The sequence below is a fragment of the Leopardus geoffroyi genome, chromosome A1 (genome assembly GCF_018350155.1).
Source record: "Leopardus geoffroyi isolate Oge1 chromosome A1, O.geoffroyi_Oge1_pat1.0, whole genome shotgun sequence".
NCBI lineage: Eukaryota > Metazoa > Chordata > Mammalia > Carnivora > Felidae > Leopardus > Leopardus geoffroyi.
Window position 1 is genome coordinate 85653773 of NC_059326.1, and position 72089 is coordinate 85725861.

At 34.9% G+C, this 72089-nt stretch overlaps 2 long non-coding RNA genes across 2 annotated transcripts; both read left to right on the plus strand.

Moving 5' to 3' along the window:
- Window positions 1–9210: 9210 nt before the first annotated feature.
- LOC123600790 lies at window positions 9211–28149 on the plus strand. The gene is made up of 2 exons (XR_006713799.1): window positions 9211–9259; window positions 26678–28149. It is a non-coding gene; the product is annotated as an uncharacterized LOC123600790 (long non-coding RNA).
- Window positions 28150–35725: 7576 nt separating this feature from the next.
- Window positions 35726–54907, plus strand: LOC123600796. Its single transcript, XR_006713814.1, has 3 exons — window positions 35726–35815; window positions 46699–46704; window positions 54875–54907. It is a non-coding gene; the product is annotated as an uncharacterized LOC123600796 (long non-coding RNA).
- The last annotated feature ends 17182 nt before the right edge of the window (window positions 54908–72089 follow it).

Below are 72089 nucleotides of genomic sequence, written 5' to 3' on the forward strand. Positions count from 1 at the left end.
CAATTGCTGGATCTTGGGGTAGTTTTTTTTTTTTTTAATGTTTATTTATTTTTGAGAAAGAGATAGAGCATAAGCAGGGGAGAGGCAGAGAGAGGGACACACAGAATCCGAAACAGGCTCCAGGCTCAAACTGTCAGCACAAAGCCTGATGCAGGGCTCAATCTTACAAACCATGAGATCATGACCTGAGCTGTGAGATAATGACCTGAGCTGAAGTCTCACGTTTAACCAACTGAGCCACCCATGCGCCCCAGGGTAGTTCTACTTTTCATTTTTTGAGGAACCCTCATATTGTTTTCCAGAGTGGCTGCACCAGTTTGCATTTCCACCAACAGTTTCAAGTGTTCCCCTTTCTCTGCATCTCACCAATGCCTATTGTTTCTTAGGTTGTTGATTTTAGCCATTCTGACAGATGCAAGGTTTTGATTTGCATTTCCCTGATGATCAGTGATATTGAGAATTTTTTCATGTGTCTGATGGCTATTTGTATGTCTTTTTTTAGAGAAACATCGGTTCCTGTCTTCTGCCCGTGTTTAATTGGATGATTCATTTTGGGGGTGTTAAGTTTTATAAGTTCTATGAATATGTTGGATGATAACGCTTTATCAGATATATCATTTTAAAGCATCTTATCCTATTTCATGGGTTGGTTTTTAATATATTTTATTATTGATTGTATCCTTCACTGTGCAGATCCTTTTTGTTTTGATGAAGCACCAATAGTTTTGTTTTGTTTTGTTTTTGTTTTTGTTTTTGTTTTGTTTTTGCTTTTGTTATTGTTATTGTTATTGTTTTATTGTTTTGCTTTTGCTGCCTTTGCCTCAGGAGTAATATCTAGAAAGAAGTTGCTTATGGGGCGCCTGGATGTCTCAATCATTTGAGTGTCTGACTTTGGCTCAGGTCATGCTCTTGTGGTTCATGAGTTGGACCCCTGCATCAGGCTCTGTGCTGACACCTCAGAACCTAGAACCTATTTCAGATTCTGTTTCTCCCTCTCTCTGCCCCTGTCTTGCTTATGCTCTGTTTATCTCTGTCTCTCAAAAATAAATAAACATTAAAATAACTTAGAAAAAACAAGTTGCTACAACCAAATTCAAAGAAGTTAATTTCTGTGTTTTCTTCTATAATTTTTATGGTTTCAGGTCTCAAATTAAGGTCTTTAATCCGTTTAGAATTTATTTTGTGTATGGTGTATGAATGTGGTCCAGTTTTATTTTACTGCATGTTACTGTCTAGTTTTCCCATGTTTACCATTTGTTGAAAAGACTGTCTTTTTCTCACTGGATATAATTTCTTGCTTTGTCAAAGCCTAATTGACCATACAATTGTGGGTTCATTTCTGGGTTTTCTTGTCTGTTCCATTGATCTATTTTTATTTTTATGCCAGTGCCATATTATTCTGATCACTAAAGCTTTGTCATATACCTTGAAGTCCAGAATTGTGATGCTTCCAGCTTTACTTTTGTTTTTCAAGGTTGTTTGGCTATTTGTGGTCTTTGTGGTTCCATATAAATTTTTGGATTGTTTCTTCTAGCTCTCTGAAACATGCTGTTGATATTTTGATAGGGATTGCATTAAAAGTGTAGATTCTTTGTGTAGTATAGATATTTAAGTAATATTTGTTCTTCCAATCCATAAATATGGAGTGTCTTTCAATATCTTTGTGCCTTCTTCAATTTCTTTCATCAGTGTTTTATGCTTTTTTTAAAAAAAATTAAATGTTTTATTTATTTTTGACAGAGGGAGAGATAGAGCATGAGCAGAGGAGGGGCAGAGAGAGAGGAAGACACAGAATCTGAAGCAGGCTCCAGGATCTGAGCTGTCTGAGCCCTGAAACAGGGCTCAAACTCACAGACTGCGAGATCATGACCTGAGCTGAAGTCGGGCACTGAACAGACTGAGCCACCCAGGTGCCCCCAGTGTTTTATACTTTTAAGAATACAGGTCTTTCACCTTCTTGGTTAGGTTTATTCCTAGGTATCTTATTGTTTTGGGTGCATTTGTAAATGGGATTTATTTCTTAATTTCTTTTTCTGGTGCTCCATTATTAGTGTATGTCTATAAATGAAACAGATATCTGTGTGTTGATTTTTTGTCCTGTGTATTTTCTGAATTCATTTCTTACTTCTTGTATTTTGTTGGTGGGGCTTTTCAGGTTCTATATAGAGTATCATCCCAGCTGCAAATAGTGGAAGTTTACTTCTTCCTTGAGGATTTGAATGCCCTTTTTTTGTTTTGTTTTGTTTGTTTTTGTTTTTGTTTTTGTTTTGTTTTGTTTTGTTTTGTTTTGTTTTGTTTTTGGTCTGATTCCTGTGGCCTGGCCCTCTACTCTTCTACTACTATGTTTAATAGCATCGATGAGAGTGGACATCCCTGTCTTTTTCCTGACTGTAGAGGAAAAGCTGTCATGGTTTCCTTATTGAAGATGATATTTGATGTGGGATTTTTATATATGGACTTTATGATGTTGAGATATGTTTCTTCTAACCATACATTCTTGAGGTTTTTTTTTTTTTTTGTCATGAATGGATGTTTTACCTTGTCAAATGCTTTGTCTGCATCTATTGAAATGCTTTTCAGTATTCTCCTTTCTTTTATTAATATAATGATATTCATTGATAGTCTTGCAAATATTGAACCAATCTTGCAACCCAGGAATAAATCTCATTTGATCATGGTGAATGTCTTTTTTTAATGTAATATTGGATTTGTTTTTCTAGAATTTTGTTGAGAATTTTTGCATCCATGTTCTTCAAGGATATTGGCCTATGGTTCCCTTTTCTAATGGTATTTCTATCTGGTTTTGGTGTCAGGGTAATGCTGATCTCATAGAATGGATTTGGAAATTTTCTTTCCTATTCTATTTTTTGAATAGTTTGAAAAGACTAGATATTAATTCTCCTTTAAATATTTAGCATAATTTGCCTGTGAAACCATCTGGCCCTGGACTTTTGTTTGTTGGTAGTGTTTTCATTAGTGATTCAATTTCTTTGCAGGCAGTTGGTCTGTTCAAGTCTTCTATTTCTTCCTGTTTCAGTTTGGTAGTTTATGTTTCTATAAACTTATCTATTTCTTCAAGGGTGTCTATCTTGTTGGCATATAGTTTTTCATGATATTCTCTTATAATTCTTCTTATTTTCTGTGGTGTCAGTTGTTATTTCTCCTCTCTTATTTGTGATTTTATTTATTTAATTCCTTGTTTTGTATTTTTGATAAGTCTTGATAGAGGCTTATTTTCAATCTTCTTTTTTTTTTCCCAATCAGCTCCTGGTTTTATTGTTGTGTTCTGTTGTGTTTTTTTTTTTTCTTTGAGTTTTTATGCCATTTATTTATTGTTTGATCTTTTATTTATTTATTTCCTTCTGCTGGCTTTAGGCTTTGTTTTTTGTTATTTTTGTAGCTCCTTTAGGTATAAGGATAGATTGTTTATTTGAGATTTTTCTTGCTTCTTGAGGTAGACCTATAGTGCTACATACTTCTCTCCTGATACTACTTTTGCTGCATTTCAAACTATTTCAATCATTGCCGTTTCATTTTCATTTGATTCATGTATTTTTTAAATTTACTTCTTGATTTCCTGGTTGACCCATTCATGGTTTAATATCATGTAACTTAACCTCCATGTATTTGTGGTATTTCCAATTTTTTATTGTAGCTAACTTCTAGTCATAGCATTCTGGTCAAAGAATGTGAATGGTATGACTTCAGTCTTTTTGCATTTGTTGAGGCCTGTTTTGTTACATAACATGTGATCAAATCTGGAGACTATTCCATGTGCACTTGAAAAAAAAAGTGTATTATTCTGTTTTAAGATGGATTGTTCTGAATATAGCTGTTAGGTCCATCGGGTCCAGTGTGTCATTTAAAGCCATTGTTTCCTTGTTGATTTTCTGTTTAGATGATCTGTCCATTTCTATATGTGGGGTGTTAAAGTTTCCTACTATTATTGTATTATAATCAATTAGTTCCTTTATATTCATTACTAAAAATTTTATGTATCTGGGCATCTCCATGTTGAGTGTATAAATATTTATAATTGTTAGATCTTCTTGTTGGATTGTCCCCTTTATTATGATGTCATGCTCTTCTTTGTCTCTTATCACAGTCTTTGTATTAAAGTCTAGTTTGTCTGATATAGGTGTTGCTACTCTGGCTTTCTTTGACATCCATTTGTATGATGAATGATTCTCCATTCCCTCATTTTCAGTCTTCAGGTGTCTTTAGGTCTAAAATTAGTTTCTTTTAGGCAGCGTATAGATGGGCCTTTTTTTTTTTTTCTTTTTGCACATCTTGACACTATATCTTTTGACTGGAGAATTAGTCTATTTACATTCAGAGTAATTATTGATAGATATCTATTTATTGCCATTTTATTACTTGTTTTGTCATTGTTTCTGAAGATTTCCTCTGTTCCTTTCTTGTTTTTGTTGCTGTCGGTCTCTCCTTTCCACACAAATCATCCCCGTTAGTGTGTCTTGCATTGCTGCTTCAGTGGTCACAAACTATTTTAGTTTTTGTTTGTCTGGGAAGTTCTTTATCTCTCCTTTTATTCTGAATGATAGCCTTGCTGAGTAGTTTTCTTGGTTGCAGATATATATATTTTTTTTCCATTCAGCACTTTGAATATATCATGCCACTCCTTTCTGGCTTGCCAAGTTTCTGCTAAGAAACCTCCAGCTAGCCTTGTAGTCTTCCTTTATAACTTAAGGACTTATTTTGTCTTTCTGCTTTTAAGATTTTTGCTTTATCATTATATTTTTAAATTTAATTACAATATGTCTTTGTGTTAGCCTACTTTTGTTGATTTTGATGAGAGTTCTCTGTTCCTCCAGGATCTGGATGTCTATTTTCTTACCAAGATTAGGGATGTTTTGAGCTATTATTTCCTCAAATACATTTTCTGCACCATTTTCTCTCTCTTCTTATTCTGGAATTCCTATGATATGAATGTTATTACACTTGATCAAATCACTGAGTTTCCTATATCTATTCTCAAGTTCCACAATTCTTCCTCCTCACTTTTGTTCAATTTCATTATTTTCCATTCTTTTGTCTTCTATATCACTTATTTCTTCCTCTGCCTTTTCCATCTTAATGTTCATTGCATCAAGCCTGTTTCCATTCATAGTTTTTGCATTCTTAATTAATGACTTATTATTTTTACCTCTTTTATCTTTGAGGTATGGGTCTCTTTAATGTATTTTATTATTTTCTTAATCTCAGTGAGTATCATTATGGTTGCTGCTTTAAATTCCCCATCAAGCATGCTTCTTATATCTGTTTTGCTCAGTTGTTTGGCCCTGATCTTATCTTGTTCTTTAATTGGTATGGATTTCTTTGTATTGGTGTTTTGTCTAACTCTCTGCCTTCTTCTGTGTGAAGTAAAGTCCTTTATATCTCCTGCTCCTGAGAGTAATGGCTTTATGAAGAAGAGATCATGCCGTGTCCAGGGCCTCATTCTTCAGGGAATGTCTCTGGTGTGTGTTGTGTGCACTCTGCTCTTGTGTTTTGGCTGGTGAATCATTCAGATAAGCTGTCTGCAGAGGCTTTCCTTGCCTGCAGTTTTCAGTGTTTGGGTCTTCGTGAGAATGTGGTGATTTTTGACTAGACGTTCTCTGTCTGCTTACTAAATGAAACTTGCCCTGCAGACCTCTCTGGTTGGGAGATGTAGTGTGGGCAGGAGTTTGTGTTGGTCTTTGCAGGAAGGGGTCTCTGCACTTGGACTGAGGCAAGCTTGACTAAGAAAGACAATTCTGTTAGGGCAAAGGGGTGTGGAGTTTGATGTAACCAAGTTACATAGCCAGTGTTGTCACTGCACTATTTCCAGCAGGTGGCTCTGTGGTTGTGCTGACGGGTGCTGAAGGGAAATTGTGCTAGCCAGCTCCTTTGTCCCTGAAGAGGTGTCTCCATGAATTCTGACTTTCAGAGATGCTCTCCAAAAAAAAGCAATCTCTCTCTTGTATGTATCAGGGGATTTTCAGATTGTTGTTTCCACACTACCTGCCTCCTAGTTGTTTGCCTGCCTCTCTCTAGAGGTAGCACTGTGCCCTCCAGGCTGCCTACCCCTCAATCCTACTGACTTTTAAAACCCCAGGAATTAGGGAAGTGGTGTGGAGAGGGGCTTGCCCTGGTCTTCTGGGGAAGGGCGCAGCTGCACTGGGGCTTAAATAAGCATGACCAAGAAGGGCAGTCCCAATAAAGCAGAGGAGGGTGGGGCTTAGTATATGTAAGCTAGGCAGCATGTGTAAACCCTGAGTTCCTTCCAACAGGTGGCTTTGTGCTTATTGACAAGCAGGGGAGAAAATTCTCTCCAGCCAGCTCCTTTATCTCTGGAAAGGAGTCTCCATGAATGCTGCATCTCAGGGACATGTGACAAAAAGAGTGAATAATCGCCTCCCTGTGTGCCCCAGGTATTCTTTAAATTGTTGTTTCCATGATGTCTGCCCCTGGGATATTTTCCTGCCTTCTCTCCAGGAACAGCACAGTGACCTCAAGGCTCTATCCCGGTTGAACCTAGTACCTTTCAAACTCTAGATTTAAAGCCCTACTAGTTTCAAGAACTCAGGCAGACCAGCCCTTCTCATTTTCCCAACAAGTTTAGGAAAATGTTCTCCTTGTGTGCTTCACTTTCTCATGTGCTTCTCTGCATCCATGGCTCCTTCCACTTTTCATCTTTTCTGATCTGTGTCTCCTGACCCATGTCTCCATACTTCCTATCTTCTTTGAGGTGGTTTCTTTCCCTTTAGTTGTGAAATTTGTCCTGTCATTCTTCAGGTTGGTTTCTGTGATATTTAGAATAATTTGATAGTTACCTACTTGTATTCATGGGTTGAAAGGAGCCTTGGGTCCCTTATTCTGCTGACATCTTCCTGAAGCTCTGTATTGATGCCTTTTGCTGCCTGCCACTCTCCATTTCACCAAGGTCTTAGCCTACAACCTTAGGATTAAAGATTTCCAGTGAGTCTCTAGCCCACACAAATGACCTGTCCAGTGCCTTTAGGCCTTCACCAGGATTTTCTGCTAAACTGCATCCAACGCTCTAGCTTCCACATTACCCACTAGAAGTGCAAACTCTGAATGATTTATTTAATATATTGGTGGATTTGGTTTGCTAATATTTTATTGAGAACTTTTGCATTTATGGTTATCAGAGATTTGGATTTGTAGTATTCTTTTTTATTGTGTTTTTTTTTTGTCTCAGAATGATGCTGACATAGAATATTTGGCAGTTTTCCTTCCTCTTCATTTGTTGTTAGTGTAATTTGAGAATAGGTATTAATTCTTCCTTAAATGTCTCTTAGAATTCACCTGTGAAGCCATCTATTCTTCAACTTTTGTTTATTGGGTTTTTCAGCGGTCTACATGTATATATATATTTTCTTTTATGATTTCTTTGTTGACCCATTTATTGTTTAGTAGCATGTTACTTAGCCTCATGTATTGATGTCCTTCCAATATTTTTTCATGTGGTTTGATTTCTAATTTCATAGCATTGTGATCAGAAAAGATACATGGTATAATTTCAAAGTTTTTAAATTTATTGAGTCTTGTTTTGTGGCTTAACCTGTGATCCCTTCTGCAGACTCTTCCATGTGCATATGAAAATATATATATTCTGGGGCGCCTGGGTGGCTCGGTCGGTTAAGTGTCCGACTTCAGCTCAGGTCACGATCTCACGGTCCATGAGTTCGAGCCCCGCGTCAGGCTCTGGGCTGATGGCTCGGAGCCTGGAGCCTGCTTCTGATTCTGTGTCTCCCTCTCTCTCTCTGCCCCTCCCCTGTTCATGCTCTGCCTCTCTCTGTCTCAAAAATAAATAAACGTTAAAAAAATAAAAAAAAAAGAAAATATATGTATTCTGTTTTGGGTTAGAAAGTTCTTAATATATTTGTTAGATTCATCTTGTCCAATGTGTCATTCAAAGCCGTAGTTTCCTTTTGATTTTCTGTCAATGGGAAATCCATTGATGTTAGTGGTGTGTTAACAACTTGTACCATTATTTTATTACTGTCACCATCTTCCTTTATGTCTGTGAATAATTCTTTTATAAGTGAGGTGCTCATGTGTGCATAAATTTTTATACTATTTATGTCTTTTTGTTGATTTTTATAATTATGTAGTGACTTTCTTTGTCTCTCTTTTTGCTAATGTTTATTTATCTTTGACAGAGAGAGAGACAGAGCATGAGCAGGGGAGGGACAGAGAGAAAGGGAGACAGAGAATCCGAGGCAGGCTTCAGGCTCTGAGCTGTCAGCACAGAGCCCGACATGGGGCTCAAACTCACAGACCACGAGATCATGACCTGAGCTGAAGTCAGATGCTCAACCAACTCAGACACCCAGGCACCCTAGTTCGTCTCGTGGTACAGCCTTTACTTTAAAGTTGACTTCGTATGATTTCACTACTGTTTAATTACTGTTATACCCAACTCTGCTCATTTTTAATAAGGTTGGGGTGTGTGTGTTGAGTTGTACAATCTCTTTACATATATATTGAAGATTAACACTTTATCAGATATGTCATTTGTAAATATCTACTTTTTTTTTGGTAGGTTGTGTTTTGTTTTTGTTTTTAGTTTGTTTGGTTGCTTTCATTCACCATGAAAAGCATTTTATTTTGATATATTCCTTATAGTTTATTTTTGCTTTTGTTTTCACTTCCTTAAGAAGACATATATGGATAAACGTTGCCATGCCTTATGTCAAAAAAAAAAATAATTCCTGTTTTCTATTCTAGCATTTAATGGTTTCAGGTGATACATTTAGGTCTTTAATCCATTTTGAATTTGTTTTTGTGTTTGGTATTAACAAGTGGTCCAGTTTAATTCTTTTGCATGTAGTTATACACTTGTCTCAGCATCAGTTATTGAAGAAGCTGTCTTTTCTCCATTGTATATTCTTGCCTCCATTGTTATATTTTAATTGACCATAAAATGGTGGGCTTATTTCCAGATATCTTAAAATCTGGAATTGTGATACATCCAGCTCTGTTTTTCTTTCTCAGGATTACTTTGGTATTTCAGGGTCTTTTGTGGTTCCATGAAAATTTTAGTGTTATTTCTGTTATTTTTGTGAAAAATATTGTTTATATTTTTACAGGTTTTGAATTGAATCTGCAGATTGCTTTGCATAGTATGGACCTTTTGAAAATATTAATTCTCCCAATCCATGAGATGAAATATCTTTCTATTTGTTTGTGTCATCTTCAATTTATTTAATTGGAGTTTTATAGTTTTCAGTGTACAGATTTTTCATCTCTTTGGGTAAGTACATTCATATCTGTTTTATATTTGGGGGAACAATTTGAATGGACTCATTTTCTAATTTCTCTTTCTCTTTAAAAAAAATTTAATGTTTTATTTGCTTTTGAGAGAGAGAGAGACAGAGACAGAGACAGAGACAGAGACTGAGTACAAGCAGGGAAGGGGCAGAGAGAGAGGGAGACACAGAATCCAAATCAGGCCAGGCTCTAACTGTCAACACAGAGCTTGACACAGGGATTGAACTTGTGTATCCTGAGATCATGGCCTGAGTTGAAGTTGGATGCTTATCCAACTGAGCCACCCAGATTCCTTTCTAATTTCTCTTTCTGCTACTTCATTAGTAAATAGAAATGGTACCAAGGAGGAGGGAGGACTTAGGGTGGCAAAGGAGAAGGGAGACTCTAAGCTTGTCTCATCTCTTGAACACAGCTAGATAGATATAAAATCATTCTGAATGTCAAATAAATCAATTGACGGCCTGAATGAATAAAAACTGCAACACTACATGTAAAAAAAAGGACCACCTTTTGGAAGGTACAACGTGCAGTTTACCAAGGGAGATAGTGCTCTGGGTCCAAGCCACAGGGAGGTTACCACATAGTAGTATAAGCAGCAGAGCACACAATCTGAACTTTTAGCAGTCTGTTACTATGGGGGAAGTGCCTGGCTTAAAGGTGCGCAAGTGGTGAAGAAGGGTAGAATCCCTGGAGTGACAGTGTGGTCTGAGGATCCCTTCCTTAGGTGGCCACAGAAACAGTTTGTGCCAAGTGTCAAAGTTCTGTGTTGTTTCCAGGCTTCAGAGAAGAGATTTGCCCTATATGAGGGTTGCAAGCAGGGGTACTGGATTTCTGCTCTGTTTTGATATGAACTTTGAACAGCTGTATAGTCCTATCACTACTTTTTCCCACAGGCCAGTGAAAACATGGCAAGACATTCCCCTAGATGAATATCATAGGTCCACACCATGGGATCCTTACGATTTGTAGTTTTGAAACTCAGTGGCACACCTGAGATTAAAAAAAAAAAAAAAGTTTGGACAGAGTGGTGCTTAGTTGGGTCAGTTGATTAAGTGTCTGACTTTGGCTTGGTCATGATCTCACTGTTCATGAGTTTGAACCCTATGTCCAGCACTGCGCTGACAGTATGGAGTCTGCTTGGGATTCTCTCCCTCTTTCTCTCCACCCCCCATCACTTGTGCTTTCTCTCTGAAAATAAATAAATAACTTAAAAAAAAAAAAAAAGAAAGGACACTGGCTGGGAGAACATGGGGTTCTGATGGAAACTGGGGACACAAGGCTGGTGACTAATTGCTCTTCTATGAGGTTTCCTTGAAGAGTGGGGGCAGTGTGCAAACTCAGCTCCTGGACTGTAGAGCAGGGTGTGGCCAGATTCATTCAGCCCTGTAGAGCTGAAAGCCTTCAGGGACCAAAACAGTACCACTTAGTGGAGGATGGAGCCACTTAAGCCAAACCCCTCCGCCCTATACCCAGGAGATGCATTTCCTCTGAAACAGGTCAGACTGAGAATCAGAGAACATCAGGCTCTTCTCCCCAGAAGACCAGCACAAAATCTCCCTTCCACCTAGTGTACAGATCATAGTGCTGTAAAGCTTCAGCTCTAGGGGAAATAGTATCAAACTTCTGTTTTACTTTTATTCTTTATACTTTTTTCATTTATTTTCTTATTTTTTCTATTTATTTTTTACTTAATTTTTACTTAACGTTTACTTAGTTTTACTATTAGTATTTTCTTACCTTTTATTTTTATACATACAAATTTATATATACATGTTCTTTTATCTAGATTGTTTTAACAAGCAGACAAAAACACGTCTTTATTTTTGTTTGTTTGTTTGATTTCTTTTCTTTCCTTTCTTTGCTCTTTTCTTTTCTGGACAAAATAACGAAATGGAGAATATCACCACACACACACACACACACACAGGCAATGATATGACCAGCGATTTAATGAGCACAGATATAAGTAAGATGACTGAATGAGGTTTGAAACCATTATTATAAGAATACTACTAGAGGTTGAAAATATCCTAGAAGACACCAAAAAAACCCTTTCTTCAGAGATGAAAGAACTAAAACCAATCAGGCTGAAATTAAAAATTATATAACCAAGATGCAATTTAGAATGGATGCTATGATGGCAAGAATGGATGAAGCAGAGTACCAAATCATTGATATAGAAGATAAAATTATGGGAAATAATGAAGTGGAAAAGAGGGAAACAAAGGGAAAAGACCATGATATGAACTTCGAGAATTCAGCAACTTGTTAAAGAGGAATAACATTCATAGCATAAGGGTCCCAGAAGATGAAGAGAGAGAAAAAGGGCAGAAGTTTTATGTGAACAAATTATAGCTGAAAACTTTCCTAATCTGGGAAGTACACAGGCATCAAGATCCAAAAAAATGCAGAGAACTCTTATGAAATCCCACAAAAGTTGGCTATACTAAGGCATATCATAGGCAAATTCAAAATAAAATACACAGACAAGGAAATAATTCTGAAAGCAGCAAGGTAAAAAAAAAAAAAAAAAAAAAAGGCCTTAACCTACAAAGGAAGACATAACAGGTTTGTTGCAGATATGTCCACAGAAAAATGGCAAACCAGAAAGAAGTGGTGGGATATATATTAGGTGCTGAATAGGAAAAAATATTCAGCCAAGAATTCTTTACCCAGAATGCCATCATTAAGAAAAAGATATACAGAGTTTCTCAGAAAAACAAAAACTAGTAGTTCATGACCACTAAATCAACCCTGCAAGATATTTTAAGAGGAACTCTTTGAGTAAAGGAAAAAACAAAACAAACAAAAATTACCAAAGTAACAAACACTCTGAAGGACTACAGAACATCACCAGAAATACCAACTCTATAGGCAACATAATAGCACTAAATTCATCTTTCAATAATCACTCTGAATGTATATGGACTAAATGCTCCAATCAAAAGACACAGGTTATCAGAATGGATAAGACAAACAAACAAACAAACAAACAAACAAGATTCATCTATACGTTGCCTACAAGAGACTCATTTTAGACCAGAGGACACCTGCAGATTGAAAGTGAGGGACTGGAGAACCACCTATCATGCTAATGGACATCAAAAGAAAGCTGGAGTAGCCATACTTATATCAGACAAACTACATTTTAAAACAAACTGTAACAAGAGAGGAAAAATAACATTATATCATATATAAGGGGTCTATCCATCAAGAATATATAACAAATTTAAATAATAATGCCCCCAACTTGGATGAAACCAAACATATAAATCAATCAGTAGCAAACATAAAGAACCCAATGATAATAATACTGTAATTGTAGGGGACTTTAAAATCCCACTTAAAGTAATAGTCACATCATCTAAGCAGAAAATCAACAAGAAAACAACAGCTTTGAATGTTACACTGGACCGGATGGACTTAGCTTATATATTCAGAACATTTCATCCTAAAGCAGCAGAATACAAATTCGTCCCAAGTGCACATGGAACATTCTCCAGAATAGATCGCATACTGGATCACAAATTAGGCCTCAGTGAGTACAAAAATATTGAGATTATACCATGCATATTTTCAGACTAGAATGCTGTGAATCTTGAAGTCAACCACAAGAAAAAAAAAAAGGAAAAACCTCAGTACATGGAAATTAGAAAACATCATACTAAAGATTGAATGGGTTAACCAGAAAATTAAAGAAGAAATTATATATATATATATATATATATATATACACACATACACACACACACATATATATATATGTATATATATATATATATATATATATATATATATACATATCCTGTCCATATTATATACATATTAATTTCTTCTTTAATACACACACACACACACACGGAAGAAAATTAAAATGGATATATATATATATATATATATATATATATATGGAAGACAATTAAAATGGAAAGACAAAGTCTTTCCAAAATTTTCAGATGCAGCAAAGACAGTCTTGAGAGGGAAACAGATTGCAATACAGGTATATTCAAAAAGCCAGAAAGTTCTAATACAAAACCTAACATTACACCTAAACGAGTTAGAAAAGTAACAGCAAATTAAGTCTACAGCCAGCAGAGAAAGAGTAATAACAAAGATTGGAACAGCAATAAATGATATAGAAACAAACAAAAAACAGAACAGATCAAAGAAACTAAGAGCTATTTATTTGATAGAATTAATAAAATTGATAAACACTCAGCCAGACCTAACAAAAGAAAAGAAAAAGGACCCAATCAAATAAAATCATGAAGGGAAAAGGAGATATCAAAACCAAAACATCAGAAATTAAAAAGAAAAATTATAAGATAACACTGTGAAAAATTATATGCCAACAAACTGGGCAATCTAGAAAAAATTCACAAATTTCTAGAAACTCACAAACTACCAGAAAAGAAATAGAAAGTTTGAACACACCTATAAACAGCGAAGAAATTGAATCTGTAGTCAAAAATCTGCAAACAAACAAAATCCAGGACCAGATGGCATCTCAGGGAAATTCTACCAGACATTAAAAGAAGAGGTCATATCTATTCTCAAACTGTTTCAAAAAATAGAAATGGAAAGAAAACTTCCACTCATACTGAGGCCAGCATTGCCTTGATTCCAAATGTAGACAAAGAACTCACTAAAATGGAGAATTATAGTCCAGCATCCCTGATGAACATGGATGGGAAAATTCTCAATAAGATACTATCAAATCGAATTCAACAGTATATTGAAAGAGTTATTCACCAAGTTCAGTGGTATTTTTTGGTGCGTTGTAGGTTTGATTCAATACTCACAAATGTAGCCATGTGATACATCACAATAATGAAAGAAAGGATAAGACCATATGATCCTGCCTATATGCAGAAAAATTATTTGAGAAGATGCAACATCCTTTCTTGATAACCTTCAACAAAGTAGGGATAGACAGAACATGCTTCAACATCAAAGAGGCCATATACGAAACACCCACATCTAATATCCTCAATTAGGAAAAATTGAAAGTCTTCTCCTTAAAGTCAGGAACAAGACAAGAATGTCCACTCTCACCATTACTCTTAACATAATACTGAAGTCTTAGCCTCAGCAATCAGACAACAACAACAACGAAATAAAAAGCATCAAATCACCAGGGAAGAAGTCAAACTTTCACTATTTGCAGATGACATGATTCTTGATGTAGAAAACCCAAAAGACTCCCCACACAAAATTCCTGGAACTATACATAAATTCAACAAAGTTTCAGGATATAACATCAACATGTAGAAATATGTTGCATTTCTATACACTAATAAAGTAGCAGAAAAGGAATTCAGGGAATCAATCCCATTTACAATTGTACCAAAAGCAATTAGATACCTAGGAATAAACCCAACTAAAGAGTTTAAAGATATATACTCATAAAACTATAGAAAGCTTATGAAATAAATTGAAGACACAAAGAAATTGCAAAAACATTACATGCTCATGGAATGGAAGAACAAACATTTTAAAAATATCTATACTATCCAAGCAATCTACACATCCAATGCAATACTTATCAAAATATCACCAGTATTCTTCAAAGAGCTAGAACAACACCAATCCTAAAATTTTTATGGAACCACAAAAGATCCTGAACAGCAACACAATTCTGAAAAAGAAAAACAAAAATGTAGCATCATGATTTCAGTTTTCAAGCTATAGTACAGAGCTGTAGCCAACAAGACAACATGGTGCTGGCATAAAAATAGACACATAAATCAGTGGAACAAAATAGAAAACACAGATATGGACCCAAAACTGTATGGGCTACTCATCTTTGATAAAACAGGAAAGAATATCCAATCGAAAAAACTGTCTCTTCAGCATATGGTGTTGGAAAAACTGGTCTTTGACATGTAGAAGAATGAAACTGGACCACTTTCTTACACCATACACAAAAATAAATTCAAAATGGTTGAAATATCTAAGTGTGAGACAGAAAGCCATCAAAATCCTAGAGAAGAACAGCAGCAGCAACCTCATTAACTTTGGTTACATCAAGTTCTTAATAGACACTTTAACCAAAGTAAGGGTAACAAAAACAACACAAATGAACTACTGGGACTTCATCAAGATAAAAAGCTTCTGCACAACAAAGGAAACAATCAATAAAACTATAAGGCAAGCTGTGGAATGCAAGCAGATTTTTTTTCAAAGACATATCTGATAAAGGGTAGTATCCAAAATCTATAAAGAACTTGACAAACTTGACATCCAAAAAACAAATAACCTAATTATAAATGGGAAGAGGACATGAACACTTTTCCAAAGAAGACATTTAGATGGCTAACAAACACATGAAAAGATGCTCAACGCCACTCATCATCAGGGAAATACAAATGAAAACTATGATGCAAAACCACCTCACACTTATCAGAATGGCTAAAATGAACACAAGGAACAATAAGTTTTAGCAAGGATACATAGATAGAGGAACCATCTTGCCCTGTTGGTAATTCAAATTGGTGCAGCCTGTCTGGAAAGCAGGATGGAAGCTTCTAGGAAAACTAAGAATAGAACTACCCTATCATCCAGCAATTGCACTACTAGGTATTTCCCCAAAGGATATAAAACTCGATTCAAATACAGATTCAAAGCTGTACATGCCCCCTGTTTATAGCAGCATTATCAACAATAGGAAAAGTATGAAGAGACCCCAAATGTCCACAGACTGATTAATGGAAATATAATATGTGTGTGTATACACACGCACACACACACACACACACACACACACACACAATGGAATGTTACTCACCCATCAGGGAGAATGAAATTTTGACATTTGCAATAATGTGGATGGAGCTAGAATGTATTATGCTAACAGAAATAAGTCAGTCAGAGGAACACAAGTATCATATGATTTCATGCCTATGTGGAATTTAAGAAACAAAATAGATGAATGTTTAGGAAGGGGAGAAAGAGGAGAGAGGAACACAAACGACAAGAGACTCTTAATGATAGAGAACAAACTGAGCATTGATGGAGGGAGGTGGGTGTGGAATTTGCTAGATGGGTGATAGGTATTAAAGAGGGCACATGTTATGATGAGCACTTTCTCTTGTGTGTAAGTGATGAATCACTGTCTACTACTGAAGCCAAAATTACACTGCATGTTAACTAAGTAAAATTTAAATAAATAAATAAATAAATAAATAAATAAATAAATAGAAAAAAAATTATTACTTTGGCTATTTGGGGTCTTTGGTGGGTCCATACAAATTTTAGGATTGTTTTTTCTAGCTCTGTAAAAAACTCTACTTGTATTTTGATAGAGATCTCATTGAATGTGTACATTGCTTTGGGTAGTATGATTTATAACATTTGTTCTTCCAATCCATAAGCATTGAGTGTTTTGTTCTTTTCTATATTTTGTTCTTTTTATCATTTTATTTCTGCTTAAAAAGTTTCTATTGACCTATAAATTTGCTTATTTTCCCTGTTTTGTCCAGTTGACTGATCAGTCCATCAAAATATTCTGTATTTTACTTCATGATTTTTATTTATGATTTTTATTATTTATTTTAAGTGTATTTATTTATTTTGAATGTGAGAAAGAAAACAAAAAAGCCTGGAAGGGGAGCAGGGAGAGTGGGGGCAGAGGATCCAAAGCAGGCTTTCTGTTGACAGCATAGAGTCTGACATGGGGCTTAAACTCATGTAATATGACCTGAGTGGAAGTCCAATGCTTAACCAAGTGAGTCACCCAGAGATCCCTTTCTTTGTGTTTTTGATCTAAATTTACCATTGATTTCTTCTTATACATTCTATCTCAATAATTGCATTACACATCTGATTTAGCATGTTGCCCACTTTTTCCCTTAGAGCTGTTGACATATAAATCATAGCTATTATAAATGCCCTTTCTGATAATCCAATATCTGTATTATGTCTGAATCTGCTTTTGGGTCTTATTTTTTCTCTTGAGACTCTGTTGCTGTTTTATTTTATTTCCTTTTAGCATGTCTTGTATTTTTTTTTTCTTGAAAACTGGGTATATTGTACCAGGTTATAGAAACTGTTTTAGTTTGAAATGGAGGAGGGGAAATGTTCTAATCTTACAATTAAATTTTATTTATTTTAGTGGGTCTCTTTACTAGCATGTGATCTTTGTGTTTCTTATCTTCCTTTCTTGTGTTGCTCAAATAATATAGAGATTTAATGCAAACTCAAGGAAATCACCAGCTTTAAAATAATGAATTAGTTATTCTGTTTGTTTATTTATTTTTTAGATGGAATTTGAAAAGTGAGTAGTAAAGGCCATATCTATAATATATAAATATTAATAATATTATATTTCAGGGGCACCTGGGTGGCTTAGTGGGTTGGGCTTCCAACCTCCGCTCAGGTCATGATCTCACAGTCCATGAGTTCGAGCCCCATGTCAGGCTCTGTGCTGACAGCTCAGAGCCTGGAGCCTGCTTCAGATTCTGTGTCTCCCTCTCTCTCTGCTCTTCCCCTGCTCACATGCTGTCTCTCTCTCAAAAATAAATAAAGATTAAAAAAATTAAAAAATATTATATTTCATTAATTATAAAGTTATATATGAAAAAAGTAATTCTGACTGTGGCAACATCACAAAACAAAGGGTAGAAATATTTTTGTTTATAATAAATAAGAACTTTTTAAGACATAATTAATGAGTGTCAACCAGTATGAAAAGAATATTCTTTTTAATCCATAATACTTGGATTTGCAACTAAATATAAAAGATCAAAATAATAATTCTTTGGCACACCTGGCTGGCTCAGTCCATGGAACATGTGACTCTTGATCTTGGTGTTGTAAATTCAAGCCCTACGTTGGGTGTAGAGATTACCGAAAAATAAAGTCTTATAAAAATAATAATAATGTATTCAGAAGCTAATAGAGGAGAATGTATTTATGATGTCTTAATGACAAATATCTTTATATTATTTTAAAAATATTTCTATTGAAGTTTATTTGACACACAATATTAAATTAATTTCAGTTGCACAACATAGTGACTTGACAACTGTACATTATTCTATTCCCACCACAATATAAGCAAACATTTTAAAATTTGTAAAAAGCACTAATCTTAAAAACCTTGACTACTTTCTTACATTAAAATTGAAGACATTTATAAATAAATTAGTAAAAAATTCACAATGTGAGAGGATATCTGTAATAGATATAAAATAACAAAGGCTCTGTTTATGGTCTATTAAAAATAACTCCCATTAATCAACAAGAAAACAAACTCACAGATACAAACTGTGACAGTACCTTGAACATTTTACAAAGGAGATATAGAAATATGCTGATACATAAGACAATGGGCAAAGGACTATGCTAATTGATGTCTTTTTATAATGCAGTACAATGATAACCATGAATCAAACTGACAATAACAAATTTTGGCCTTTATAATTTCATTAATTAATGCTACAAATATAACAGCAGGAGAATTTTCCATGCTGACTCTCTTCAATGTATGTGAACTAAAGGATTGATTTTTTGATTTATAGAATCATAAATTATGCACTTTTTTTGTGAAAATTCACAATGTGTTAATTGGAGAGACATATGAAAAGGCAAACATAAAACAAAGCTAAGATATTCTTTTAATAAAACAAGGGCAAAGGATTTGTTTTACTATAATAACAAAATTCCAGTAATTGGGATTGTTTTCTATATGCAAAAGACAGACTCAGGAACAAAGTAAACCGGCCATAATGAAAAACATAGATATATAGATAATTTATAACAAAAAATACACTTTATGAAAGTTGGAGGATAAGATATTTTTCAAATAATAGTGTGAATTAGATATCTCCTTTTAAAAATAACAAATTTGATATTAATAGTACCCAGCTCCAAAATAATGATTTCCAGACTTGTCATAAAACATATTTGAGAGGAAAATTTAGTAAGAGGTCAAAGAGGAATAGATTTTTGACTGAAGGATATAAAATAACTTATTGGATAGTATACATGAACACTAACCTTGAAAAGGGAAGGAGTGATTAATGTGACATTAATGGCAATTATAATTGTTCACATGTCTCAGCATTAAGAACATGAGAACCCAGATCAAAGTGATGGTAGTATAACTGTAACATGGGTAATTATAAAATGCTCTGTATCTAGATTCTGTAAAAATAATACATAAATAAATAAATAAATAAATATTTTAAAAAAACCTTCTAAAATCAACAACAAAACACCCAATCCAATATTTTTTAAAAGAGGCAAACTGTTTGAATGTAACTTCTAAAACAACAGATGACAATGAAAAATAAACATATTAAGTGTTGCAAAATTTTATTAGTAACCAAAGATATGCAAAGTACAAGGAGATATAGCTACACAATCATGATATAGGTAGAAATTTAATTGAAAATTAAGTATTTTTTTAAGATCATCAAATAATAGGAATTCACACAAGAATGAATTAAATGAACACAATCACTTATGAAACCATTTGGCATTACCTAGTTTAGTGGGTTAAATGATGTCTCATGATGTGTCTCCAAAACATTATGTCTCTACCCTAAAACATTAGAATGTGGTCTTTGGAAACATGTCTTGGCATATGTACTTAGTTTGGGATCTCAAGATGAAATCATCTTAGATTCAGAATGGGCCTTAAATGAGTGAGTTTTTTGTGTGTTTTGTTTTGTTTTGTTTTGTTTTGTTTTGTTTTAAAGAGGAAAGGACACATAAATATATCCAGAGGGGATAAAGCCATGTTCAGATAGAGAGAGAGATTGACATTCTGCTGCAAAAGCCAGGAAACATTGAGCGCAAGCAGAAACTGGAAGAGACAAAGGATTGTCTCCCTTAGGACTGTTATAGGACCCTGTCAACCCCTTGAAGTAAAATTTCTGGACTCCAGAACTTTGAGAGAGTAAATTTACATTGTTGTAATCCACCAAGTCTTCTGGTGTTTTTTTATATCAGCATTAGGAAGCTAATACATCCAATAAATTTTAAAATTTTCAGACTTTCTACCTACCAATTCTACTCATACTCATACCTCAAAAAATTCACGTATATTTGTGATAGAACACATATAACAAATACTGATAGAGAAGTTATAATTATAAAAAAAATCCTCCAAATTCAACAATATTATATATTGAAAAAATATATATATAATGAATATTATTCAGGTATGGAAGTAAACTATAAATAAGTTAGAATATTGGAAACAATGTTACAAGCAAAATGTCAGGCAAAGGAAATAAGACACAGCATAGATACATATAATAATTTTCTATTTATATTTGATTTAAAATTCAAAAATTTTATTTTATATTTTAGCATGGCAAATAATATTGCTAAATATTAAAAAAATAAAAATGTAATTATATAAGATTCATTGCAGTCATTAATTTGGGAAGTGGGAGGTGTTTCCACCAAAAAGAAATATACAAAATATCATGTGTGGCAATATTATTCTAACGTTGTATGAGGATTGATGGTTCCAGGGGTCTTCTATTATTTTTATCTGTTTGTAAAAATATGTTCATATGAATTATATTTATTTCTAAATAATAAATGATATAATATATTAAACATGTAAGCTAAAAATTGTATTTTAAAATAGGATATATTGACTTAAACAGAATTGTGTTTGTCAGAAAAAGAAAGCAAAATAGAAAATTATAAAATTACGTAATTAATAAATCTGTTTTAAGCACTAAACAATATAAATAACAAGTAAGCATTTTGTATGATAATAAGTTATATTTTATTTACTACCACCTAAGAAATATTCACAAAAAGAAACTGTTTATTCCAAAGAAAGACATATTTAATCAATTTTTATAGTTCAGATCACATTCTTTCAATAAACAGATACTAAACAAATAGAAACAAAGTGAAGATTTCTTGAGAACTAAAATTGTAAGTTTAAGTTGTCAACATCCTAAACATCCTAAACAAAAATTATCTAAAATTGTCCCAGTAATAAAATTTAATGTAATAGTTACAACTATAAGGTCTGAGGAGTTAATTCAAAATAATATATAAAAACAAAAGGGACACAGCCAACCCATACCTCAGTAAATAACCTTTTATAAGATGAATATAAACCATAACAAAAGCACAGGTGTCAATATTCATCTTAGAAAATAGGAATCACAAAACACAAATAATTTACCACTAAGATCTTTGAAACTAAATGAAATAAAATGCCTCTTAGATAAATGTTGTTTTGAAGATATATTATACACTGATTTTCCTGATATGATTCAGAATATAACTGAATGTAAATGGTTTTATGTAATTGAGTGCCTGCACCATTAAGTATGAATGTATATACTTTTTCTGTGTTTGTCTTACAGTGTGATTTTAAACTGTTGGTTAAAATTTAGGAATCTCTTCTTGGGATTTTATATCTCATCTTTTCTATTTATTTCTAAATTCTGGATAAAGAAAACATCTTGAGGTCACATTTATTTGATATGCAGGATATCTGACTTTTCTAATAATTGGCAAATAAATTTTTGGTGGCCTAATGACCATATTTGAAGTCTAACAATTTTTTCAAATCAAGTACAAATTGATGCCAAACTTGAAAATTATCTGACTAGACACTATATAAGCTGTCTTAAAACAATATACATCTGAGGCAATATACATTCCATTGTTAGTTTGAAAGCTCCCAGTTCACAAACGATTTTTATATGTTAAATAAACTCTCATCACTTACTAATTTAGTGATCTGTTACTTTTACTTCTGCTATTCCTGCATTTTGACATGTGCAAAGTGATAAGGTAGCAGAAAAACTAAAAACAGTTTTATATCAGACAAAAGGATTAATACGTTCAATGTGAAAAATAATTTCCCTGACAAAATATATAAATATAAAATATATAGATCAAGAACACAGAATAAAATTTAAGAAAACAATTTTGAAATGTAGACAGTACATTTAAAAAGTTTTCCATTATTGGTAAAATGTTACAAGAAATATATTCTTAAATTAACTAACTAAACTACGTCAGCAAAGCAAGAAGAATTCACAATGATGAATGAAATTCCAGCCTTCCTGTACATAGGCATTAAAACTTTAACATTGCATATATGTTAGCATTCAATGGTTAAACTTTATGAATTATTACTGAGGGAATACTTAATAAATATTTCTCTATTAAAGGTATAACAAACTCAGTGTCTACAGAAGACTGTTTGCTAATACACATAAATGAAAATGCATACATGAGATTGGAGGCCAATGGTAGAAAGCCACTTCACATCCTAAGTGAAGAACACAGGGGTAGTCAGCTTGATCTGATGGTCCATGGACAAATATAGACCCCTTATTTAAAAACCTAGGAATTTTTCCATTAGTATTTATATTTCTTTGTGACAATTCATGATTTTAAATATTAATTTAATGGGTTTTCAAACACAATGATGTGCTAACAGAAGTCTTTATTAAGTTATAATTCACCTAAAAGAGAAATTTTAAGACCTCTTTTTTTGCCTACTAGCCTAAGATACAAAAATCTAGGGGGAAGGGAATGTGTTATCCTGATTTAAAGGCATGCCTATTGCCAGGTCAGTATTTGTGACCAGTCATTTGGAGTAATATGATGTGGGACCGGGTCACATGTTAACACATACCACTGTGAGATAGGAGAGCATGATGGAGAAAGAAGCCCACTAAGACCCCCATAATGGAAATCAAGGAGAAACATTTTCTGAAAAAGCAGATGTGTGGTAAAAATAAATATTTCAACAAGTGTTGTATGTTCAATTTCCCCATTAGTGTCTTTTATTTTCCTAAAGTAGAAAGTGGTAAGCTATGATATAGGTTAAAAGCTCATCTATGGATGAGAGGAATTTCTAGGGATATTTAATGCATATTAGTTTATGCAGTTTTGGTTATTGTTGCCTGAAGAATACTACAGTTTTTAAGTATTGGCTAACTAGTGAAAGTGAGAAAAGAGGTAGAATTACCTAAACTAAGATAGTGGTCTAATACAAAGAAATAATTTTTCATGCATATTTTATATACATTTACATTTATTTTCACTCTACCTTTTTTAAACATATCTTTTTGTCAGAGTTGCTCCATTTAAGGGTCATAACTCCAGAAAATAGCCATAATGTCAATTTTCATGCAAGTATTAAATTATAGGGTGTGCATGTCAAAATATAAGCAGAGATATAAAATGCCAAATATTAGAATATATTATAAATCTACAAAAACGGAAACAGTGTTACTGAAAAACATAACTGTAGTTATCTTCATTGCTACGGTGAATCAGGTGTACCTGAGACCATAATATCTGAATGATTAATCTTTACAAAGTTAAAGATGATTTATTACTTATTAAGTACCACTGAGAGACTATATTTAAATACAAGAATAAAATATTTTAAGTCAAAAAGACAATAAAAAATAAACAGGAGTATAAAACAAATTATGTGAAAGTGATAAGAATTTTTAAGAATCAAACTTTCACAGTTAAATCATGTTAATTCAAATATTCAAATATAAAATTATTTTATAAAAGAAACAATGAATGGGTGCTATTAAGTAAATTGTTAAAGGTAATATACTTGAAACTAATATAATTTTGAATGCTAGTTATAGTAAATAAATAAATAAATAAATAAATAAATAAATAGTTAGAAGTAAGAAATAAGTCAAACATACGAGAAAATATGAACACCAGAGCTGGTAAGAGCAACATGAACACCTGGATAAGAGCAAAATGGAAAAATTCCAAAAAAGAATGTGAACATAACACCCACAAAGAGTTTCGCAATCAATTGATTTCAGAATTTTAATCAATGTTGCAATATTTATGAGGTCCCTATAACTTACTAACTTAATAAATAAAATAAAAAACAATATAATGACACATATACTAAATTTTTATGTCTGTTTGTTATGTTACAATTTTCCATGAGTTATAAGTTTGACAAAAGTATTAACAAGAGAAATAATCTTTTCCTTAGTATATTTATTTTGAAAATTTTTAAGGAAAAAAAATTCTTAGAAAAGAGAAACCTGCACAGAAAAACATATTTATATAAATTTGAAGAAAACAGTATAAACATTAAAGTAAAGGTAGATACTGAATGAATTAAGTCAAGCTACTATAGATAACTATTTGAATGTTGTCACATCTATAATATTGTGCTTCTAGGAATTAGTAAAACAAAACAGTACAAAATTATAATATTAATTTTAACATAATGTGGCAAGAACAGGAAGGAAAAACTGTGTTTGTGGGCTGGCCACATATTGAATTTGCTTGCCAACAGACAAAAAAAAAATCAAAACTATAGTTTATCTCTAGTGACATTTGTAGATTAAAAAATAGACAGTAAAAATTAAACATCAAAATTTTAAATATTTAAAATTAAATACGTTAAAAGTTGGAAAGCTTGAGTTTTGAGCAATACATTGTACATGTTTACTTCCTAAGTGTTGATATAATACTGGTATTTAGGAAGAATTAGTATAAAATTCAGTACGGGGTCAATATTGAACAGGGTTAATTTTTTCCCTCTTGTTTAATAAATAAAGAGAGTAAAGACAGCTGTATTTTATATTGATGGCTGACTGGCAGATTTCTGACTTACAGAATTTTGCTTAATGAATTTGTAAAGATCATATAAGGCACACGAGAAAGGAATGCTCTGCCCCAATAGCGGTTTGCCAAGGATAGGAAGAAGAGATTTGGCCATGAGTTGTCTATAGAAAAGTAGCATTTACTTACTATATATTTCCTATCTCGATTACAGTAATATTCTTTTGCAACCAAGATCCATCCTTACATGTCTCTTATCAACAGATATTAACTTAGTGTAATTATCTTCCCAGGACTTTCCTGAGAGCTCCAGCCACCTCTTTGTTTCACACATTATCAATGAGGGGATTAAGCATGAGTGTAAGCATGGTGTAGAAGACAGAGACCACTTTGTCCTACTTTTCAGTGTGATAGACTTTGGGGAGAAAATACTTGATGATGATTGTTTCACAGAAGAGAGTTATCACAGGGTTCCTGGGTGTCTCAGTCATTAAACAGACTCTTGATCTGAGCTCAGGTCTTGGTCTCAAGGTCATGAGTTCAAGCCCCATGTTGGGCTCTGTATGGGCAAAAAGCTTACTTTAGAAAAAAGAGAGAGAGAGATCACAATCATGTGGGAAGAACAGGTTGCCAAAGCTTTTCTTTTCCCTGAGTTTGATCTTTATCCCAAAACAGTGGAAAGGACCTGCCCATATGAGGCCCTGATGACAGATATTGGAAAAATAAAGCAATACAACATCATTAAATACACACACACACACACACACACACACACACACACACATGTTTCAGGAGTGCTGGGATCTCACAAAAGAAATGATGGATTTCCCTGGAGGCACAGTAAGGGAGACCTAGAGTATAGATAACATGGATCAAGGCATTGAGAAGTGCACTCAGCCATGTGACAGACACCATGAATGCACAGACTATGGGACACACGAGAAATGAGTAATGGAGGGGATGGCATATAGCTACATAGCGGCCATAAGCCATTACTGCCAGAAGAAGACAGTCTGCTCCCATAAGAGTCATGATAAGGAAAAGCTGAGTTCCACAACCAATATAGGAAACACTGCTTCTTCTAGACAAAAAGCCAATGAATATCGTTGGGGTAAAAATAGAGCTATGTAAGAGATCCATCAGGGAGAGTTGACTGAGAAGGAAATACATAGGAGTATGGAGGAGAGAATCAAATTAAATAACAGTCATCATCATAACATTGCCAGCAAGGGCTGCATGAAAAAACAGGAAGATGAGAGTGAAGAGAAGTTTGGGGTGATATGGTGATATGGTGAAATGACCCCAAAAGAACAAAGTCAGTTCCAGTGGTTCTATTGATCCATTTTTCCATTCTCTCCTTCTGGATTCATTATCCTGGATAGTGCTGACAAAAATGTTCAGACTCACCATCATTTTACATTGTGTCAATTTCATTTTATCCTTTAGTCTAGCAATATTAAATAATATTAATAAATAGCTAATATTTTCTAAATATTTTAATTTAATTAAATAATAATTTAAATACATAATTGAAATCAAAAATTGTCTGAGCCCAATTTTAGTTTTCTTGTCATTGAATAATTTGTGAAGAATGTATGACATCATACATGTAGTAAATACATAAATCTGGTATGTAAAATTATTGCTTGATTTTACTTATATTTATACTGGATTAAACTGTTTTGCAAAGGCAAGGCTGGTGACATTAAATAAGGAAACTACTCACCTAAGCAGATCAATGTTTTGGTCGTCACTTGGACTAAAATTCAACTAATTGTTCAGTATCAAATAAATCATTTTTCCATAAATACTATATAGAAACTATCACCTTCTATTATTTTTCCTCAAGATATTACCAGAAACATCTTTATGTGAATGGAAGTGTTACGTGTAAAAATACTCGGAGTGATTCATCTTCCCTTGATGTCAGAGCCATACATTACCAACAAACTAAGGAGGTTAAACAGCCCACAAAATCTCTCTACCATAGAGAGTTGTGAAAAATTGCACTTCTACCTGTACTGCTCTCAGGGTAAATATCTCTTGTTTGTCTTTCTGTTTTGCTACGTAAGCAAAATTATTCCACTATCCTTCAAATGCCCCCAATTGAATAAGTATGTTCCCTTAAAAACAAGCAAACACAAATAAAATTCAGTTGCATAATTATTATTTTTTTTTTGTCAGCACCAGATGCCTCTATCTTGGGAACTTAACAATTGCTATGGTTAAATAATAGCTGTCACAATGGAAGAGTTGTCACTGAAGATGCAGAGCAAGTGAAGTTTTTTCCTGATTTTATCATTTTTAGTGACCTCAGATATGCTAATTAAGTTTTATTTCCTTTGGTTCTTATGTATAAAATGGGTATGTATGTATAGGGTTTTGTGAGTATGAAGTTCATTGATTATAGCAATTTTCTTGGAACAGTGCCAAATGCATAGGAAATAGTAAAAGTTTCCACATGGAATTGAGTTTGAACCTTATGAATAAATATAATTAGGAGTATGAATTGCCTATAACATACAATTATATTTTATTTTATGTTAATGTAAAATATACAAATTAGAGACTTGTATAATAGTCAACATGTATTCAATATGTTTTTTTTAATCAAGGTACACATGTACAAATTTAAACCTCAAATAGTTCTAAAATGTTTATAATAAAAACAGCAGTAACTTTCCTCTAACTTCTTCTCTACCAGTCTTGTTATCCAGAGCCAAACACTTCAAATTCTTTTAGCTATTTCTCTGTACATGTGACACTTATCTAAATTAATCCTAGAGCTGTTATTTCTTGGTTCCAAACTTTAGATATCAATTGAGATTCTCAAAAAGACAATCTCCTGAGTGGAGCCACTTCTCATGAGATATCAGGCTTCATCTCATTTTGCTAAAGCACATCTTCACAGAGCTTCTCAATATAACTTCATAGCAGATCAATGATTTGTTCCATATATGTGTAAAATAATTTCATCTGTCTTTATATTTGATTTCTACTTTGGCTTGGAATAAAATTCAAGGCTAATAACCAGTTTCCTTCTGAATTTGGAAGGCATTTCTCTACTGTCTTCTCATATTCATCATTCTTTGAGACATCAGATGCCCTTCAGATAGTAGCTCCTTTGCTTTTCCTTTCAAAATCTTCAACATGTATTTGTAATCAACTATATGTTTCATTCCATTCTTAAATGTCATGTTTTCCATATATATCAAGATCCTGGGTCTTTTTCAACCAGAGATATACATCCACCATTGTGATTTTGGGTACATTTATAATGTAATTATATATATTTCAATAAAGGTTCCCTCATCATTCTAATCCCCTTTTTTTCCTGTATTTGGAGAAATAACAGATATATAAATTTTTTCAGAAAATGAGCTTGATCTAGGAATGATACATTTGGCTAAGTTTCGGTCAACTAGGGGAAAATTAGTCATATGGTGAAGTTAGTTGGGATTGGATAACAAGGTGAGATTAATTTAATATAGTATTGATTTTAAGGTGAAAAAAAGGGATTTTTCTAGTGTGGACTTTTGTAAGATACCAAGCTAATGTTAGTATTTATTGATTATAAATCAATGTGCCAGCCAGAGTTGTAAGTGGTTTACATAGATATTAAATCCTCACACTTGGTAATGTCCCTGGAAGTAAGGTACTGGGCATAATACTGTTTCAGTGTCTGTGATCATACCCATATTTTATAGCCATGCAACTTTAATATCGCTGAAAGTTTGTTTTTATTACATTTAGAAAAAAATAGTACAGTGTTAAAATCCAAATGTAAGAATAATCAAAATTTGAGAAAGACATCAATACATTCTCAATTCATCACAACAATCATATAATTAGAAAGCAGTCCATTTCTCCTTTCACAATGGACTCATTTTGCAAAAACTATCAAAATATCAAGAAAAAAGAAAACGAGTATCAGCACTGTTACTGAATAAAAGGAAAATTGTGAAAACAATTTTGAAGTCAATTTATCCTCTTTTTCTTTTAAATTTAGCCTTATTCTTTTCGTTTCCATTGGGATTTAAATAGCATATATGTAATAATACTTCAGAATTTTCATCAAGAAAACTCAGGTTTTTATCTTGTTTCGTTACCACTGAAAATAACTGGAAATATTTTTAAGTGTATTTTTTATTGCAACCTCCCTTCCATTAAAGAAGCATAGAAGCTAAAAATCACACTTCTTCTAACCTAAATGACTATCTTAACGGTTGTCAGGTTGGTATTAACTCAAAGATCTTAGCTGCATGGCAGAAGTAAACTCGAAAATGCAACTCTCGGGATCCCATTGCTTGCACAGTTTATGACTAACATTTACCAACGATTTGGAAAATAGATGAGAACAAAAGGAGCTATACTTTGAGGAAGGCAGATGTGTGTAGAAAGATGATAAAGATGTGTTTTAAATCCACTTCCAAGTGAGCCCCCAAGATATACACTACATTGATGCTAGAGATTAAGACTTTCAGTGGGAATATCACATACATTCTGAGATTTGTAGTACCCACCACATGAGTTCCCAAGACCCTTTAAAAATAGCCTTCACTCTCCCAGCCATTCTAAAGTACAGGTAAACATTTAAATCACTATCATAAAATCCATTATACCTGGAAAAGCATGAATGAATTTTGTTTACAAAATAATGCAAATTTACACAGTGTTTGCTGTCAGAAGATGTCTTAAGGAAGGAAAACCTCAAAGATGGGAATCTGAAATTGTTCTCCTAATCTGATTAGATGAAAAGAGAATAATACAATAATTGCCAGTGAAAAATGGAATGCTAGTATACCAGAATGTACTGTAACCGAAAAAAAAAAGTTGTTTGAATTATCACTGGCAATTGGTAAAAATCTAATGCATTAAAAATTTTGGAAGAAAAATTTACCCTTAAAGAATTTATTATGGTAGAAATAAAGAACATATTATTTATGGACTGGAGTATGTTTTTTCTGATCTCACTAAATAAGTTGCAGGAAAAAAAAACTCATTTTTTTTTTTTTAATTCTCAACTCAAAGCAGTCAGAGAATCAATGAAATTCAATGACTGTCTTAAAAAGATTTTTTTTTTTGAGGCAGGGGTCTCTTAACAAAACATAATAAAAATCTTGTGAAGATGAGATGAAATATAAGACAAATTGAATTTTCTGACTCAATATGACTTATGCTAAAATTGTATACTGATTGGAAAGAGAAATTGAAATGGAAGCATCTAAGTAGATTAAAAAATCTGAATACCTTGGACACTCAAATCCCATTGACCTTTCCTTGCCAGGAAGGAAAGCCTCTGTTATCTAGACCCAGGCAGCTTCTTATCTGGATATATTGCAATGCATTCACCTCTTGCAGTTGTTCTGCAGGAAAATGTCCATTATTTATAAGATCCAATTATAGCTTCATTTTTTTGCAAAACTTGTGCTGGTTATTGAAATATAGAAAATTTGGGGGTGCATGGGTGGTTCAGTCGACTAAGTGTCTGACTTCAGCTCAGGTAATGATCTCGTGGTTTGTAGGTTAGAGCCTCAGGTAGAGGCTCTGTGCTGACAGCTCAGAGCCTGGAGCTAAGATTCTGTGCCTCTTTCTCTCTCTACCCCGCCCCTCTCACTCTATCTCTCAAAAATAAACATTAAAAATTAAAAAAATAAATAAATATAGCAAATTTTGAACAATGGGAAAGATACCCTTGAGTAATATTCTTAAATGCCATCATATTTACAATATATATGCTATACATCTTCCTACTGGTTTCTCCAAAAGGACCAGGATATATATTAGTGGCCTTATTCCTATCATATCACACACTACCTCATGGAAAACTGAATTTATCTATAAAATTATATGAGATAGATGTATAGGCTACAGAATAAATGCACACATCTGACTTTTTCCTATATGTATAGGCATATCTGCATGGTATATTTTTTGGAACAGTACTATTTATTTAATCTTTCATGTGACCATATCATTCCCCTGTCCTCAAACAAGCTAGTGTTTAAAATAACATTTACCCTTCTGCTATCCTTAATTTTGTTAACATTGCAGGGGGGATTAAGGATGCAAAACAGCTGGGCACACATCTAGGATGTCAGTGTATCTAGTCAAAACAAAATAATTATGAGTGTTTTATAGTAGAAAGAACAGACTATTCCTTCACTATTGATATCTGCCTTGAAGACTATTGATTGCATATAAAAAAGGAAGTTTGCTGAGATTTGTAAGTAGCTGGTATTGTCATGTCAAAGTTGAGACCATCTAAGGAAGTCATTGTACAGGCAGATTCTTTCTAAATAATGGGTTTTAATTAACTGCTGAAATTGTTGTTATATTTGCATGTTGTTTCTATTTTTTTTTGTCTTAATGAAAAATGAAAATATGTGATCAGAGCTAAACTTAGAGTGGATGTTGTAGAGTACTTAAATTAAACGTTGTAGTCTAGTAACTTCTTTCTCTACATTTACCCCGTTGTAGTAAAACATCTTTGCTTTAAATAAATATGGGATATTTCCAGTAGAAATATTTCTTGCAGAGAGAATTGAAATGGGCAATTAGGAGACATAGCAGTAGTGCAGTTGTTACAAGATACTGCCTTAGATAAAAGTAGTAATAGTAAAGTAGCATGAAGTGACCAGTCCAGAGATTAGTAGAGAGTAGATATTTATGGCTTGTGGATAGATATGATGTAAAATATGAGGAAATCAGATGAGCAGAGAATTGTACTAAGATCTTGGAATAAAAGGACTAAATAAGAAACCATCATTATTGCTGTTGAGGAAACCCACAGAGGCGACAATTCCTTCACCCAGTTCCCTTGTTTTCTGTCACTAAGAGTACCTTAACTGTACCGTGGTCATTATTCTGACTTCCATCAACATTATATGGAAGCACTTATTGATAGAATCAAACAAAAACTTCTCTTGTGCAATGATGCTACTGTTTTTATTGCTGATTTGCACTCCATTATATGAATATATTGCTATTGTTTTATTGGATGGTTTGAAATTTTCAGCTATTATAAATAAAATTGCTATAACCCTCCTCATACAAAAATTTTCTTATGGTCATATGCACTGAATTCTTTTAGTATATACTTAGGAATAAAATTGGTCATAGATGAAGTGTATGCTTAACTTTAATAACACAAATTGTGGTTTTAATATCAAATATTCCAAACAGGAATACATAAAAGTGTACTAGTGTTTAGGTGTTGGTGTATGTAATGCAATGGATTGGTGCTAAAATTAAAATATATTTGTGATGAGCACCGCATTTGGTATGGAAATGTTGAATCACTGTGTTGTACACCTGAAACTAATATTACTCTGTAGGTTAACTAACTGGAATTTAAACAAAGACCTAAAAAATGTACAAAAAGAAAACTATAAAAATATTTTTTTTCCAATATGTTAGAGACTCATTGATATCTGTGTTTCCATTTTCAGTGATTTTCATGACAATTTTACTTGTCTCAAGGGCATTCTTAATTTGAAATAAATTACATTATTTGGTTCATGGATATCCTTCTTTATTTAGCTTATTATTTTTATAATATAATGCTCCTACCAACAGTCCAAGAATTAAAACAGTAAAATTGTTAGATCCCTTCAGATCTTTGATCCTATCCATGTGCCTCCCCCATTGTTCCGAATTTCTAGAGTATAATTGTCTTGCTATATTATATAATTACCGAATATATATTCATGAAAAAATATACAATGTTTACCATCAGTGTTTTAAACAGTGTAAACAGTTGTTATGCTGTAATTTATTTGTCTTACAACTTTCCTTCACTTGACATTATTTCACTGTATTAATATAGTTGAATGCAACTGGAACATACATTTTCACTGTTAGATGCAATTCTCTTTTTAACCTTATCAAATTCCTGTTTATATTTTGGTGGATGGATGATAGGCAACTTACAATTCTAAGCTTTACATATATTGAATTTATGAATACTGGTGTATATGCCCCCCGTTTCCCATGGACAAGAGCCATTGCTGGTTCACAGGATATGAAAATGTTCATGGTTTTGGAATTATGCCAAGTGGTTTCTAAAATGGTACCAAAAACTTACATTTTTAAGGAAATATAAGTTTTCCTGATAATCATCTAGAAAATTCAAATTTGTCAGTTAAGATATCTTAATTCTCAACAATTAATATAGATACTACTTAACCTTGACTGATGCCCATTGAGTGATGAATAGATAAAGAAGTGGTATATGTATAGATAATGTTAGTATTATGCAGAGTGAAAAAAGTCAGAGAAAGACAAATGCCATATGATTTTACTCACATGTGGAATTTATGAAACAACAACAACAAAATGAATGGGGTAAGTGGGGAAAAGAGGCAAACCAAGAAACAGACTGTGAACTATAGAAAATAAACTGAGGGTTACTGAAGCAGAGGTTGGCAGGGGAGTGGGATAAATATGTAATGGGTATGATACAGAGCACTTGCTGTGATGACCACTGGGTATTGCATGTAAGTGATGAATCATTAATTCTATACCTGAAACAGTTATATTATTACACTGTATGTTAATTAACTGGAATTTAAATAAAACCTTGCAGGAAAAATAAAGATTTGCAACACAGAGATTGATAACCTGAAATATGTGTATATCTTTACAGAACATCCTAGTATATAGCTTCCCAAATTGAATATCACTAAAATTTAATACTTTCAATTTTTTACTGTGGCAATCAGGGGGAAATGCACTTAAAAGTAGGATGTATTGTGTTATTAGTTTCAATGATAGAATAGAGTCAATCATCTAAAAAAGGAAAAGACTTTATTCAATGTCCCTGTATTTCTTTCCTGAATTTTCTATCATAGGCATCCACATCATACTGTCCATATAGTTAACAGGTTGGTAAATAGATAGATAGACTAATGTATATCTATGTATCTCATGGCATGTTGACAAAGATAGTGAATTTTCTTTGATTACTATTGTGTGTATTATGTCTTTCCTATAAATCTGTTGTACTTAAGCTTTTAAATTAAATAAATTAAAATAGATCACAATAAAAACATAAATACATAAATACATAAATTAAAATTTCCCCTTTTAAAATTTAAGTTAGTTAACATACAGTGCAATATTGGTTTCAGGAGTAGAATTCAGTGATTAATAACTTATATAAAATACCCAGTGCTCGTCAAAACAAGTGCCGTCCTCGGTCAACCCGTAATTTGTTCCCTGTCTTTAAGAGTCTCTTGGAGTGCCTGGGTGGATCAGTCGGTTAAGCGTCCAGCTCTTGGTTTTCGACTCAAGTCATGATCTCATAGTTTTCTGAGTTTGAGCCCCTGGTAGAGCTCTGTGGTTACAGTGCAGAACCTGCTTGGGATTCTGTCTCCTTCTCTCTGCCCCTCCCACACTCATGCTCTCTCTCTCTCAAAGTAAATAAACTTAAAAAAAAGAGTTTCTTATGGTTTGTTTCCCTCTTTTCTCCCTCTCCCATATGTTCACCTGTTTTATTTCTTAAAATGCACAGATGAATAAAATCATATAGTATTTTTCTTTCTCTGCTTAACTTATTTTGCTTAGCATACTACATTCTAACTCCATCCACATCATTGCAAATATCAAGGTTTCATTCTTTTTGATGGCTCACTAATATTCTGTGGTATATATATGCCACATTTTCTTTTTTTTTTTAATATATGAAATTTATTGTCAAATTGGTTTCCATACAACACCCAGTGCTCATCCCAAAAGGTGTCCTCCTCAATACCCATCACCCACCCTCTCCTCCCTTCCACCCCCCATCAACCCTCAGTTTGTTCTCAGTTTTTTAACAGTCTCTTATGCTTTGGCTCTCTCCCACTCTAACCTCTTTTTTTTTTTTTCCTTCCTCTCCCCCATGGGTTTCTGTTAGGTTTCTCAGGATACACATAAGAGTGAAACCATATGGTATCTGTCTTTCTCTGTATGGCTTATTTCACTTAGCATCACACTCTCCAGTTCCATCCACGTTGCTACAAAAGGCCATATTTCATTCTTTCTCATTGCCACGTAGTATTCCATTGTGTATATAAACCACAATTTCTTTATCCGTTCATCAGTTGATGGACATTTAGGCTCTTTCCATAATTTGGCTATTGTTGAGAGTGCTGCTATAAACATTGGGGTAAAAGTGCCCCTATGCATCAGTACTCCTGTATCCCTTGGGTAAATTCCTAGCAGTGCTATTGCTGGGTCATAGGGTAGGTCTATTTTTAATTTTCTGAGGAACCTCCACACTGCTTTCCAGAGCGGCTGCACCAATTTGCATTCCCACCAACAGTGCAAGAGGGTTCCCGTTTCTCCACATCCTCGCCAGCATCTATAGTCTCCTGATTTGTTCATTTTGGTCACTCTGACTGGTGTGAGGTGATATCTGAGTGTGGTTTTGATTTGTATTTCCCTGATGAGGAGCGACGTTGAGCATCTTTTCATGTGCCATCCGGATGTCTTCTTTAGAGAAGTGTCTATTCATGTTTTCTGCCCATTTCTTCATTGGGTTATTTGTTTTTCGGGTGTGGAGTTTGGTGAGCTCTTTATAGATTTTGGATACTAGCCCTTTGTCCGATATGTCATTTGCAAATATCTTTTCCCATTCCGTTGGTTGCCTTTTAGTTTTGTTGGTTGTTTCCTTTGCTGTGCAGAAGCTTTTTATCTTCATAAGGTCCCAGTAATTCACTTTTGCTTTTAATTCCCTTGCCTTTGGGGATGGGTCGAGTAAGAGATTGCTACGGCTGAGGTCAGAGAGGTCTTTTCCTGCTTTCTCCTCTAAGGTTTTGATGGTTTCCTGTCTCACATTCAGGTCCTTTATCCATTTTGAGTTTATTTTTGTGAATGGTGTGAGAAAGTGGTCTAGTTTCAACCTTCTGCATGTTGCTGTCCAGTTCTCCCAGCACCATTTGTTAAAGAGACTGTCTTTTTTCCATTGGATGTTCTTTCCTGCTTTGTCAAAGATGAGTTGGCCGTACGCTTGTGGGTCTAGTTCTGGGGTTTCTATTCTATTCCATTGGTCTATGTGTCTGTTTTTGTGCCAATACCATGCTGTCTGGATGATGACAGCTTTGTCGTAGAGGCTAAAGTCTGGGATTGTGATGCCTCCTGCTTTGGTCTTCTTCTTCAAAATTCCTTTGGCTATTCGGGGCCTTTTGTGGTTCCATATGAATTTTAGGATTGCTTGTTCTATTTTCGAGAAGAATGCTGGTGCAATTTTGACTGGGATTGCATTGAATGTGTAGATAGCTTTGGGTAGTATTGACATTTTGACAATATTTATTTTTCCAATCCATGAGCAGGGAATGTCTTTCCATTTCTTTAAATCTTCTTCAATTACCTTCATAAGCTTTCTATAGTTTTCAACATACAGATCCTTTACATCTTTGGTTAGATTTATTCCTAGGTATTTTATGCTTCTTGGTGCAATTGTGAATGGGATCAGTTTCTTTATTTGTCTTTCTGTTGCTTCATTGTTAGTGTATAAGAATGCAACTGATTTCTGTACATTGATTTTGTATCCTGCAACTTTGCTCAATTCATGTATCAGTTCTAGCAGACTTTTGGTGGAGTCTATCGGATTTTCCATGTATAATATCATGTCATCTGCAAAATGCAAAAGCTTGACTTCATCTTTGCCAATTTTGATGCCTTCGATTTCCTTTTGTTGTCTGATTGCTGATGCTAGAACTTCCAGCACTATGTTAAACAACAGCAGTGAGAGTGGGCATCCCTGTCGTGTTCCTGATCTCAGGGAAAAAGCTCTCAGTTTTTCCCCGTTGAGGATGATGTTAGCTGTGGGCTTTTCACAAATGGCTTTTATGATCTTTAAGTATGTTCCTTCTATCCCGACTTTCTCAAGGGTTTTTATTAAGAAAGGGTGCTGGATTTTGTCAAAGGCCTTTTCTGCATTGATTGACAGGATCATATGGTTCTTCTCTTTTTTTTTTTGTTAATGTGATGTATCACGTTGATTGATTTGCAAATGTTGAACCAGCCCTGCATCCCAGGAATGAATCCCACTTGATCATGGTGAATAATTCTTTTTATATGCCGTTGAATTCGATTTGCTAGTACCTTATTGAGAATTTTTGCATCCATATTCATCAGGGATATTGGCCTGTAGTTCTCTTTTTTTACTGGGTCTCTGTCTGGTTTAGGAATCAAAGTAATACTGGCTTCATAGAATGAGTCTGGAAGTTTTCCTTCCCTTTCTATTTCTTGGAATAGCTTGAGAAGGATAGGTATTATCTCTGCTTTAAACGTCTGGTAGAACTCCCCTGGGAGCCATCTGGTCCTGAACTCTTATTTGTTGGGAGATTTTTGATAACTGATTCAATTCTTCGCTGGTTATGGGTCTGTTCAAGCTTTCTATTTCCTCCTGATTGAGTTTTGGAAGAGTGTGGGTGTTCAGGAATTTGTCCATTTCTTCCAGGTTGTCCAATTTGTTGGCATATAATTTTTCATAGTATTCCCTGATAATTGTTTGTATCTCTGAGGGTTTGGTTGTAATAATTCCATTTTCATTCATGATTTTATCTATTTGGGTCATCTCCCTTTTTTTTTGAGAAGCCTGGCTAGAGGTTTGTCAATTTTGTTTATTTTTTCAAAAAACCAACTCTTGGTTTCGTTGATCTGCTCTACAGTTTTTTTAGATTCTATATTGTTTATTTCTGCTCTGATCTTTATTATTTCTCTTCTTCTGCTGGGTTTAGGCTGCCTTTGCTGTTCTGCTTCTATTTCCTTTAAGTGTGCTGTTAGATTTTGTATTGGGTATTTTTCTTGTTTCTTGAGATAGGCCTGGATTGCAATGTATTTTCCTCTCAAGACTGCCTTCGCCGCGTCCCAAAGCATTTGGATTGTTGTATTTCCATTTTCGTTTGTTTCCATATATTTTTTAATTTCTTCTCTAATTGCCTGGTTGACCCACTCATTCGTTAGTAGGGTGGTCTTTAACCTCCATGCTGTTGGAGGTTTTCCAGAGTTTTTTCTGTGGTTGATATCAAGCTTCATAGCATTGTGGTCTGAAAGTATGCATGGTATAATTTCAATTCTGGTAAACTTATGAAGGGCTGTTTTGTGACCCAGTATATGATCTATCTTGGAGAATGTTCCATGTGCACTCGAGAAGAAAGTATATTCTGTTGCTTTGGGATGCAGAGTTCTAAATATATCTGTCAAGTCCATCTGATCCAATGTCTCATTCAGGGCCCTTGTTTCTTTATTGACCGTGTGTCTAGATGATCTATCCATTTCTGTAAGTGGGGTGTTAAAGTCCCCTGCAATTACCACATTCTTCTCAATAAGGTTGCTTATGTTTATGAGTAATTGTTTTATATATTCGGGGGCTCCGGTATTCGGCGCATAGACATTTATAATTGTTAGCTCTTCCTGATGGATAGACCCTGTAACTATTATATAATGTCCTTCTTCATCTCTTGTTACAGCCTTTAATTTAAAGTCTAGTTTGTCTGATATAAGTATGGCTACTCCAGCTTTCTTTTGGCTTCCAGTAGCATGATAAATAGTTCTCCATCCCCTCACTCTCAATCTAAAGGTGTCCTCAGGTCTAAAATGAGTCTCTTGTAGACAGCAATTAGATGGGTCTTGTTTTTTATCCATTATGATACCCTATGTCTTTTGGTTGGCGCATTTAATCCATTTACATTCAGTGTTATTATAGAAAGATACGGGTTTAGAGTCATTGTGATGTCTGTATGTTTTATGGTTTTAGTGATGTCTCTGGTACTTTGTCTCACAGGGTCCCCCTTAGGATCTTTTGTAGGGCTGGTTTAGTGGTGACAAATTCCTTCAGTTTTTGTTTGTTTGGGAAGACCTTTATCTCTCCTTCTATTCTAAATGACAGACTTGCTGGATAAAGGATTCTCGGCTGCATATTTTTTCTGTCTAGCACACTGAAAATCTCATGCCAATCCTTTCTGGCCTGCCAAGTTTCAAAAGAGAGACCAGTCACGAGTCTTATAGGTCTCCCTTTATATGTGAGGGCACGTTTACCCCTTGCTGCTTTCAGAATTTTCTCTTTATCCTTGTATTTTGCCAGTTTCACTATGATATGTCGTGCAGAAGATCGATTCAAGTTCCGTCTGAAGGGAGTTCTCTGTGCCTCTTGGATCTCAATGTCTTTTTCCTTCCCCAGTTCAGGGAAGTTCTCAGCTATTATTTCTTCAAGTACCCCTTCAGCACCTTTCCCTCTCTCTTCCTCCTCTGGGATACCAATTATGCGTATATTATTTCTTTTTAGTGTATCACTTAGTTCTCTAATTTTCCCCTCATACTCCTGGATTTTTTTTATCTCTCATTTGCTCAGCTTCCTCTTTTTCCATAACTTTATCTTCTAGTTCACCTATTCGCTCCTCTGCCTCTTCAATCCGAGCCGTGGTGGTTTCCATTTTGTTTTGCATTTCGTTTAAAGTGTTTTTCAGCTCCTTGTGACTGTTCCTTAATCCCTTGATCTCTGTAGCAAGAGATTCTCTGCTGTCCTCTATACTGTTTTCAAGCCCAGCGATTAATTTTATGACTATTATTCTAAATTCACTTTCTGTTATATTATTTAAATCCTTTTTGATCAGCTCATTAGCTGTTGTTATTTCCTGGAGATTCTTCTGAGGAGAATTCTTCCGCTTGGTCATTTTGGATAGTCCCTGGCATGGTGAGGACCTACAGGGCACTTCCCCTGTGCTGTGGTGTATAACTGGAGTTGGTGGGCGGGGCCGCAGTCCGACCTTATGTCTGCCCCCAGCCCACCGCTGGGGCCACAGTCAGACTGGTGTGTGCCTTCTCTTCCCCTCTCCTAGGGGCGGGATTCACTGTGGGGTGGCGTGGCCCGTCTGGGCTACTTGCACACTGCCAGGCTTGTGATGCTGGGGATCTGGCGTATTAGCTGGGATGGGTAGACAAGGTGCACGGGGTCAGGAGGGGCAGGCTTAGCTGGCTTCTCCTTAGGTGATCCACTTCAGGAGGGGCCCTGTGGCAGCAGGAGGGAGTCAGATCCGCTGCCGGAGGTTTGGCTCCGCAGAAGCACAGAGTTGGGTGTTTGCGAGGAGCAGCAAGTTCCCTGGCAGGAACTGGTTCCCTTTGGGATTTTGGCTGGGGGATGGGCGGGGGAGATGGCGCTGGCGAGTGCCTTTATCCCCACCAAACTGAGGTCTGTCGTCAGGGGCTCAGCAGCTCTCCCTCCCTTTGTCCTCCAGCCTTCCCATTTTCTGAGCAGAGCTGTTAACTTATGACCTCCCAGACGCTAAGTCGTGCTTGCTGTTGGAACACAGTCCGTCAGGCCCCTCCACTTTTGCCAGCCAGACTCGGGGGCTCTGCTTGGCCGGCGAGCCGCCCCTCCGCCCCGTCTCCCTCCCGCCAGTCCGTGGAGCGCGCACCGCCTCGCCGCCCTTCCTACCCTCTTCCGTGGGCCTCTCGTCTGCGCTTGGCTCCGGAGACTCCATTCTGCTAATCCTCTGGCGGTTTTCTGGGTTATTTAGGCAGGTGTAGGTGGAATCTAAGTGATCAGCAGGACGCGCGGTGAGCCCAGCGTCCTCCTATGCCGCCGTCTTCTTCCCTATCTCTTATGCCACATTTTCTTTATACATTCATCAGTGGATGGACATTTGTGCTCTCTACTTAGTTTGGTTATTGTTGATAGTGCTGCTTTAAACATTGGGGTGCATTTCTCTTTCAAATCTGTATTTTTGTGTCTTTTGAGTAAATACCTAATAGTGCAATTGCTGCATCATAGATTAGTTCTATTAGTTTCTTGAGGAAACTCCATACTGTTTTCCAGAGTGGTTGCACCAGTTTGCATTCCAACCAACAGTGCAGGAGGGTTTCCCTCTCCCTGTATCCTTACCAAAACCTGTTGTTCCTGTGCTGTTAATTTTAGCCATTACGACAGGTCTAAGGTGGTATCTCATGAGGATTTTGATTTGTAATTCCCTGACGATGAGTGATGTTGAGCATCTTGTGTCTGTTAGCCATCTGGATGTCTTCTTTGGAAAGGAAGTATTTGGAAAAGACCATTCATGTCTTCTGTCCATTTCTTAACTGGGTTTTTTATTGTTTGGGTGTTGAGTTTGATATGCTTATGGATTTTGGATACTAACCCTTCATCTGATATATCATTTTCAAATATCTTTTCCTATTCCATCAGTTGCCTTTTAGGTTTGTTGACTGTTTCCTTCACTGTGCAGAAGCTTTTTATCTTGATGAAGCCCCAATAGATCATGTTTGCTTTTGTTTACCTTGCATTCAGTGATGTGTCTAGTAAGAAGTTGCTGTGGTCGAGGCCAGAAAGGTTACTGTTGTGTTATGCTCTAGGATTTTGATGGTTTCCTGTATCTTATTTAGGTCTTTAATCCATTTTGAAAATATTTGCATGTGTGATGTAAGAGAGTGGTCCAGTTTTATTCTCTGCATGTTGTCATCTGGTTTTCCCAATACAATTTGTTGAAGAGACTGTCTTTTTTCCATTGGATATTCTTTCCTGATTTGGCAAAGATTAGTGGATCATATAGTTGCTGGTCCATTTCTGTGTTTTCTGTTCTGTTTCATTGATCTATGTGTCTGTTTTTGTACCAAGACCATAATGTCTTGATGACTACAGGTTTTTAATAGAGCTTGCAGTCTGAAATCTTGATACCTCCAGTTTTAGTTTTCTTTTTTCAGGATTGCTTTGGCTATTCAGAATGTTTTGTGGTTCCATACAAATTTTAAAATTGTTTGTTTGTTTTAGCTCTGTGAAAAGTGTTGGTGGCATATTGATAGGGATTGCATTAAATGAGTAGATTGCTTTGGGTAGTATAGACGTTTTAACAATGTGTGTGCTCTTCCATTCCATTAGCATGTGATTTTCTTATTAGGGATATCAGCTTAGGTGTCTTGCTGTTGTTTTGTCCTGGTCTTTCATTTGGGCCATACTCATCTATTTCTTTCTTTCTTCTAACTCCCTGCATCTGTGTCTGTGGGCTACGAAAGTCAGTTCTGTCTTCTGGTCTTGAAAGGAGTGGCCTTATGAAGAAAAGATCCTGCAGTGACCCAAAGTGCAGTGTCCCATTTTTACCAGTACTTGGCCTTTCAGGGGCATTTTCTTTGTGTGCCCTGCTGTTGTAGCTAAACCACTTTTTCCTTTATCTCAGTCATGTGGGGTGTCTCTCTTTGCCTGCTGTTTTGGACAACATTTGGTCCCTGTGGTGATAGTGGGCCAGGCTGGGGCCACCTTGAACTTGAGTTGAATAAATCCATGTATTTGCCATAGATGTCAGAGCACCTGATTATAGGGTGCTTTCCCTGTGTTATCCACTTAGATTTCATTGGTAGGCATAGCCTACAACCAAACCAATTGCCTACTTTCAGCTCACTGTTGGGGCTGCTATCAGACTGGTATGTGTGGTTATCTTTCCATCTCCATGTGGTATGAGTCACTTTGGAGAGTTTCTGGCTCCTATCAGTGTTGTGTGCACACTGCCACATTTCTGGCACCAGTTTGGATGGGCTCTGGCCAAGAGAGTAGGGAGGGAGTGTAACTGTAACATGGGGAGAGACAGACCTCATAGTTGGTAAGGTTTGTGTGCTGGTCTTCTGATGCCTGCCTGGCTAGAGGGGGTGGATCCACCAAGCATGGGTGGGTGGGGTGCACAGTCAGCAGGTTAAGTAATGACTGTTTCAATTTGCTGCTTCTATGCTGTATTTCTTTGGACTGTTGGTTGTGCTGTCTATTTAAGGGCAGTGACTAAATTCCCTCTTCCCCTCTACCTCTCCTACAATGGAGCCTACTGATTTTTAAAATTCTGGGTTTTAAGTCCTGCTGGAGTATGTACTCATGAAATCTGGCCCCTCTAGTTTTCAAAACCAAATCATATAGAGGTTTGTCGTTCCCATAGGGGCTCCTCAGTGTGATAGTTTATCTTCCCTTTTCATGCCTACATGTCCGTTCCTATCATGGACAGTCCCGAGGCCCCTTTTCTCCCCACTGAATCTCTGTCTTACTGCCCTCTACAATGTGGCCCCACAGTTTAGTTGTGTGGTTTGTTTTGTCAACTTTGGGCTTTTTCTCTATTGTTTACACTGATGTGAATGTTATCAAGTTGTATCTGCAGGACAAGGTGAGCATAGGATCCTCTTACATTACCATCTTCCAAGCTGTCCACAACTTTCTGGTTTTAAAATTCACATTTTATTATTACATTTTGTTATTTTAATTGTAATGTGTAATTTATGACATAGGTAGATGTTTAGGTCAGTGAAGAGGAAATTCTGTTCAGTGAAGCTGCCAGATCAACTGCACACTTTTGTGTAAAGAAAAAAAAAAACATATGTGCTCATTCTTCCATATCATTTGTAAATTAAAAATAAATACAAATCCAGGTGGCCATAGATATAATGTTTAAGGTAAAACAATAAAGCATAAAGAAAATAATTTAGGCAAATATTGTCATAACCTGGGAGCTGAGAAAACATTCTTCAATATGACAAAAACACAACAATCATAATGAACAAGAATGATAAACCATTGTCTAATAAGCACAGATTGGCAAAGGAGTTCCTTAAAAATAATTTTTATTTCATTCTCATCGGAATATCTTGTACAAGCTCACTTTTGGCAATTTCCACGCAAAGTGATATCTGTTCTTCACAAGATCAAATTTCTACTTTATGCATTTGCAGAACTAGCACAAAATTATAGATTCAGACATTCTTGAAAAACGGGATGGTAGGTATACTTGAGGAGGAACTGTAAATCACTATCCATGTGTGTGTGCTAAAAATATTCCTGTTAGCTTTCCCCAACGTGCCCTGAGTCCATTTAGATAGTTAACTGTGCTTTCAAGAAAGGGAAATACCCAGAATTAGGAACACCACTGAACTGAATTATAAATTCAGTGTATTCAAGATTGACTCTCAAATTAAAATGTCAATTTTAAGAAAAAAATACATACACACACATTTACATAAGAATGGGATATACATAAGCATTATTCCTGTTATATCAGCGAGTATCTCATAAAAATAGAATTTCATCTGGAAAACCTGATGATATAAAACTATAAGCTGCTTAATAAATGCACACATCTGGCTTATTCATGTATTTATAAGTTGATCATGCCTGGAATTTTATGATACAATAATTTTACTTATTTTACTTTCTCATGTATGACCATATGTTTCTCTGTGCTTAAACATGCTAGTGTCTGAAGTAACATTTACTCGTCTCCTGCCATTTATAAATTTAACTCCCTGCAGTATAAATCAAGGATGCAAAACAACCAGGCAGCATCTAGAATATCAGTGTATATAGCCATAATAATATGATTATAAATGTTCTATAGTGGAGAGGACATATCTTCCTCTATATTGTTACAATAAAGACTACTAAATATAGATGAAAAAGGTAATTTGCTGAGGTATATAAGTAGGTAGTGGTGTCATGTCAGAAATACCATCTATAGGAGTCAACATATGAACAAATTATTTTCAAAGAACAAGGTTCTATCGAACTGCTAAACCATGCTTCTTGTTTGCTGCGATTCATTCTTTCTTTGTTTAATGAGAAATGGAAATATGAGAACAGAGTAAATTACTCCATAATAGAATGATTTTTATACCCTAATAACTATCTTTCCCTATATTTACTACACTGTAGTAACTCATTTTTTTATAACTGAATATGTAATATTTATAATGTTGAGTTGACAGATGCCAAAATGATAACTTTCCTGAAAATCCTTACATCTTCACTTAGCTAGACATTCTCATAATCTTAAGGTGTCCATGTGGATTTTATGACTTCTGTTATGTTGCCCTTCTGTACTTGTTTATTCCACCTCCCCTCCCTTCTCCCTCTTGCCACCACTGACAGAGTTAGATGCACTTCCTCTTGAATATAATGCATTTATACCTATCTGTTTACATGTAATGATCTTATTATCCATCTCTTTTATTGTGGACTTCTTGAGAGAAGGGATTACATATACATCTTTGTACTTCAGGGGTTTAACATTCCCCCTGGTATTTATTTCCTAATCAGTATATTATTATGAATGAGTTAACTAACAAATAAATGAATAACTGAGTAAGATGATTTTCCCTGAAAATTAAGTAAATTACAATGTCATACTTTATTTGAAGTACAACTCTGAAAAAACAAACTGGAAGTAGTTCTTTTCAATTACGTCATGGTAATACTGTTTTGCTCTTGAGCTTCGGGTTGATCCAATTCCTGAAGTTCAAATTTTCCTTGATTTTAAGGAACAAAAGTGCCCAAACAGTCTATACACCTAAAGGAAAGCTATCTGACATAGTGATGCAATTATTCATTTTCTTCATGATATATTTGCTTAAACTAATTTTTTTTTTTACTTTGGATCAGCTACTACAGGACAATATTTTATTTTTCTTTTCCTTTCTTGTGTGTACCAAACTTAGAAATGGAGGTAAAGAAACCTCTTAGATCCCTCTCAGTTCACTATTTGGGGTTACCTCCCATGTATGGGACTAAAGTATTTCCCAGGTGGGAAAAATAGGCATTTGATGCACCTGTGATGGTGAACTGAGGAGCGGGAGTAGGTCAGCTCTGATCAATATCAATGTGGTTGGGTTGGGCTGCACATGTAAGCAGATAAGTGGTTATACTACAGGGTTAATTTTAAGTTATTTTCTGTTGGGATAGTTTGTTCTTTTTTATGTTTGTTTGCTTTTGAGTGTTTAATAGAAGTAGGTCACACTTGGATGTGTATAAATAGTGAAAATGTTGTGTTCATATTGGAGCAAAGCGCTGGAAATGTCTCAATTCCTGGATGCATTTTAGTTTATATAGAATGATAATCAAATAAAAATAACAAAAACAATGACCATTATTAAAATTAGTACTTACTAACTGCTTGCAGCATGCCAGGCAACACTGGAAGTTACTTCCAATTAAATTAAATAATTTAATTCTTAAAACTGACTCTAAGCAGTAGGTGCTACCTTGATTCCCAATAAAAAGTTAGGAGTTAATCTCTGAGTAAATAAAGCAAACAATAAGTTCCTGTTCTATCTGGACAAATTAAGCCAGCCTTCCTCAGTTCTCTTCCACCCCTCCAATCCACTTCCACTGCATGGCCCAATTTATGGATTCTTAAGCACATACCTCCATCTTCATACCACAGGCACCATTTGAAATTTAATTTTCACATAACCATCCTAAGGAATTTACTTTTTATGTTACATAACTCACTTAAAATATTTTTCTGGGGGAGCCAAGATGGTGGAGCAGTATGGAAGTGTTCTGTGTATCTTGTGGCCATGAAATACAGCCAGACCAACACTAAACCATCCTGCACACCTAGAAAACTGATCTGAGGATTAGCACAACAATCTTCACAACCTGAGCCACAGAATTCAGCAGGTACACAGCGCAGAGAGGTGAACTTGGGGAGATAGAAGCCACAGAGGGCAGGGAAGTATTTTGCCTGAGGAGAGAGGACACAGATGGTGGGGAGAATATGGGAAAAGCACCCCTCCCCAAAAGCAGCTGAAGAAAAAGTGGAAAATTGGAAACAGCCACAGGGACTGAACTAAAAAGGGAGAAAGGAGAAAGGAGAGGGTTTAAATTCTATTAAGACTGTAAACAAAGAGAGTGCAGTCTGCAACTCCATAGCTCGATACCTGGTGGTGCTTTGGTGGGATGGGCAAATCCCCAGGAGCAGATTGGAGTCCAGGAAGTTATTGGGCCACACAGGGAGAAGCGGTTCCACTGCTAGAAGGACATTTGGTAGAGGCTGTGAGGAAACCTGGGCCCAGCAGACTCCAAAGAATGGCCACATTATCATGTGATGGAACAAAGTTGTTAAGGGTTAAGCCTGGTGCCAGATGTGTGTTGTGATTTTCCATAATCCCTGAAACACTGCTGCTACAGTATCTCGCAAACTTTTTCTGGAGTGGGCTGGCACCTGGCTGCACTCTTTGGGCTTCCGCAGCATCTTCAGCCGCATCTGAGACAAAACTCAGGAGAAAGGAACTACTTGGGCTTGTTCACGGACAGTATAAAAGAGGGGAGTGGACAAAAGTTGAAGCCAAAGGACAGGTGCATGATTGCTGACCAGGGAGAACAGAGTTCTGACGTGAGAGACTGGGTAGCTGGGTGACACCATTTTCGCCTCTCCCACGCATGTGCATAAGTACCTACAAGCACCACAATACACCCCAGTGGACTAGCATCACCATCTAGTGGAGAACTGAGCCCTTACACTAAGCCTCTCACACTAGGCTAACCTCACTATACAAGAACAGAAGCCTCACCACCTGCTTGGTTCAAGGACTATAAGGAGCTTCATAGTCTAACTTCTAGGGGAAAACAAAGTAATTTCAGTTGTGTTTCAGTCTCAGCAAGTCCATCTATTCAATTTTCTTTCTTTCTTTATATTTTTTCTTTTTTTCTTTATATTTTTTCTTTTTTTCTTTTTCATTTATTTTTCTTTAATTCAAAAAAGAGAAAAATTCATTTTATTTGCAATTTTTATGAAAAATATTTTCTTTATTTTTACTATATTTTTTTACTTTTTTGTAATTTTTTTCAAATTCTATTTTATTTACATCATTTGATTTTAGTTTACTTCAGTATATTCATTTTTTTCAAATTTTCAAATGATTTCCTTTTTTCTTTTTTCTTTTTTCTCTTTTTCGTTTCTTTTTCTTGAATACAGAAAGAGAAAAAATATCTTTATTTTTACTTTTTATTAAAAATACATTTTCTTTATTTTTTTTGCTATATTTTTTACTTTCGTGTAAATTTTTTCAAATTCTAGTTTACTTCCATCACTACTAAAAGTAGACTAATTTTAGTCTACTTCAGTGTATTCATTTTTTCAAATTTTCAAATGATTTCCTTTTTTTTCCTTCTTTCCCCTTTTTTTTCTAATCTTTCAAGCCACTGTGAACACCCAGACCAAAACACACATAAGATATAGCATCATTTATTCTATTTGTGTGTGTGTGTTTAATTTTTAAATTTTAATATTTTTAAAATTTTAATTATTTATATTAATTTTTTCTATCTCATTAATTCCTTTTCTCCCCTCAAAATGATGAAATGAAGGAACTCAGTCCAAAAGGAAGAGCAGGAAGAAATAACAGCCAGGGACTTAACCAACACAGATACAAACAAGATGTTTGAATCAGAATTTAGAATCACAACAATAAGAATACTAGTTGGAGTCGAAAATAGATTAGAATCCATTTCTGCAGAGATAAAAGAAGTAAAAGCTAGTCAGGATGAAATAAAAAGGCTAAAATTGAGCTGCAATCATTAATGGATGCCATGGCAGCAAGGATGGATGAGGCAGAACAGATAATCAGAAATATAGAGGACAAACTTATGGAGAATGACAAAGCAGAAACAAAGAGGGAGATTAAGGCAAAAAAGCACAATTTCAGAATTAGAGCAGGGGACCCTGGGTGGCTCAGTTGGTTGAGCATCTGACATTGGCCCAGGTCGTGATCTCATGGTTCATGAGTTTGAGACTTGCGTCAGGCTCTGTGCTGACAGCCTGGATCCTGCTTCAGATTCTGTGTCTCCCTCTCTTTCTGACCCTAGCCCCACTAACACTCTGTCTCTCTCTCAAAAATGAATAAATGTTTAAAAAATTAAAAAAAAAGAATTAGAGCATTAAAAAAGAACAACATCAGAATCATAGGGGTTCTAGAAGAGGAAGAGAGAGAAATAGGGGTTGAAGGGATATGTGAGCAAATCATAGCAGAAAATTTCCCTAACCTGGGAAAAGACACAGACATCAAAATCCAGGAAGCACAGAGGACACCCATTGGATTCAACAAAAACCGACCATCAACAAGGCATATCATAATCCAATTCACAAAATACTCAGGCAAGGAGAGAATCATGAAAGCAGTAAGGGGAAAAAAAAGTCCTTAACCTACAAGGGAAGACAGATCAGTTTGCAGCAGACCTATCCACAGAAACTTGGAAGACCATAAAAGAGTGGCAGGATATATTCAGTGTGCTGAATCAGAAAAATATTCAGCCAAGAATTCTTTATCCAACAAGGCTGTCATTCAAAATATAAGGAGAGATAAAAAGTTTCCCAGACAAACAAAAATTAAAGGAGTTTGTTACCACTAAACCAGCCCTGCAAGACATTTTAAGGGGGGCTTTCTGAGGGGAGAAAAGATGAAAATATAAATAAATAAATAAATAAATAAATAAATAAACAAATAAATGCGAAAAGCAACAAAGATTAGAAAGGACCAGAGAACACCATCAGAAACTCAAACTACAAGCAACATAATGGCAATAAACTCATATCTTTCAGTACTCACTTTAAACCTCAATGGACTCAATGCTCCAAGCAAAAGACATGGGGTAACAGAATGGATAAGAAAACAAGATCCATCTATATGCTGTTTACAATAGACCCACTTTAGACTTAAGGACACCTTCAGATTGAAAGTAAGGGGATGGAGAACAATTTATCATACTAATGGTCAACAAAAGAAAGCTGGAGTTTTCACACTTATATCAGACGATCTAGACTTTAAAATAAACACTGTATCAAGAGATGAAGAAGGGCACTATATGATAATTAAGGGGTGCATCTACCAAGAAGACCTAACAATTGTAAACATTTATGTGCCAAATATGGGAAAACCCAAATATATAAATCAAGTAATCACAAACATAAAGAAACTCATTGATATTAATACCATAATAGTAGGATACTTCAACACCCCACTCACAGCAATGGACAGGTTATCTCATCAAAAAATCATCAAGGAAACAATGGCTTTGAATGACACACAAGGCCAGATGGACTTAACAGATGTATTCAGAACATTTCATCCTAAAGCAGGAGAATATACATTCTTCTCCAGTGCACATGGAACGTTCTCCAGAATAGACCATATACTAGGGCACAAATCAGCCCTCAGCAAGTACAAAAATATCGAGATCATACTGTGCATATTTTGAAACCACAATGCTATAAAACTCGAAATCAACGACAAGAAAAAATTTGGAAAGGTAACAAATAGTTGGAGATTTAAGAACATCCTTCTCAAGAATGAATGGGCTAACCAAGAAGTTAAAGAGGAAATTAAAAAGTTTATGCAAATCAATGAAAATGATAACACCACAACCCAAAACCTCTAAGCTTCAGCAAAGGAGGTCATAAGAGGAAAGTATATAGCAATCAAAACCTTCCTAGAAAAGGAAAAAAGATCTCAGATACACAACCTAACCTTACACCTTAAACAGCTGGAAAAGGACAGCAAATAAAACCCCAAACCATCAGAAGACAGGAAATAATAAAGAATAGAGCAGAAATTAATGCTATTGAAACAAAACAAAACAACAATAACATACAAACAAACAAACAAAAAAAAAACAAACAGTAGAACCGATCAATGAAAGCAGAAGCTGGTTCTTTGGAAGATTTAACAAAATTGAAAAACCACTAGCCAGTTTTGTCAAAAAGAGAAAGGAAAGGACATAATAAATAAAATCAAGAATGAAGGAGGAGAGATCAAAACCAACATAGCAGAAATAAAAACAATAATAAGAGGATATTATGAGCAATTATATGGCAATAAAGTGGGCAAACTGGAAGAAATGGACATTCCTAGAAACATATACACGACCAAAACTGAAACAGGAAGAAATAGAAAATTTGAACAGACCTGTAACCAGTAAGGAAATCGAATTAGTAATAAAAAATCCACCAAAAAACAAGAGTCCAGGGCCAGATGGCTTTCCATGGGAATTCTACCAAACATTTAAGGAAGAGTTAACATCTATTCTCTTAAAGCTGTTACAAATAATAGAAATGGAAGGAAAACTTCCAAACTCTTTCTATGAAGCCAGCATTACCTTGATTCCAGAACCAGACAGAGACCCCACTAAAAAGGAGAACTATACACTAATTTCCCTGATGCACATAGATGCAAAAATCCTCAATAAGATATTAGCCAACTGGCTCCAACAATACGTTAAGAAAATTATTCACCACGACCAAGTGGGATTTATACCTGGGATGCAGGGCTGGTTCAATATCCACAAAACAATTAACATGATCCATCACATCAATAAAGAAAGGACAAGAACCATATGATCCTCTCAATAGATGCAGAGAAAGCATTTGACAAAATACAGCATCTTTTCTTGATAAAAACCCTCAAGAAAGTAAAGATAGAAGGAGCATACCTCAAGATCATAAAAGCCAGATATGAACGACCCAACACTAATATCATCCTCAATGGGGAAAAACTGAGAGCTTTCCCCCTAAGGTCAGGAACAAGACAGGGATGTCCACTCTTGCCACCATTATTCAACATACTATTGGAAGTCTTAGCCTTTGCAATCAGACAACACAAAGAAGTAAAGACATCCAAATTGGCCAGGAGGAGGTCAAACTTTCACTCTTCTCAGATGACATGTTACTCTACATGGAAAACCCTAAAGATTCCACCAAAAAACTGCTAGAACTGATTAATGAATTTACCAAAGTTGCAGGATATAAAATCAATGCACAGAAATCAGTTGCATTCCTATACACCAACAATGAAGCAAAAGAGAAATCAAGGAATTGATCCCATTTACACTTGCACCAAAAATCATAAAATACCTAGGAATAAATCTATACAAAGAGGTAAAAAATCTATACAATGAAAACTATAGAAAGCTTATGAAAGAAATTGAAGAAGACACAAAAAAAAGGAAAAAGAATCCATGCTCTGGGATAGGAAGAACGAATATTGTTAAAATGTTGATACTACCCAAAGCAATCTACATATTCAATGCAATCCCTATCAAAATCACACCAGCGTTCTTCACAGAGCTAGAACCAATAATCCTAAAATTATGGAACCAGAAAAGACCCCGAATAGCCAAAGCAATCTTGAAGAAAAACAAAACAAAACAAAACAAAACAAACAAACAAAAAACAAAGTAGGAGGCATCACAATCCCAGACTTCAAGCTATACTACAAAGCTGTAATCATCAAGAAAGTATGGTACTGGCACAAGAACAGACACTCATATCAATGGAACATAATAGAGAACCCAGAAACGGACCCACAAATGTGTGGTCACTAATATTTGACAAAACAGGATAGACTATCCAATGGAATAAACTGTCTTCAGCAAGTGGTGCTAGGAAAACAGGACAGCGACATGCAGAAGAATGAACCTGGACCACTTTCTTACACCATACACAAAAATAAACTCAAAATGGATGAAAGACTTCAATGTAAGACAGGAAGCCATCAAGATCCTTGAGGATAAAGCAGTCAAAAACCTCTTTGATCTTGGCCACAGCAACTTCTTACTCAACACATCTCCTGAGGAAAGGGAATTAAAAGCAAAAATGAACTACTGAGACCTCATCAAAATAAAAAGCTTCTGCACAGCGAAGGTAACAATCAGCAAAACTAATAGGCAACTGACAGAATGGGAGAAGATATTTGCAAATGACATATCAGATAAAGGCTTAGTATCCAAAATCTATAAAGAACTTATCGAACTCAACACCCAAAAAACAAACAATCCAGTGAAGAAATGGGCAAAAGACATGACTAGACACTTCTCCAAAGAATACATCCAGATGGCCAACCAACACATGAAAAAATGCTCAACATCACTCATCATCAAGGAAATATGAATCAAAACCACAATGAGATACCATCTGACACCTGTCAGAATGACTAACATTAACAACTCAGGCAACAACAGATGTTGACGAGGATGCAGAGAAAGAGGATCTCTTTTGCATTGTTGGTGGAAACAAGAACTGGTGCAGCCACTCTGGAAAATAGTATGGAGGTTCCTGGAAAAATTAAAAATAGAACTACCCTACAACCCAACAATTGTACTACTAGGCATTTATCCAAGGGATACAGTTGTGCTGTTTCAAAGGGACATATGCACCCCCATGTTTATAGCAGCACTATCACCAATAGCCAAAGTATGGTAGGAGCCCAAATGTCCATCGATGGATAAATGGATAAAAAAGATGTGGTACACACACACACACACACACACACACACACACACACACTGGAATATTACTTGGCAGTCAAAAAGAAAGAAATTTTGCCATTTGCAACTACGTGGATGGAACTGGAGGGTATTATGCTAAGTGAAATTAGTCAGAGAAAGACAAAATCATATGATTTCACACATTTGAGGACTTTAAGTGACAAAACAGATGGACATAAGGGAAGGGAAACAAAGATAATATAAAAACAGGGAGGGGGACAAAACAGAAGACTCAAAAATATGGAGATCTAACTGAGGGTTACAGGAGGAGCTGTCAGAGGGGGGATGGGCTAAATGGTTAAGGGTCACTAAGGAATCTACTCCTGAAATCATTGTTGCACTTTATGCTAACTAATTTGGAAGTAAATTTAAAAAAATAAAAAATAAAACAAGTTAATTAAAAAAAAAAAAAGAAAGAATGTGAGGGGATGGAGACACAGTTTCCATAGAAATGGTGTCAAAAAAAGCTAGAATAGCAATTTTTATATTGGACAAAAAATAAAGATTGTAAAAACAAAGAAGGACATTATATTAAGGGACATAATCCAACAACAAAATGTAACAATTGTAAGTACGTATGCACCCAACATGACAGTATATGTAGGTATATATGTATGTATGTATGTGTATATATGTTAATAACAAAGATAAAGTTTGATAGTACTACAATGGTAGGAGAGGACTTAATTTTGTTTTTTCAGGTTATAATTTAAATTCTAGTTAGTTAATATATGGTAAAATTGTTTTCCAGCGTAGAATTGAGAGATTCATCACTTACATATAACACCAAGTGCTCATCATAACAAGTGCTCTTAATACCCATCAGCCAAGTAGCCTCCCCCCCCCCGACCCCAGTAAATCTCAATATACTCTCTATAGTTAACAGTTTCTCATGGTTTGCTTCCCTCTCTCTTTTTTTTCCTTCCTCTATATCTATCTGCTTTTTTTCTTGAATTCCAAATGAATGAAATCATATAGCACTGACTGACATATTTTGCTTAGCATAACACTCTATAGTTCCATCCACATCATTGCAAATACCAAGATCATTCTTTTTGGAATATATAAAACTTCTTTATCCACTTATCAGTCGATGGACATTTTTGCTCTTTCCATTGTTTGACTATTGTTGATAATGCTGCTGTAAACATCAGGGTCCATGTGTCCCTTCGAACCACTATTTTTGTGTCCCTTGGGTAAATACATAGTAGTGAAATTGCTGAGTCATAGCTTTAAAATTCTAGTTTTCACTTTTTGAGGAACTACATATTTCTTTTGACAGTGGCGACACCAGTTTGCAATCCCACCAATAGTGTAAGGGGGTTCCCCTTAGTCCACATCTTTGCCAACATCTGTTGTTTCCTGTGTTATTAATTTTAGCCATTGTGACAGGTGTGAGGTGGTATCTCAGCATGGTTTTCATTTGAATTTCCTGATGATGAGTGATGTTGAGCATTCTTTCATGTGTCTGTTAGCCAGCTGTATGTCTTCTTTGGAAAAATGTCTGTTCATGTCTTCCACCCATTTCTTAACTGGATTATTTATTTTTTGTTTGCTGAGTTTGATGATATTTTATAGATTTTGGATATTAACACTTTATCAAATATGTCATTTGCAAATATCTTCTCCCATTCTGTAGCTTGTCTTTTAGTTTTGTTGATTGTTTCCTTTGCTGTGCAGAAGGTTTTTATCCTGATGAGGTCCAATAGTCCATGTTTTCTTTTATTTCCCTTGCCTGCAGAGACATGTAAGAATTTGTTATGGTCAAAGTCAAATAGGTTGCTGCCTGTGTTCTACTCTAGGATTTTGATGGTTTTCTGTCTTGCATTTAGGTTTTGCATCCATTTTGAATTTATTTGTGTGTATAGTGTAATAAATTGGCCTAGTTTTATTCTTCTGCATGTCACTGTCCAGTTTTCTCAATACAATTTGTTAAGTAGACTGTCTTTTATTCCACTGGATAGTTATTCCTGCTTTGCCAAAGATTAGTTGACCAAATAGCTGTGGGTCCATTTCTGGGTTTTCTTTTAATATATATATATATATATATATATATATATATATATATATATATATATTAGTTTATATATATTAATATATATTAGTTAATTATATATATATTAGTTAATTATATAACTAATATATTAGTTAATATATATGTATATATGTATAATATATATGTATATATGTAATATATATGTATGTATGTAAAATATAGTTAATATATATGTATATATATGTATAATATGTATATATGTACATATGTATATATATGTTAATATATGTATATATCATATGTACATATATACATATAATATATATGTATATATGTAATTCATCACTTACATACACACCCAGTGTTCATTACAAGTGCCTTCCTTGAGATACTGATATATATTAACTAATATATATATATAAGTTATATATATGTATATATGTATCAGCAATTCTTCACTTACATACAACACCCAGTGTTCATCACAAGTGCCTTCCTTGTGATATTGATCACCCATATAGCCCATCCCCCCCTCATCAATCTTCAATTTGTTCTTTATTGTCAAGAGCCTCTTGTGGTTTGTTTCTCTTTCTTCTCTTACCCCGCTTCCCGTATGTTTATCTCTTTTGTTTCTTAAATTCCACTTATGAATGAAATCATATATTTGTCTTTCTCTGATTGACTTATTTTGCTTAGTATAATACATTCTAGCTCCATTTGTCAACATCTATTGAGAGAATAATGTGGTTCTTGTCCTTTCCTTTATTAATGTTGATTGATTAATTGATTGATTTTCAAATATTGAACAACCCTTGTAACCTAGGAACAAATTCCACCTGATAATGATGAATAAGTTTTTAATGTACTGTTGGATTTGATTTGCTAGTATCTTGATGATTTTTTGCATCAAAAATCATCAGGTCTTTTGATTGGCCTGTGATTCTCCTTTTTAGTGGAGTCTTTGTCTAACTTTGGAATCTATGTAATGCTGGGCTCATAGAATGTAGTTGGGAGTTTTACTTCCATTTCTATTTTTAATAACAGTTTGAGAAGAACAAATATTAGTTACTCTATACATGTCTTAGAAATTCCCTGTGAAGCCATCTGGCCCTGGACTTTTGTTTTTTGGGAGATTTTTTATTTCTGATTCAATTTCCTTTCTGGTTATGGATCTGTTCAAATTTTCTATTAATCTTTATTTCAGTTTTGGTAGTTTGTATTTTTTGAGAAATTTATACATTTCTTTTTTTGTATCATTATTTAGTTTTAGAAAGAGAGAGAGAGAGCAAGTACATGAGCTGGGAGAGGGGCAGAGGGAGAGAGAGACAGAATTTTTTTAAAATTTTTAATGTTATTTATTTAATGTTATTTATTTTGTTATATAATGTTATTTATTTAATGTTATTTAATGTTATTTATTTAATGTTATTTATTTATTTTATTAAATAATGTTAATATTTAATGTTATTTAATGTTATTATTTTGTGCAAGCAGGGGTGAGGCAGAAAGAGATGGAGACACAGGAGCTGAAGAAGACTCTAGGTTCTGACCTGTCAGGACAGGGCCCGATGCAGGGCATGGACTCACAAACTGTAAGATCATGACCTGAGCCAAAGTTGGACGCTTAATCAACTAAGCTACATAGGCGCCCCTATGCATTTCTTTTTCATTGTCTTGTTTGTTGGCATAATTTTTTTTTGTAACATTCTCTTATAATTGTTTGCATTCCTGTGTTGTTGGTTGTGACCCCTCTTCTGTCATTCCTGATTTTATTTATTTGGGTCCTTTCTTTTTGATCTTTCTGACTAGGGATTTACACATTTTATTAATTTTCTCAAAGAACCAGCTCTTAGTTTGTTGATCTCTTCTACTGCAATTTTATTTTTTTTGGTTTTTATATTGTTTATTTATGCTATAATCTTTATTATTTCCCTTCCTTTTCTGGGTTTAGATTTTATTTACTCTTCCTTTCCTAGCTTCTTTACATATAAGGTTAGGTTGTATATTTGAAAATTTTCTTACTTCTTGAAGTAAACTGGTATTGCTATATACTTCCCTCTTATGGCCACCTTTGCTGCATCCCAAAGGTTTTGGACTGTCATGTTTTTATTTTCATTTTCATGTATTTTTTAAAATCCTTTCTTAATTTCCTGGATAACCCAGAAAATTCTTTAGTAGGATATTCCATTCTATTCTATTCTATTCTATTCTATTCTATTCTATTCTATTAATTTATGGAATTAGAAAGAGAGTGTATGAGAGGGAGAAAGAGGAGGAGAAGATCCCATGCAGGCCCCTCACTGCAAGTGCAGAGCTAGAAGCTTGGCTCTATCTCAAAAACCATGAAATCATGATGTGAGCCAAAATCAAGAGGAAGATACTCAACCAACTGAGATACCCAGGTGCCCCTAGTAGGATATTCTTTAATCTCCATGTATCTATGGTCTTTAAAAACTTTTTCCTGTGGTTGACTTTAAGTTTCATAGTGTTGTGGTATGGAAATATGCACGGTATGATCCCAACCTTTTTGTAATTGTTGAAGTCTGATTTGTGACCCAGTATGTGATCTATTCTGAATTATGTTCAATGTACACTTGAAAAGAATGTGTATTCTGCTGCTTTAGGATGAAATGTTCTCATACGTTTGTTAAATCCATCTGTTCCAGTGTGCCATTCAAAGCCATTGTTTCCTTGTATATTTTATGTTTAGATGATCTGTCCACTACTGTAGGTGATAGGTTAAAGTCCTCTATTATTGCATTATTATCAATTAGTTTCTTTATATTTCATATTAATTTATTTATATATGTGTGGGTTGTATTCAGTAGGGGGCATAAATATTTACAATTGTTAGATATTTTTGTTTGACAGACCCTTTATTATGACATAGTGTTCTTCTTCATCTCTTGCTACAGTTATTTATTTTAAAATCTAGTTTGTCTGATATAAATATGGCTACCCTGGCTTTCTTTTGATGTCCTTTAGCATGATAAATGGTTCTCCATTCCTTCACTTTCAATCTGGCAGAGACTTTAGGTCTAAGTTGAGTCTCTTGTAAGCAGTGTATTGTTTGGTATTGTTTTTTGTTTGCTTGTTTGTTTGTTTTTGCTGTTTTTAAATCATTCTGATACCCTATGGCTTTTGATTGGTGCATTTAGTCCATTTGTATTTAAATTTTTTTTTTTTAACAATTATTTATTTTTGGGACAGAGAGAGACAGAGCATGAACGGGGGAGGGCAGAGATAGAGGGAGACACAGAATCGGAAACAGGCTCCAGGCTCCGAGCCATCAGCCCAGAGCCCGACGCAGGGCTCGAACTCACGGACCGCGAGATCGTGACCTGGCTGAAGTCAGACGCTTAACCGACTGCGCCACCCAGGCGCCCCTAGTCCATTTGTATTTAGATAACCTTTGATAGATAAAATTTGTTGCCGTTATATTACCTGTATGGAGATTTTCTTCATTCCTTTCTCGTCTTTTTTGTTTTTGGTCTTTCTCTCCCATTCAAAGGATCCTCTTTAATATTTCTTGCCGGGCTGGTTTAGTGTCACAAACTCCTTCAGTTTTTTGTTTTTTTTTTTTTTTTTTGGTCTGGGAAACTATCTTTCTCTCTTTCTATTCTGAATGACAGTCTTGCTGGATAAAGTATTCTTGGCTTCGTATGGTTCCCCTTCAACACGTTGAATATATCATGCCACCCCCTTCTGGCCTCTGAAGTTTCTGTGGAGAGATCTGCTGCCAACTTTGTCTTTAGTTTTAGGGTAGAGATTTATCTTCCCTTGCTGTTTTCAGGATTCTTTCCTTATCTCTGTAGTTTTCAAAGTTTGCTATAATATGCCTTGGCGTTGGGTAGCTTCGGTTTGGATTTTTTTAAATTTAAATTCAAGTTAGTTAACAAACAGTGTAGTACTGGTTTCAGTAGTAGAACCCACCGATTGATCTCTTACGTATGACACACAGTGCTCATCCCGAAAAGTGCCTTCCTTAATGTCCATCACCCATTTAACACATCACCACACCTACTTCTCCTTTATCAACCCTCAGTCAGTTCTTTCTATTTAAGAGTGTCTTATGGTTTGCCTCCCTCTGTTTTTATCTTATTTTCCTCTCCTTCACCTATGTTCATCTATTGTGTTTCTAAAATTCCACATATGAGTGAAATCATATGATATTTGTCTTTCTCTGACTGACTTATTTTGCTAGCATAATACACTCTCTTCCATCCAAGTTGTTGAAAATAGTAAGATTTCATTCTTTAGATCACCACGTAGTATTCCATACATATATACATATATACCATATCTTTATCCATTCATTAGTTGATTGTCATTTGGATTATTTCATAATTTGACCATTATTGATAGTGCTATGTTATCAACATTGGGGTACATGTGCCCCTTTGAATCAGAATTTTTGTATACTTCAGGTAAATACTTAGTATTGCAATTTCTGGGTCATAGGGTACTTCTATTTTTAATTTTTTGAGGAAGCTCCATACTGTTTTCCAGAGTGGCTGCACCAGTTTGAATTCCCATCAACAACATTGTAAAAGGTTTTTGGTTGAATTTGATGGGAATTCTCTGTGCCTTCTGGATTTGGATGTCTGTTTCCTTCCCTAGATTAGAGGAGTTTTCAGCTTTTATTTGTTCAAACCTTCTGCCCCTTTTTATTTCTTTTCTTCTTCTGGGACTCCTATGACATGAATGTTATTGTGCTTTATGAATTTGTTGAATTCACTAGGTCTACATTCAAGATACAATACTTTTATTTCCCTCTTCTTTTCAGCTGCATTATTTTCCATAATTATAATCTTCTGTATCACTATTCATTCTTCTGTTTCATTCATCCTCGTCACCACAGCCATTTGATTTTCATCTTGGTTATAGCATTTGCTTTATTCCAGCTTGACTAGTTTTTATTTCTTTCATTTATGTAGTAAGGGTTTCTCTAAAGTCTTCTATACTTTTCTCCAGCCCAACTAATACCCTTATGTTTGTTGTTTTAAAATCTGGTTCAGGATTATTACTTATATCTGTTTTGATTAGATTTCTGGGCTTTACCCCTTCATTATTTATTTTGGAGTCAATTCCTCAGTCTTGTCATTTTGCCTTGGTCACGAGTGTGTGTGTGTTTGGAAAGCCAGTTGTATTTCCTCCTTCCAACTCATGGCTATATTAAGAGAAAGTTCTATACTGTTTAGGGCCTGGCACTTCAGGAAGCTTTTCAGAATGTGCACTTTGCTTTTATTTTTTGGCTGTCCTTTCCCTCATGTCAGTCCCCTGTGGATTTTCTCTTTGCTTGCAGTGGGGAGTGTTGGACTTTTTTCACTGTGTGCCATTTTAACTAGATGGTCTGCTTTGGTCTGTTTGTTAAAATAAGCTTGATCCCATTTCCACTAGAATTGAAGTTTTGCGGGACTCTATCATCAATAGACTGTTGCTTGTGAGGGGTTTGTGCTGTTATTCTGGGGGAGAGGCCTGGTGTGCTGGTTCTCAGGCAAACTTACCCTCATAAAGATGCACCTGCAGGGTGCAGTGGGGCTCTGTGCAACTGGCTGTAGCTTCCACTGGGGGCGCTGTGTTGCTCACTGATGTCTATCATTGCTGATAGGTGGGGGAAATGATATCACCTTGCTCTCTCATCCCAAGACTGGGGAGTTCATGCCCACCACTATTCAGGAAACTCTCACAGAAGAATGAGAAATCTCTCTTCTTGTGTCCATAGTTTCTGTTGGATACCTGTCTTCACCTTGTATGTGCCCATGCTATCTACTCACCTGACAGCACAGTACTCCTGTGTTTTACCTCAGGATGTGTTTCAAAACTCCAAATTTTAGGGACCTGGTGCAGTGTTAAACCACCTGCCCTTATCCTTTGGTGGAGGGTCTCACCATGTTGTGGCTGGTTCCACTTTGTCCCAGAAAAGCAGCTGCAGAGTCATTCAGGGATTTGGAGTTTATGGTAAAGTACAATAAAAGCCAACACCAAGGTTTGCTGTCCTCAGAAAGTGTCTCTGTTCCTATCTTAATGAACAGGGCAGCATGGTGGTGCCTGCCAGCTTTGTCGTCTGAAATACCATGTCAGCTCTTCCAAATGTACTCCAAGAAAGTGAACTGTCTCTCCCAGTACAACCCAGGGAATCCTTAAACCATACTGCATGCTCCTGGGCTTCTAGCCTCCTTCCCCTCAGGAGCACCATTATGCCTGCCAGTCTCCACCTAGTGGTGGAAGCTTTAAAACTTCAAATTCTGAGCTCCACTTCCTTTTTTTGTGTTTATTTATTTTTGAGAGAGAGAGAGAGAGTGCACAAGCAGCAGAGCAGCAGCAGAGAGAGAGGGAGACACAGAATCCGAAGCAGGATCCAGGCTCTGAGCTGTCAGCATGAACCCATGAACTGTGAGATCATGACCTGAGCTGAAGTCAGATACACAACCAACTGAGCCATTTAGGAGCCCCAGAGCTCCACTTCTTGTAAAAACTTGAGATAATCTACCACTCTGGTTTTCCCCATCAATTGTCTTGGGGAATTGTTTCTATTGTGCAATCCCCTGCATGCTGCTTTCTCTTTTTTCTATCACTATCTTTCTCTCTTCTCTCTCTGAGATCAAGTTTCCATCCACTCCACAACACACTTCATTCTTTTCTCCCTGGAATCACATCTGTACCTTACTACCTTCCACAATGTGGCTTCTTTTCTTCCTGTAGTTCTGCAGCCTGTTTTCTCAGCATTTAGACTGATTTCATGTTTGTTCAGAATTATTTGATATTTATCCAATGGCATTCAAAGGAAGAGACAAGCATAGGATTCCTGTACTGCTCTGCCACCTTAACTCCTACTCCTGATAGTAGAGGACTTTAATACCCCACTTACATTCGTTGACAGATAATCCAAAAAGAAAAAACAAGAAGGAAATGATGGCTTTAAATCAACACTAGAACAGATGGATTTAACAGAAATATTCAGAATTTGCCATTCTAAAACAACAGGATACACATTTTTTTGAGTGCACATTGAATACTCTCCAGAATAGGTCACATATTAGGACACAGAACAAATATCAATAAATTCAAAATGGTCAAAGTCTTATCACACATTTTTTCTGACACAATGCTATGAAACTAGAAATCAATCACAAGAAAAGTTTGGAAAGACTACAAATACATGGAGGTTAAATAATATGTCACTAAACAATGAATAGATCAAACAAGTTATCAAATAAGAAATAAAATTGCAAATGAAACAGAAAAATGAAGACACTAAATCCAAAAGCTATGGGATACAACAAATGCAGGTCTAATAAGGAGATATGTAGCAATAAAAGAACAAATAAGAAAAATATCAAAAAAATAACCTAACCCTATGCTTGAAAGAGCTAGTAGAAGAACCCAAACAAGCCCCAAACCAGCAAAAAAGAAGGGAATGATAAAGATTAGAGTGAAAATAAATGATACAGAAACAAACAAACAAACAAAAAAAACCACAATATAACATAGCAATGAAACCAGGAGCTGGTTCTTTGAAAACATCAACAAAATTGATAAAGCTCTAGTCAAACTCATTATAAAACAGAAAGGACAAATAAACAAAATGACAAATGAAAGAAAAGAAGTAACAATCAATACCACAATAATACAAAAATTATTTTAAAATATAACAAACAATATGCTGACAAATTAAACAAATAGAAGAAGTGATTAAATTCTTGGAAACATATAACCTACCAAAACCTAAGTAGGAAGATATGGAACATTTGAACAGGTTGATTACCAGTAAGTTGATTGAATCAGCAATCAAGAGCTCCCAAAAAACAAAATTCCAGGACCAGATGACATCACAGGTGAATTCTATGAAACATTTAAAAACTACTTAATATCAAAAAAGACTAATAATTTCAAACTATTCAAAAAACAAAAGAGGAGGAAAAACTTTCAAAAGTATTCTAGGACGCCAAATTACCTGGCTACCAAAACGAGGTAAAAACACAACTAAAAAACAGAAATACAGGGCAATACCTATGGTAAACATAGGTGTAAACATCCTCAGTGAAATACTAGCAAAAAAATCCAACAGTACATTAAAAACATCATTCACCACAATGAAATAGGATTTATTTCCAAAATAAAAGTGCAGTTCAATATTAGTGAATAGTTAACATGATACATTACATCAATAAGAGAAAGGATAAAAACCATGTAATTATTTCAAAGACACAGAGAAAGCATTTGACAAAGTACAACATCCATTCATGATAAAAATCTTCAATAACATTGCTTTAGAGAGAATATAAAACAACATAATAATGGTCATATATGAAAAACTCACAGCAGATACCACAACTCAATAGGGAAAGTCTAAGAATCTTTCCTGCATATTGAAGATGAAGACAGGGATGTCTACTCTCACCACTTTTATTCAGCATAATATTGCAAGTGTTAGCCACAACAATTAGAAAACAAAAAGAAATAAAATGCATCTGAATAGGTAAGGAAGTAATAAAACTTTTGCTCTTTGCAGATGAGATGTTATTATATATAGAAACCCTGAAAGATTCCATGAAAATACTATGAGACCTGATAAATGCATTCAGTACAGTCACAAGATACAAAATTGATGTTCAGAAGTCTGTTGCATTTCTTATACTAATAATAAAGGAACATAAAGAGAAATTAAAAAAAAAATACCACTTACAATTACAGCAAAAATCAATAAAATACAGAAGAATGAACCTAACCAAAGATGCCTGTACAATGAAAACTATAAAACACTGATGAAAGAAATTGAAGATGGCACAAAGAAATGGAAAGACGTTCCATCCTCACGGATTTTCAAACATTGTTAAAATGTCTATAATACCCAAAGCAATGTACACATGTAATGCAATCCTAACAAAATACCAACAGAATTTTTCACAGACTGGAATAAAAAAAAATCTAAAATTTATATGGAACCAGAATAGACCCCAAGAAGCCAAAATAGTTCTTTTTTTTTTTTAATTCAAGTTAGTTAACATACAGTGTAGTATTAGTTTCAGTAGTAGAATTCTGTGATTCATCACTTACATAAAACACCCAGTGCTCATTCCTAAAAGTGCCTTCCTTAATGCCCATTGCCCATTTAGCCCATTCCCCCACCCACCTCCCTTCTAGCAACCCTCAGTTTGTTCTTTGCTTTAGTCCATCAGGGTCACAGAATGGCTGTGTTTTCTGTTGATGAAATTAGCTTCCTGCTGTAGATATAACACATTACTAAACCCTTATCAGTTAAACAAACAAAAACAAAACAAAACAACAACAACAAACACACACACACACACACTCACACACACCCCACCAATTTATTTCCTTAGACTTCAGGTAGTCAGAGGTCTGAAATTGGTCTCACTGAACTAAAATATAGTCATTGTCAGGCTGCATTTCTTCCGGAAGCTCTTGAAAAGAATAGTTTCCTTGCCTTTTCACATTCTAGATGTGTTCCTTGGCTGGTGTCCTTTTCCCTGATGTTTGGTCAACAATATTGAGCTGAAAAGTCATACTGTCATTTCTCTGATTCCTCCTCCTCCTCCTCCCACTTCTAAGACCTTTATGATTAGTTTGGGCTTTATTGATATCCAGAATAATCTTTCTATTTTAATGTCAAGTGTTTAGTAAGGCACCTGGGTGGCTCAGTCAGCTAAGCCTCCAACTCTTGATTTTGGCTCAGGTCATGACCTCATAGCCATGTGATTGAGCCCCATGTCAGGCTCTGTGCTGACAGCATCCAGCCTGCTTGGGATTCTCTACCTCTATCTCTTTCCTTCCCCACTTGTGCTCTCTCTCTCTCTCTTTCTCTCTTTCTCTCTCTGAAAATAAATGAATAAACATTCAAATAATTAAAAAAATAAAGTCAACTGTAATTCCATCTGTATCTTGGACTTTGTTTTGTCATGTAACCCAACATATGCTCTATCTCTGGATACCCACAGTGTCCAGAGATGGAACATGGACATCTCTGGGTGTCCATTTTTATGGTTACCATATGGCTTTCTGTGAATCTGTGTATATGTAAAAGGAGAACACCAAGCCCAGCTCCAGGCAATCAATACCAAGGCATAACTTATGATACCTGGTCAACCATGAATATAAGGGACTACTTATATTAGGTGAACGATATGCTATTTCTTTACCTAAATCATTTATATAACATTTGGATTTTTGGTGTTACTTCATGTAACTGTACTGCTATAAATCTTTCATATTACTGTATCCATTTATATACTTTAGTAAAATTAAAACTGTTACTTCAATAAAAATTTAAAATGTGTTACAACTAATGAATTAAAAAAGTGCAAGATTGTAATGATTGACATTTAATCATGAAATACAGGGTTTTTTCTTAGTCATATTTATGTAGAATCATGAAAATACACATTTAGGCACAATGCAGATCACTCAGTAATTTCTCAATAAAAATAATATTCTTGATATTTGTTAGTGCTGCTATTAATATCATTATTAGTCAATATTGTTATTTTATTTTTTTCTTATTTAATTCACCAGAATTACCACCATTTGATATGTATATATATCTTTTTTCTCTCACCTCATTGATTGTGCATTGGTAAATACTTGTATAAATAAAAAATAAAAAAAAAAAAGCTTTATATATTGGTTTGGAGAATCCCAGTAAAATGAGTTTAATTGATGTAAAGTAATACCAAACACTTATGCTTTGCTTTGATCATTAGTAAACTGTTGTAATAATCTCCAAGTTTTATGAAAGCATTTGTCACCAGGTCAGGTTTTTTTTTTTTTTTTTTTTAATTACCTTTCCTCATTCCTATCGATCAATAAGAAAGATTTTCTGTTACAGCAAAAGCAAAGAAACAGGCAAATATTTATTTGATACATCTATTGCCTTGTATTCACTGTATAAATTAAACTCAATAAATCACACTGTGAAAGAAACATCATTTTCCCCCTTTTACAGATGATTAAACTGAAGCTTGGAGTGTACGTGTCACTCACCACAAGTCATATATCTAGAAAGTTTTGAGACTACCAAGGTTAAATTTAGCCTTCCCTCTTTAGAAGATTTTTTTTCACTGGGGAGAAGATACCTTTCTTCAACACTATGTACCCTATGCAATTACCAGATTTTCTTGACATATTGATTACTACTAAAATACAGGATAGCAGGGTTGAATGCACTCTTTGGTATAAGACAAGTAGTTTTCATGCTATCTTATTTAACAATATTATGAGGCAGATGCCACTTTCAAATCACTCATTTCCTAATTTTAGCATTTTTAGTTTATTTATTTATTTTGACAGACAGAGAGAACAAGGGGGTAGGGGAAAGAGAGAGAGAGAATCTTAAGCAGGCCTTGTGCTGTCAGCATAGAGCTCCACACGGGGCTCAAACCCACAAACCATGAGATCATGACCTGAGCCCAAACCAAGAGTCAGATGCTTAACAAACTGAGGCACCCAGGTGCCCCCCCTCCCCCCGGATTTTAGCATTATGTGAGTCAAACAAGACATTCCTTCAGGGATCAAATATCCTGAGATTTTAAAATAATATGTATGGAGATGATAAATGGAGAAGGTAATTGGCCTTCCGTATTCTTTCAAATGTGTTCCCATTGGCATTTGCAGAACCTAGAACCTGGGACTTCCTAGACTTTAGCCAGGTGACTTGTACTTTATACTAGTACAGAAGCATTTTTTGAGTTCCAAATAGTGATTTGCGTGTCAGAGACATGGATCACTAGGCAGCTGACCCTGAAGCAGGTGAGTTCCAGGAGTCTCAGACAGGATGCATAAAACTTAAGGTCACGTTCTCTAGTGCTTTTGGTTTTGTCTATTTACTTCCAGAAATTTAAGGACTAGTAATACATAGAAAAGCATCCATAGAAAAACAGAGAAATTAAAATATAAAGATTTCACTCAATGGCATCATAACTATTCTTTTACTCTTTGCCATAAACATTTTATAAATTTTTAAAACATATGTTTGCATCTCTCCATTAATATAATATTGAACACCATTCTTGCTGTTGTACTGTGTTGCCTAGTGGCAATTTTAAAAATTTCTTGTCACAATTTCTCACTACACATTGTAAAGGAATGTGAAATATCTTTTGTGTATATTGGGTATTTTTCAATTTCTTTTGGATTATATTTTAGAATGATATCTGTAAGGACATATTAATGATTCCAAGGGATAGGGTAGTTTTAGAGTTATTTCTTAATATTTCCAAACTGATACATAAGAAATTTTTTATTTTTATTCAACAATTGATTTTTACTATATTCTAACTGGTAATGCATGTTACAAAGAAAAACTTAAATCCAGTAGTAAAGGTATCAAAATAGTAATTATTTTCTTTATTCTGTGCGTTTCTTTAATATCCACTGAGAGTATACATTTTCTATAGATATGTAAATCTGTCTTTATAAAATGTTAATTATGTACAATATATTGATGATCTTTTCCGGAGACTTGGATTTGTTTCATGCCCCAGCCCGAAGTTAGAAAGATGCATTTGATTTCATTATTCACCTCCTCTATCTCTCAGTTTCCTCTAGGAAAATGATGGTTTTGAGTACATGAAAGCAGTAGTGACTACTATTTATTGATAACTTGCTAATTTCCAGTAATCAGTTAAGTACTCTCTATATACTATCTTATTTTATCCTTACAACAGCCATACAATGTGATTAAGGACTGGCTTCTAAAACACAAGAATGTGCTTTACTTCACAGAATTTACAATGTTGGAATACATCCTACAAGTGTGCTCTGTGAGAGGCACAAGCCCATACACTCAACACACTCGATTCCCTCTGCTTGAATTGTGGATGACCTGGAATCTACCAAGAGGGTCTTTTATGTAACTTAAATGGTAGAGAGGGTGGGAATCATGTGTTCCTTTGGATCAATTAATTTTCCGATATTTATCTTATATGTGTTTTTGTGTGTTCACAAATTCACTTTAGACATATTTATTCTGGATTTCCTGTTTGCCATGAGATTTATTTTGTAACAAAACTGAGCCTTGGAATGCATCCACCCAGAAAAGGATAAAAAATAGTTTGCATTATTTAAATTTGTTTATCAATTACATGAAAGACAATCATTTAGTCTAGCCTGCAACTTTGAGAATCCGTTATTAATTTTATTTTGTTTGTTAATCAATGTGCCAATCTTCTCACTATCAATTTAATAGTTAGAAATAAAAACTGAGAAAACTAAAATGAACATAGGAACTTAACTTCCACAAACTGGGTTATGAACTGATGGTATCTCATTGGTACCTGGCTTCTCCCCTTGACTTTCCAGAGACAAATCATCTTCTCACATCTCAGCTACTTCATGTACAATATCAAAATAATTGCCATATCTATGTGTTTTAGGTGTTGCAATATTGGATGAGATAATGCATATTAAGGGGTTATCATAGTGTCTGAAATATTATTTTCTACATTTTTTAACATCCTTATTTTGTCTGCGTTGTTACATTTGTAGCATAAAAGTGAGAAACAGGGTCATTTCAGCGTTAATATTTAGGATCAGTGTGGGAATAAGTTTAGGAATTCCCTGAGCTTGCACGAAATGGTCAACAAGTCTTAGGACAAAAGCTTAGGAATGGGAAGCCACGGGATGAAAGTGTCCAGGATAGGTAAACAGGGCAAAAGCATCCATAACATAGAACAGAAGCAGAAAGCTGTTTTCACAGGAAGGAGGAGTCCAGAACAGGTCAACAGATCAACAGGTATTCAGGGCTATAGACCACTGCAGCAGGTTGAAATTGAGCAGAGTGGAGCTAATTAGCAAAAGAATTGTGTCTTGATAACACTGAGGTAGCATGCTTGGTCTCTCTTGTTCCTACGCAATTTAAGATAAACAGACTCTGCCTGGTGCCTGCTGTAAACAGCCTTCTGCTAGGCAAAGGGATTTTCTTTTGTGTGGAGCCAAAACTCTAAGCAACATATTTTCAAAACCCATTTTCTGTCATACACAGGAGTGAACAATCACTGTTTCATCATCTCTTTCTGGATGTCCATCACACTTGTAAGCCTTCTGATCCTAATGAAAAGGGAGCTAGGACCCTTACTTGGGGCTCTTGTCTCCTCCTGGACATTAACCTCTCTCACATTTAATTCTGTGTCTGCTCTCTTGCTGCATAAGAGAGAACATACTCAAAGTCTGTAGCTCAAAATATTGGTCTGTGAAGTATTTAACATAGAACAGGCATTTGGGAATGGTGAAAATTTTGCTAATTCTGAGAAAACCACATTGAAGTGTGGATAGAAATGGGACAATGAATCTGAAAGGATATTGGATTCTGTGTAATCATAGGTTTTATACAAACAGAAAATAAGAGAATGTGTTTTTTTTATCCTGTTTTTAATGTGCGGAACAACACAGATGACTAGATATAATTTTGACTTTAATTTTTTAATGTTTATTTATTTTTGAGAGAGAGAGAGTGCATGCCCATAAGTGGAGGGGGAGTAGAGAGAGAGGGAGACAGAGGATCCTAAGCAGGTTCTGCGTTGATAGCAGAGAATCTGACGTGGGGCTGGAACTCATGAACTGCAAGATCTTAACCAAAGCTGAAGTCTGATGTTCAACTCTCTGATCCACCCAGTCGCCCAAAGTTTTGACTTTCAAAGTTGTTTATAATGTTTATTTTTCAGAGAGAGAAAGAGAGAGACAGAGAAAGAGGAGAGAGAGAGCATAAACAAGGGAGGAGCAGAGAGACAGGGAGACAGAATCAGAAGCAGACTCCAGGCTCCAGGCTCCAGGCTCCAGGCTCCCAGCTGTCAGCACAGAGCCTGTAATGAGACTGGAACACAGGAGCAGGGAGGTCATCGCCTGAGGTGAAGTCGGATGCCCAACGACTGAGACACCCAGACACCACATAGTTTTGACTTTTAAATCTACTTCACATTTTAAACCTGTGGACTTACAAATGAATTAAATTTTTGACAGGAAATACCACATAAGATTTTATTATTTAATCTTTGTGCTTTTATTTATTTATTTATTTATTTATTTATTTTTTAATATATGAAATTTATTGTCATACTGGTTTCCATACAACACCCAGTGCTCATCCCAAAAGATGCCTTCTTCAATACCCATCACCACCCTCCCCTCCCTCCCACCCCCCATCAGCCCTCAGTTTGTTCTCAGTTTTTAAAAGTCTCTTATGCTTTGGGTCTCTCCCACTCTAACCTCTCTTTTTTTCTTAGTGAAAGAAATTATTTATGTGTCATAAATTCCATGATACAGTAAAATTTTTAAAACACAAAAAAATTCAAAATTAATAATCAAAGAACCTGTTGTCTTGGAATGATTAAACATGCTCATGATGTTTGCTCACGTTAAAAAATTCACAAATGTTGTATTGACTGCAAGGTTCAACCCAGACTTATTGTAAATATTATGTCATTTAAACTATACCTAGACTTTAACAAATTATAATTAAATCATATATTAGTTCTCAAAAAATATTCATTTACTTGAAAATATTTGTGTGGAAAATAACTATTTATAGCTAATAGATATAATAGTAAGGAAATTATTAAAGGTAATCTTTGTAGACTTATTGTATTTTGTCATATGCTATGTACTTGTATGCATTATCTCTTAATTCTAACAAAGAAAAATACTATATGTCATTCAATTTTGCACATAATAAAGCTGAGTTTTAAAAAGATTTAAATTGGGGCGCCTGGGTGGCGCAGTCGGTTAAGCGTCCGACTTCAGCCAGGTCACGATCTCGCGGTCCGTGAGTTCGAGCCCCGCGTTGGGCTCTGGGCTGATGGCTCAGAGCCTGGAGCCTGTTTCCGATTCTGTGTCTCCCTCTCTCTCTGCCCCTCCCCCATTCATGCTCTGTCTCTCTCTGTCCCAAAAATAAATAAAAACGTTGAAAAAAAAATAAAAAGATTTAAATTATGTTACCTAAATTTATCTACTACCAATCACTTGAATAGATATTCAAACTCAAGAAGTCTAGTCCTTAAATCTGTACTTCTTTAGCTCATAAAATTAAAGAAAACCATTCTATTGAGTTACGGATCAGGGAGTACAATACTGTTATCTGTTGTCTAACTTTTAAAATGTGCGGTATTAAATGAACCACATAACTTTCTAAACTTTAATTTCCTAATGTTTAAATGTTTATTATGAAGATATTTAACATGACTTTTCGTTTGGAAATATAATATAGGATGAATAAAATGATCTTATCACAATGATTATTTTAAAGTCCTATTAACTTTAAATAATTTCTTCTTCAATTGTAAATTCGCATAAGACCTGCAAACTCATAATTAAAGTAACTTTTCATCTCGAGAATATATTTAAAGGTGGTTTCAAGCATGGGCATTAGCTGATAATTGTCAATACAAGGACAGAGCACAAAGTGAGACATAACAGATACAAATGAAGCCAGTGTTAGAAAACAGTATAGCAAAATATCAAGTACATGAATCTAGAAACAAAGAGACTGACTTTATAGTGGTGGAAACATGCACAAATCTTCCTGGTATCTAGGAAGTAAGTGAGCACAATACTTTAGTGTTTTATTGCCCTTTCTTCATGTTATATAAACAATTTGTAATTCATGTCTCTATGTCCAGTATGTCCTGACTCTGGGGTTGTGTAATTGGAGAATGTTTATATCAATTTCTTGTCATTCATTAAGACACATATGTGTCTATTCACATCACATAATAAAGAGGTGAACTCCATAGAATATAGGAATTTGCAAAGTATACAAAAAATTAAAACAATGTACCTAAATAACAAAATACACATAAGGTACTTAAATCTATTAATAAAATTCAAACAATCCAATAGAAAATGAGAACATAAGATGTTTACAGTGAGTTTGCAGAAGTAATATAAAGTTGAAGATTAAAAGAGTTTCTGCTAAAGTTGAGTTAACAAACTTGTAATTTAAAACAAAATTAATTTTCACTCTTCTGTGATTGGCTGTAATTATTGCACCGCAAAGTAACTAATGGTATCACATGGAAAAGCTGAAGCAAAAATCAACAGTTGTTGAGCGTGTAAAAGATAGGGATTCAGTTATCTTAAAGACTAAAAGTACTACATTTAGATTATTTATTAGATGAAATCTTGCCACATTCATCAGGCCATACATTATATTAACAGAAAATTAGAAGAATTCCAAATATTCATAAATATGTTACACTATAAGTATAC